Consider the following 72,089-nt stretch of genomic DNA (forward strand, 5'->3'; position numbering starts at 1 on the left):
CTCTACTTCTCCCTGCATCATTTCTAGGTTTTTTATCTTTGAGTTCACTAATTCTCTATTCCACGTGGTCTACTCTATTTCCAATGCTTTATTATGCATTCACCGTCTCATTTACTGAGTTGTTCAGCTCCAGAATTTGTTTGGGTTTTTTTTAGAGTTTGCATCTTTTTGGTAAAGTATTTCTTCTGTTCAATGATTTTATTCCTGAGCTCATTGAACTGCCTGTCTGAATTTTCTTGTAGCTCATTTACTTTCTTCATGATGGCTATTTTGAATTCTTTATCAGGTTGATCACAGTCTTCCATGAATTTATGTTTGGGTTCTGAAAATTATTTTATTTTGGGGATGACATGTTACCATGGCTTTTTGCAGTGCTCACTGAGTTATTTCTCTGCCCATGCACTTATTTAGATATGGCTTTGTTTGAGACAGTGTACAAAGGTAGGATTTTTATGTCTTTCTGTTGAATCAATGCTTTAATCATTAAAAAGTATACCTCTTTATCTATAGCAATGCTTTTGCTTTAAAGTCTACCTTTTTCTTATAGTAATACAGTTACATCAGCTTTCCTTTGGTTAGTGTTTGTGTAGTACATCGTTTGCCATCTCTGTCAACTTTTGGTAACCTTGTATTTAAAATATATCTATTGGAAGCAGATTATAGTAGGGTTTGTTTTTTGTTTTAATCCAGTCTGCAGACCTCTTTTATTTAATTGGCATGTTTAATGAATTTACATGTAATATGTGTGTCCTTTGTTTATTATAGTCTATCACAAATTAGTACTTCTAGTAATTCATGAACAATGTAAGAAACTTAAAGAACTTTAATTACCCTCTTCTGTCCTTTATGTAATTATTGTCCTGTATTTTACCTGCACATATGTTATAGTTTGTGCATGACATTATTAATATTTTTCTTTTAGTCAATTTAAAAAAATTGTTAGTCACATATTTATCTGTTCCAGTGCTCTTAACTTCTACCTGTCGTTTAATGCATCCACCTGGAATCATTCTTTAAGTCTGAATAATTTTCTGTAATATTTATGGTAATACAGGTTTAATAGCAATGATATTCTCAGCTTTTGTCTACAAATGTTCTTATTTTACTTTCATTTTTGAATAATTTTTTGTTGACTATAAAATTTTAGGTTGGCAGGGGTTTTTTTCTTTCAGCACTTTAAAATTGCCATTCCACTGTTTTCTGGCTTCCAAAGTTTATGTTTAAATGTTTGCAATCAATAATGTTTCCTACCACCACCACCACTGCAACTCCTGCCCCACTTTAAATTTTTTTCTTTGTCTTTGGTTTTTAGCAGGTTGACTATGATGTGCCAAGGTGTACTTTTCTTTGTTTTTATCTTTCTTGGGGTTCACTGAGATTCTTGAATATGTGGGTGGGTATCTTTAATCAGCTTTGGCAAATTATTGGTCATATCTCTTTGAATATTGTTTCTGATCCATTCTCTTTCTCCTCCCCTTCTGGTATTCCTATTACCTATATGTTAGACTTTTTTTTTTTTTTTAAGATTTTATTTTTTTCCTTTTTCTCCCCAAAGCCCCCCGGTACATAGTTGTATATTCTTCGTTGTGGGTCCTTCTAGCTGTGGCATGCGGGACACTGCCTCAGCGTGGCCCGATGAGCAGCGCCATGTCCGCACCCAGGATTCGAACCAACAAAACACCGGGCCACCTGCAGCGGAGCGCGCGAACTCAACCACTCGGCCATGGGGCCAGCCCCTATGTTAGACTTTTTAATAAAAAGTTTTTTCACATGTCTTATATATGCTGCCTTGTTTTCCCTCCATTCTTTTTTCTCTATACTTCAGTTTGAGTATTTTTCTATGGATCTGTCCTCAAGTTCACTTATATTGTATTTTGAAGTTCTATAATTCCGTTTATTTTGTTGATTTAGTTGATGTTGGTTTTGACCCTTTTCACATGTCTAGCAATATTTTTGTTGCATGCCAGACATTATATATAAAGGAACTGTAGAAGCTCTATATGATGCTTTCTTTTTCCAGAAATGGATTTTCTGTTTGTTGATCATATAGATAAGATGAGGAGCTAATTACTTCAGTCCTAAAAGCTGAGTCACTTTTGATTGCACTTTTAGCAAAATCCAGTCTACATTTGGTTCTTCCTCGTTCCTCAGGTATCTTTTCTGGACTTTTGATTGAGAACCTGCTGGGTGGGTCTTCATCTCATTAGGCTTGAAAGACTAGGAGATTCAGTCTGCTCTTTGGAACTTTGCACTTTTGGCCTCCCATCCTATACTGTTTACAGATTTGGCAGGCATCATTCCTCTAGTAGAATTTAATGTTCTAGCTACCATGAAACTGCAAGAAATTTCATTCCACCTTTTCGATGTTCCCTACCCTTCTAGATAGCAACAGAATGTAGCAACCATATTGTGATAAATTAGCCACACATTAAGGACTTCTGAAATTTTCAAATTGTGACACTAGCTCTATATGATTGGAAAAAACATTGCTGGTTTATTTTTCCCCTAGAAAACTCCTTTTCTAAGGGCCAAGCTCAGTCCTCTTCCCTCAACCATCCATAATTGAAAAACATCCCCCAGAGAAGAAAACAGCCATTGATGACTGGCTTACCTCAGAAAGGTCCTCTACTTCCTGGATTTCAATTCAATTGATTCTTTTTACTTCCTTAGTTCTCTGAGGCCTTATATAATTTTTTTCTTCATTGTCATGGGAATGTGATCTGCTACTACTTACCATGTTCTACCTGAGAACAGTAGTCCTATTTAGTCCCCAAATGGATTTTTTAAGCTCAAGTTTAGCTAGACTTCCTTATATTTTCTATAGCACAGTGACTGGTATCACTAAATATTTGGTGACTGGGATTTTGATTTGGGAATCATATAAGAATGTAGACTGTAGTGGAGAACATGTGAGTGGATTAATTTTGTAACAGAGGAATTAAATTCAGGATATATTTATTGGATATAGACTGAGTGCTAGGCATTCTATAAAGCACTGGGAATTTAAAGATGACTAAGACAAAATTATTTGTTCTTAAAAGCTTAATAGTCTTAGAGGATGGGGGAAAGACACGTACATAGATTAAATACCATAATACAGTTATCATGAGGATGTCAGGAGGTTTCATGGAGCTAGCAGCCCTTAAACTGAGTCTTAGGGAACAAGTAAGAGTTTCCTAAATTGGGTTGGGAAAGGGTACTCTAGTTTTGAAGGAACAACACATACAAAATGGAGTTTTGGGAGAGTTTCTTCAAGGTCTCTGTGACTAGAGTGCATTTTGAAGGAGAAGATAAGCTAGAAAGAGATGTGGGAACTGGGTATATCTTACCTTTTAAAATTCTGTGTGTCCGTGAATGAGCATGTGTGTTCTTCAAGTGTCTGGGGTTGTATGCAAAATTGTATTTATGTATATGTAATTTTCTGAGAGAGAATCAGAAGCATTTATTAGCTTCTTGAAGAGATCTTTGATTGTCAAAAAAGTTAAAAGGTAGTTTTATATGTAGTTAGATAGCTGTTGAAAAATTTTACGTTCTAAAGACGTAGTAAAGATGTACCTAAAGATGTATTTTTAGAAAAGATACTCAAGCAGCAACAAGGTGCGTTGGCTGGGAAGAGGGAAACTGGAAGTAGGTAGATCAGTTATGAGGTTATTTTAGGAGGCCATACCGATGATGGGGGCCTGAATCAGATTAGAGAGAATGGAGAGAATTTGATGGTTTTGAGAAAGATTTTAACCCATAAAATAGACTTGAGTGGTGAAAATTGGATGTGGGTGATGAGGGAGAAGTTAGTGACATTTTCCAGAGCAGTTTAATTGCAATGGTAGGGGTAGATTCCACATTGCACTGGATATATTTGAAGGTAATGAGAAAGAGCAGTGGCTGGGGTGTGGGGTAGGAGTAGGTGGGTAATTAATTTGAATGTTAGAATGCCTTTAATATATTTGTATGTCAAGGTCAAGGAGACAGTAGAAAGAGGAATGAGGGAGAGAGCATGTTAACTGATGGAGCAAGATCTCAGATATGACAGAGGGAATGGGAAGAAAATCACGGTTGAAGGAATTAACTGTAGATGGATGATTGGTAGGTAGTCAGAGAAGAAATATAGAGATAAAAATATAAAGCAGGGAGTGGATATCAAACTGGGGAATTCTGCTTAATTTCCTTTTTCTTTTTTTTTTAACCACAAGGAAGGTCACCTGAGAATGAAAAAATAGAGATCATGGGGTTTGGAGAAAATAGCAGATTTATTCATTCATAAAACATTTATCAGTTGCCAGATACCTTACTAAAAGCTGAGCTAGAAAAATGAGTAAGAAAGTCATTTCAAGGCATCCCCTGTAGGAGATGGGGGAAAGGGTATTTAGTCCAAGCAGATAATTATAATAAATATGGAAAGTGCTGGAGTAGAGATCTGCCTTTGATATTATGTGAGTGTGGGGAAGGAACATCAAATCTATCCTAAGTGATCGTGGAGTTACTGCTTCGGAAGAAGTGGAGCTTTGGCTAAATCTTAATAGAAGAGTAAGAGGGAAGAAGTAGAAAGGCATTCTCAGTAGATGGCCCTTGTAAGAGAAAAGACTTGAAAGCATGAAACAACATAATATCGAGAGGATTACTAAGATGTGAAATGAAAGGAGAGGTAGAGAAATAAGGACTAGGGAGATATTGTCAATTGAACTAACCAGAGATTTTAGTTGATGTAGCTATTTTACAATCTGGTGGAAGTTTCTTATCTCCTCAAAGACCAGTAGCAAACAGTTCATGGATCAGCTTTGGTCCATGGACCATTCTTTAAACAGCACTGATCTGGGGTGTGTATTGTGTTAAGGAAGGCTAGGAAGAGAGATACTGGAGTGTGTCTATAGGGTTTGAAGAGGAATTGGCGCACACACACATACATGGAGAGACTCAAAAATTCCAGGGAGAGAGCAATTAAATGATGGATCAGAGTCTAGAGGAGGCTGGTGAGGAATAGGCTTGGAGAGCAGATTGTGGGATTCAAGAACATTTGAAATTGCTGCTGTGGAGAGTTAGAGGGTAGGGGACAGGAGCAGAGGTATCATATGTTTAAATTGGCTCAAGAATGGTGGTTTGAGGCTGAACGTGGTAGATAGGCACAAGTAGGCCAAGAGTGTGAGAAATTTCAGGGTATTGACAAGAAGGTAGTGGAAGAGATGGGTTCTGCTGTCTGGGATGGAAATGAGCCAAGGAAGAAACTGCTAAATTATGAGAAATGTGAGAAACCAGGGACTAGAAGTATTAATGATGTTTAAAAGCTTACATAGAAGCAGCAGGGGAATGATAAAGCTGAAACAAACGGAGATTTGGGTCACAGAGTGAGAAATTAGAATTAAAGATGAATTTAGGAAGTGGAGTTATTCTAGGTGATGGCAAATGTGGTCACAACAGCGAGTTTTTGAGGGACTGGAGATGGTCATTGAAGTTGAAGAGCCAACTAAAGCTTCTACATGGATGTTAAAGTCACCAAGATGATGGCAGAATATGGAGTGAAAGGAAAGATGTAAGCCAGGTGAATGTCGGGGAGTAAATGGTGGTTTTCATTGGGGAAAATGGCAAATCAGAATCACTGGGATGGATTTTTTTAAACTATACAGGTTGATCCCCAAAGCTAAGGCTGTTATTGAATATGACAGAACCCACCAGCGTGGAGAGTGGTGGATTCAGATACTCTGAAGCTTAAAAAGGAGGAGAACTTTTTCTCCAGTCTGAAATTAGCATTCAGGAGTGCCTGTCTCTCTTCTCCCTACTCCCCTCACTCCCTATCCTGTTCATTATGGGGAAACAGAGAATGAGTAGTGACCACCAGAGAGGGCTAGCATAGTAAATGCTTTCCTCAGGAGAAGTTCAGATTGCAATGAAAAGCAAGGAGAGGCAATAGTGTGAAGGAAGTATTCAGTAATGAGGTTGAGGGGATCTGTTTACCATTGGAACATTAGATTATAAGGCTGCAGGAGAGGCATTATTTTGCATCAAACTTGATGGAATAAATTTAATTTAAAGGACCCAGGAAGACAAAAGGCAAGTCTCCTTTCCTCTTGCTCCCAGGGGACATAATTTGTATTTAAGTATTTGTATTTTTCAGCATAACTTGAGTTTTCCTATATGCTATAAAGGATTTTAAAGGATTTCAAATTATAATTTGAGGACATCTTCTGTGGTAAATATTTCATATTTAAATGAAAAATATAATTGATTTAAGAAATTTGTTTCTGAGCTTATCCTTTCAGAGTGCAAATATGCTAAAAGGTAAGGTATGTTGGTTTTAGGAAATGATCTTGTTTAAAACATTTTTGTATGTTCTACTTTCATTTTTATTCTAATTTTAACAAAAAATCTTCATGTTGCTGTTTAAAATAATTTTAATTGTTTTTGATAAGGGCTTAAAATTACAGCACATAAAATTATTTTTTTTTAGATTTGCAACAGCTGTGAAAAAGTTTAGTTTACTGAATCCGCTTTTGATTTTTAGTGGTGACTGCTTAAATCCTTCAGTTTTAGTTTAAAAACAAAAGGAAAGCATATGATTCCTTTTTAAAAAGAATTGGGAGTAGATTTGCAGTCTTTGATAAGTATTTGCAAGATATCCTTTTTATTCTTATCTGAAATTTATGAATTTCAATATATACTACCTTTAGATTATTTGATGTAAGAAGAGTTGAATAATCTTATTTATCAGTTTGTAGGCACTGAGGTGGAGCATTTGGGAGCTGATTAACAGGATGTTCAATGAATCTGAAAATTTGTAATCAAATCTACGTTTGATTTTTATATGGCAAGATTTTTATTTGTGCCATTCAGTGGATGACGTGTTATTATTTAACTAATCTATTATTAGATATTTAAGTTGATTCTGACTTTTTTGTTATTACTATAAAACCGGACATTAAATGGGGCTTGGAGAGGCTGATCTGGGAAACAAAAGAATATTGAAATATTGTAGACAGATATTAGGGACTATCTATTGTAAGAGTAGGTAGGATGGAAAGGCCAAATAGTTAGAGAAGGAAGTGATTACATATAATCCTATCATTTGTTCCATCCTTCCCTTTGTTTCTTTGGCTGACAGAGAAGAAAACGAATGAAGGAAAAGAGGCACAAATCAGTCATAGGATTTAAGTGCACCTTTTTCACTTTTACCTACTTATTATGTTCTTTTTTTTGTCTGCTACAGACTAAGGGATATTTCTGAACTCATTAACATGTGGATTTAGAAGTTAGAACCTAGAAACATTCCACATTTAAATCCATTCTAAATTTGGTTACTTATTTTAGTCCAAACATGGAAGGGAGCTGTGAATACTGAAAACTCGGTGTACTAGTGGCAGAGTCTGAGCATTTCTGTTTGACTCCTCTTTCTGAGGAATGTATAGATTTCCTATAAGAGTTATTTGACATTCTGTTTATACCATAAACATATATTTGATTGATTTCAATTTCCTTTTTATAGGCCTTTTTGGGGTGGGTTTTATTGTAAGAAGGTGAGAACTAATAGTCAATCCCTGTTGGTTATAGTCAGCTTATCAATGTTGCTAAATATTATATTGGGTTTTTGTTTTGACATTTTAAATTTTTTTTGTGAATTTAATGCAATTTGAAGAGTATAGAAAAGTACCAAGAAACAGAAAATAATTGCTCATAATTCTATCACTTTAGGTTGACATGTTACGAGATTTCCTTGCAGTTTCTTTTAGGTGGATTTTTCATGTAATTGAGATTGTACTATAATTGTATAATTTCACATTCTACTTTATTTTGAACACTATATCAAGCATTTCCCCCATGTATATCAATTTCATCCTGGCAGAAATAGATGACAAATCCACGTGGGTAATTCGAGGAGAGTTTGATAAAAACACTATTTACAAAGGTGTGGGGAGGGGGAGGGAAACCATAAAGAAGGGATAGTACAGTATTGAGCACTTAGAATGTGGCTAGTCTGAACTCAGGTGTGCTGTAAGTTTAATATATACAATGGATTTCTAAGACAGTATGAGAACTGAAGAATGTAAAATATCTCATTAGTCATTTTCTAGATTGATTACATGTCGAAACAATAATATTTTGGATGTAGTGTGTTAAATAGATGACATATATTAAAACCAATTATCTCTTTTTCTTTTTAAAATGTGGCTGCTAGAAAAATTAAAATTACATGCATTGGTTGCATTGTATTTCTATTAGACAATACTAGTATGAAGGATAGTATAAGGAGGCAGCTCTAAGCTTGGAAAGGAGAGGGAGGATTCTGGGGAAAGATCAGCTGATTGAAGCCATGACCTTCAGTAGAGGGTTGTGACCAGTCTACACTGACTCAGAAAGGAGGAGAGAGTCTGGTGAATAAACACTTTGACCTGCTGTCTTCCCCAACCTCTTCTGCTTAAGTTTCTTCCTTTTTCTATCGTTAGTTTAATACAATAAGAAGCCAGTAGGTAAGAGAGCCAGTTGATGCAGTCCATAGAGATTGGCCTACCTGAGCCCAAAGCAGGGTAGCAAAAGGGAGTGAATCTGGAGGAGCCTATTGAAGATATCCGGTACACCACCTCATTAAAATGTTTTGCAAATTTAGTTTTCAAGGACTGCACGTTCCACTTCATGTATTATATTATACTCTGAAAGTGTTGAGAATAGTTATAATGTAACCTGATTATGGGAATTATTTAGGCTATATAGTTTCACTTAGTATAAATAAATCAAACTGAGTTTTGGGTTGGAACATCAATCAAACAGTTCACTGATAAGAGTTTTTTAAAGTGTACCCCAGAACTTGAAAATTGATAGCATTTTGGTATTGCCTATTTTATCCCCATAGAAAGTAACATTTTCTTTAAGATTAAATTTTTTTTATCTGTAAACTGTTAGTGGGGCACACCGCTTTGATTTGTTGGGTTGAATTATTTAATTTGTTTCCATTTATTGCTTTAATTCTTAGATATTAATTGATAGCACTGCATTTTAATGGAACTTCATGTTACCAAGGTGATGAAATTCAGTAGTACATTTCATTTTGAAATTGTAGAGCATTTAAAAATGTAATTTTTTTTTAAAGATTTTATTTTATTTCCTTTTTTCTCCCCAAAGCCCCCAGTACATAGTTGTATATTCTTTGTTGTGGGTCCTTCTAGTTGTGGTATGTGGGACGCTGCCTCAGCGTGGTTTGATGAGCAGTGCCATGTCCGCGCCCAGGATTTGAACCAACGAAACACTGGGCCGCCTGCAGCGGAGCGCGCGAACTTAACCACTCGGCCACGGGGCCAGCCCCTAAAAAGGTAATTTTATTTATTAAAAGCACACATAATATAAAGCATTCCTTGATAGAGTTTTGATAAATAGAAGACTTACAAGGCTGTCTTGAGACCTTTTCTTTCTTAGCTAAACAAGAATTGAATGTCTGTTAAATACAGTATGAACACGTGGTTTCTGACTTCAAGCAGAATACAGTAGCATGAACAAAATCAATAAATTTTGTTCTTAGTAGTTTGAGCTATGCCCTCATAATATATTGTTTGCTCTGTACTTTTATCGTAGATGTTAAAATATAAACATCAGTTCTAAAATCTAATACACATTCAAAATTAGTGGAATCAATATTACCTTTATAGTAATGTATTTCTGAATTAAACTTGTAGCATATGAAAGTCTCAGTAGATGATTATTATGATCATTGCTATGTGTGGAGAGACAAAACTCAACTGTAGTTCCTTTTAGGTTTACTAATGACTGAAACGAACTGTTCCCTTGGAAATCTTAATTAGCATTTTCATAAAGTGTTACTAATTTTATTAACATATTTATTTAACTTTTTCATATAGGTAATATTTCACATGGTTCAATGGCCGAAAAATTTAATTATAGAGTAAAAATCTCTCTCCTGTTGGCCCCTTCTGCCAGATTCCTGTTCCCCTCAGGTAACCTTTCTTCTGAGTTTCCTAGATTTCTTTACGTATATATCTAAACAAATATGAATATAAATGCTTATTTCCCTCCTTTTCACAAAAGGAACAGATTATACATACTGTTACCATTTCCTCTTGTTTTATTACCATCTCTCTCCTACATTTTAAAAATTCCTGCTTTGTAAACTTCCTTTTATTTATTTTTTAATTCTTGGAGAAATATTTTGTCAAAATTTTAATCTCTGCTGTGAGAAGATTCTTCTGATTATTGTTCCCTGCTCTGGTAAGTTTTGCTGCTTTTCTTTCTTCTTTTACCATTGTTGTGCTAAGTTAGAATTTAGTGCAAGCTGATGAAGGGGAATTGGAGTTGGAGTTGTTCCTATGGCCTGTGGGTTCCCAGGGAACAGTCTGTCACCCTCTGTTTGGGGGCAGTAAAAGCATTTCCCTCAGGAAGGGTCAATGGTGATGATAGTGACATTATATGTTCCATCTACTCTTGAACAACCAGGTTGTTCCAAAGAGTTGGTCATTGGTCTCTCCTTTTTTTAGTTCAGTTCATTTCATTTTGGCTTTTAATGAAAGTGACTAGGTATTAAGGGATGAGCTACCAAGGTACATTGAAAGTGGTCAGGCATTTGGGAGCCTGGCTAACCAGGCAACAGTAACCTACCCATCTTTTAAAAATATATAGCTAAAAGTCACTTTTAAATTTCAAACATAGCGTTAATATCTAAATTCAAGTTTGTGGTAGCTAAACTTTATATCTGAAGTGAACTACAGTCTTTGGCTACTTTTAAAAAAAGTCTAATGTCCAAATAAAACATAAATCTTGTTACGAAGTGGAATTTTCTTAGGAACATGAGGGTTCTGAAAGGGGATTGTATTTAAGGGGCTTGGCACATTGTTGAGGTAGGGTAGATTTTAGTATTGAAAGAAATTATATAGAGTAGTTTATTTATACAGAGTAATTCATATACAGTGGCTTAAACAGTAATAGAATTTTGATTTTCTTTTTCACTTTTGTGCAAGGAATAGAATTAACATTTCTCCAAAATATTTTTTATAAAACATTATTACCACAAGGTATTTTGCATAAAAAAGTTCCATTTTCAAATGATTTTACAAAACACTGTTTTTTAGTATACCCCTCATTTGGAGATATGAACTGTATATTATAGTATATTAAAGATGCAGAGAAGTTCATGAATAAAGAAAGCACTTTAACTTTCGCTTACCCCTTGGTTCCAAAACTTGATGGAAGAATTATGTAGGATCTGTTAATATCCTGAAGAACAAGGATTTCACAGAGTACAGTTTAGTAAATACTGGCCCAGAAGAAAGTCAGATGTCTTTTCATTCCGCGTCTACCTTCCTGCAATTTCCTTAATTCAGGCATGGATACTTTCCTTGGTATATGAGTCCTGAGTTAAAAAATCAAGGAAAAACTAACATATTTAAACTGAGGTGAAGTTTTGGTATGTGCTTTTCAAGGTCCTCTGTGACCGTGATGATGCTATAGTCAATATAGCCAATAGTCAGTTCTCAGTCTTCACCTATTTTGACTTATCAGCAGCGTTTGACAGAGACAATCACTGCATTCTCCCTGAAACTCTTTCTTCATTTGGTTTTTAGAATACCATATTCTCCTCATTTTCTTCCACTCAAACTGGTTGCTGCTCCTTTATCTCTTTTGTGTTGCTCATCTCTCCAACCTCTTATTATTGGACCATTCCAAGAATCAGTTCCTCTTTCTCCTCTCTATCTATATTTACTCCCTTTGTCATCTCATCCAAATTTCTGGCTTCAAATCCTATTTGTTTGTTACCTCAAAAATCATACATTCAACCTAGACTCTCCCCTCAACTCTAGACCTGATTAACTGCTTAATTGACACCTGGACTTCCATATTTAACAGATCCAAAGTTAATTCCTGATTCCTCAACACAGCATTCTTCTACATAGTTGTGCCCTTTCTTAGTTAATACAACTTCATCTTTCCAGTTGCTCACGCCAAAAATCTTAGGATTCATTCTTGTAAGTCATTTCTCTTACACCCTGAAACCAGTCTGCCAACAGATCTGTATTGACTGTTCCCTCCAAAAATACCCAGAGTCTATCTACTTTGTTACCTCTGCTTTATGACCCTGCTCCAAGCACCTCTTTTCTGGATTATTACAATATCCTCTTAGTGGTTTCCTTGCTTTTGCTCTTGCCCTCCTACAGTCCATTCTCATCAGGGAGAGCTTTCAAAATGTCCGGTACTGTCATTTTCTAGACAAAAACCACAAGTATCTCCTGAACCTATTCAGAGGAAACATCAGTCTTCTTGGCCAACCAGATCCTATCTGATCTAGCTGCCCATTACCTTTTTGATTTCATCTACTACTGCTGTGTCACTCTGCTGCAGCTGTTCGTCAGGCATTTTTTCTATTCCTCAATCACACCAGCTATATTTTTACTTGAAGTCTATGCTTTTGCTATTCCCTCTGCCTGGGAAGCTCTTCTCCAAGATATTCACATGGATGGCTCTCCTTGCTTTAATGTCATCTCAGAGAGGCCTCCTCTGAGGAAGCTATTTCAGATTATCCCCTCTACCTTGGCACTCTATTTGCCTTTCTTATCTTACTTTTTTCCATAACACTTATTAGCTTCTTTCTAATAGAGGATTTATTTTACCTAGTTACTTTGTTTATTGCCTGTCTCCCCTCATTCCATGAAGGGAGAGATTTTTGTCTGTGTTATACCTGCTGCATGTCTAACACCAAGAATAATACCTTGCATGTAGGAGTTTCTCAATAGTATTTATTGAGTGTATGAATGAAGGTATTCATTTGCATGATATTTATTGTTTTTAAGGTCATCAGCACCCTAAGTTGTTTCATAAGTCATGCAGTGTTAGTATTCAGGTTCAATAATTATGCCATAGTAATAAAAGGGGAAATTGCATGTCACTATCTTCTAAGTGAGATTACTCGTATTTATAATCAATGAAACTGTAATGTTTATGGCAAACTACCAGACTCTTATGCATCTATATTGTCATATCTTTTTGCTCTTTTTTTTTTTTTTGCTGAGGAAGACTCACCCTGAGCTAACATCTATTGCCAATCTTCCTCTTTTTGCTGAGGAAGATTCATCCTGAGCTAATATCTGTTGCCAGTCTTCCTCTTTTTGTATGTGAGCTGCTGCAACAGCATGGACACTGACAGACGAGTGGTGTAGGTCCGTGCCCAGGAACTGAACCCAGGCCGCCAAAGTGGAGTATGCCAAACTTAACCACTAGGCTACCGGCGCTGGCCCAATAGACTGTATTTTTTTAGAGCAGTTTTAGGTTCAAAGTAAAATTGAGGTGAAGCTACAGAGTTTTCCCATATATCCCCTGACCCCACACGTGCAAATCCCCACCAAAGTGGTGCATTTGCTACAATTGATGATTCTACATTGACACATCGTTATCACCCAAAGTCCATAGTTCACATTAGGATTCACTCTTGGTGTTGTACATTTTATGATTTGGATAAATGTATAATAACATATATCCGCCATTATAGTATCATAAAGGGTACTTTTACTATCCTAAAAATCCTCTGTGCTTCACATGTTCATCCCTCCCTCTCACTTAACCCCTGCAACCACTGATCTTTTTACTCTCTCCATAGTTTTGCCTTTTCCAGAATGTCGTATAGTTGGAATCATACAATATGTAGCCTTCATGATTGGCTTCTTTCACTTAGTTATGCATTTAAGTTTCCTCTGTATCTTTCCTTGGCTTGATAGCTCATTTGTTTTTAGCACCACACTATAGTCCATTGTCTAGATGTACCACGGTTTATTTATCTACTCACATACTGAAGGACATCTTGGTTGCTGTAAAGTTTTAGCAGTTGTGAATAAAGCTGCTATAACTATCCATGTGCACGTTTTTGTGTGGACATGAGTTTTCACCTCATTTGGGAAGATACCAAGGAGTACAATTGCTGGATCCTATGGTAAAAGTATGTTTAGTTTTGTAAGAAGCTGCCAAACTGTCTTTCAAAGTGGCTGTAAAATTTTGCATTCCCACCAAGTAATGAATGAGAGTTCCTGTTGTTCTACATCCTTGTCAGCATTTGATGTTGTCAGTGTTCTAGATTTTGGCCATTCTTATAGATGTGTAGTGGTATCTCGTTGTTTAATTTGCATATTCTGGATGATATATGATGTGGAGATCTTTTCTGCTTGTTTGTTATCTGCATATCTTCTTTGGTGAGGTGTGTCTATTGAAGTCTTTGGCTCATTTTTCAATCAACTTGTTTTCCTATTAGCTTTAAGAGTTGTTTGTATATTTTGGATAACAATCCTTTATCAGATGTATCTTTTGCAAATATTTTCTCCCAGTCTGTGGTTGGTCATCTCATTTTCTTAACAGTGTGTTTCATAGAGCAGAAATTACTAATTTTGATGCAGTCCAGCTTGTTAATTCTTTCTTTCATGGATCATGACTTTGGTGTCATATCTAAAAAAGTCATCACCAAACCCGAGGTAATTTAGATCTTCTCCTATGTTATCTTCCAGGAGTTCTGTAGTTTTGCATTTCACATTTAGATCTGTGATCCATTTTGAGTTAATGTTTTTGAAGGGTGTAAGGTCTATGTCTAGATTCATGTTTTTCCAGCACCATTTGTTGAAAAGGCTATCTCTTCTCTCTTGTGTTGCCTTTGTTCCTTTGTCAAAGATCAGTTGACTATATTTATTGGGTCTATTTCTGGGCTCTCTATTCTGTTCCATTGATCAATTTGTCTACTATTTCATCAATACTACACTGTCTTGATTGTTGTAGCTTTATAGTAAGTCTTGAAGTTTGGGAGTTTCATCCTGCCAACATTATTCTTCTCCTTGAATATTGTGGTGGGTATTCTGGGTCTTTTACCTCTCCATATAAACTTTAGAATAAGCTTGTTGATATCCGTAAAATAGTTTTCTGGGATTTTGATTGGTTTTGCATTGAATCTATAGATCAAGATGGGAAGAATTGACATCTTGACAATATTGAGTCTTTCCACCTCTGAACATGGAATATTCATCCATTTATTTAGTTCTTCTTTGATTTTGTTTATTAGAGTTTTGTAGTTTTCCTCATGTAGATCTTATACATATTTTGTTAGATTCGTACCTAAGTATTTTGTTTTTGGGGGTGCTAACGTAAATGGTATTGTGTTTTTAATTTCAAATTCCACTTGTTCATTGACAGTATATAGGAAAGCAATTGACCTTTTTTTTTTTTTAAAGATTTTATTTTTTCCTTTTTCTCCCCAAAGCCCCCCCGGTACATAGTTGTATATTCTTCGTTGTGGGTCCTTCTAGTTGTGGTATGTGGGACGCCGCCTCAGCATGGTTTGATGAGCAGTGTCATGTCCGCGCCCAGGATTCGAACCAACGAAACACTGGGCCGCCTGCAGCGGAGCGCGCAAACTTAACCACTCGGCCACGGGGCCAACCCCTAGGAAAGCAATTGACTTTTGTATATTAACCTTATATTGTGCAACCTTGCTATTACTGCTTATTAGTTCCACTGTTATAGCTTCATAAGATTTGCAAACATCAAAACTGTTGTTGTAAGGAATTGTAGATAGTTCTTCAACTATTACTTCATTGCCACTAAAGGTCCCACCAAATAATTTTCCCAATGAATGCTGTAAGGAAGAGGGAGATGTGCCAGAGTTGTCAGTGATAAAAGTTTTCAACTAATTTCACAATTATAGAATTCCCTAAGAGTATATAGAGTTTAAGAGTCAAATATAATTCATAAAGATCTTTGAGTTAAAAAAAAAGTATGGATGAGCTGACATCATTTGCCAACACATTTTCAGAAGGAGTGAAACTAGTTTTCACCTGATTTTTCCCTGAATGGTTGGTATCATATATCATGCTGATTAATTTAAAAATGCATATAAATTTTATTATTATATTGTCCAAACATCCTGCTTTATGTAAACTGATACTTTAAATATTAAATGATGAAAAGTTAAATCAGTGAAAAATTATTTATGTTGCTGGAGTATTTTTTTCACTTACAAAGGAATATGCCACAGGATTACTTTTAATAGCAATTTATATTAGTGATTTCAAAAAATCACTGATTTTGAGTTTCAAAATCACTACTTATATAACTTCATAAGCCAGACAACTATTTCAAAACATGTTGTGCAACTACATCAGGATTTCTCTTAATCCTTCACAGAATGAATGATTTGTTTCAAAAATTGATTTTAGTTTGGGGGCTGGCCCCATGACCGAGTGTTAAGTTCTCGCACTCCGCTGCAGGTGGCCCAGTGTTTCGTTGGTTCGGATCCTGGGTGCGGACATGGCACTGCTCATCAAACCACGCTGAGGCAGCGTCCCACATGCCACAACTAGAAGGACCCACAACGAAGAATATACAACTATGTACTGGGGGGCTTTGGGGAGAAAAAGGAAAAAAATAAAATCTTTAAAAAAAATTGATTTTAGGAATAAAGACATCAGTTTTTTTATGAAGTAGGCTAGTGTCCCTACACTGACCAAAAATAATCTTTAAATTAGCATGTTATTAATCTAGGATTAGTCACATTGTTACATTTTTCCCAAGTTTTCCACACTACCTGGGAATTTCTTTGAGAATGCAGTACTACCTGACTTACAAAGAGAATTTCTGTAGAATAAAGGCTTCTACAAGTTTTATCATTTGTGAGTCAAAGTTGGGGTAATTAAATACAGTGTGTGATAAGATGCATGCTCTTAACATACAGTCTTGTAAGTATAGGAAATTCTACTATCTGGAGAACCACACTATTTGAATGTGAAAATGGAATAACGTTCTTGTGAATTAATTTTCAATCTTTATTTTTAGGAAACTATGAGTTTGATTTTGGTGTGGATGTTTTGGAAGAATACATGAAACATGTACTGTACTTGGCTTCTCAGTAATGTCTATCACAGATTTACTTCTGAACCTCTTGGGCATGATGCAGTAAAAAAATAGTTAAGTGGAACAATATAAAAATTGGATTAATAGGATTATTGGAAGAAGAGTAGCTAGATACTTTGGCTACAGTTAATAAGTTAAATGTAAACTATAAAGATTATGTTGAAGTTGCTAACCAAATAGCAGTAGAACTTAAGGAGCAGATCTTGTCTTTGCGATAACTCATATGAAACGGGGAAATGATACGTGGCTTGCCTGAAAAAGCACAAGGAGTCAGTTTGATTCTATGGGGCCATGACCATGATTATGGAATTAGGAAGGTGAATAAAACTCAGATTGTCAAAAGTGGGTTTGATTTTAAAAGCTTGACAAAAATAAATGTAAGACTCTTTGGAGCATCTTTCCAATATGTATTTGAGAAAGTGGACATTTTGTTATTTGGAAGAAGATTCATATATTAAAGCAATAGTAAGAGATTTTAGTTAAAACATACAGGTAGGTAAATATTGCTTATATTTTCAGCAAAGTACAGATTGATCACATGACCATTTATGGGACAATACTGCCAGATAATAGCATGTAATAAATAACCAACATAGCAAATGTCATCTTCCATCACAATAAATTAATGCCAGTTTTTACTTTATTGGATTTTGGATATTGGATTTTACTTTATTGGATTTTACATATTTAATTTGTAAATTTATTTTGGTTTTACAAGTAGCAGGATTTTATACTTAATTCAATATTTGGATTTCTTTTAACTTTGATTATGAAAATATTTTTCAACACTGCAGATTTGGAAAGAATTTATTTCTTTAATAAAAGGATGGCTACACAAATTTAAGAAGCACTGGATTAAGAAAAGAACAGGGTAATTTATCAGCTCGTAATGAAAGGGAGCTCTCTCCACCTTTTTCTCCTGCTGAAGTAGCAGGAGGTTTGTAGTCAGGCTATTGAACTTTTATATGAGTTTGAGGCATTGAAGCTTGTCTTTTCTTCCATGTCCCTGTACACATTACAAAACTGTAGTGCCTTAAGGATATGTGTGTGTGTTACATTGCAAGAGCTGATGGGAAATATGACCCAGGTTCTATTTACATCTCTGCATGCATGATCTCATATAACCTCTGGTACCTGAATTGATTCTATGGGAACGGAGCTGTTCTGGTTTTGGTCTAAATATTAATGGATGCTTTTATGTTTGGATTAGCTTGGTATCAGCAATGTCAAATATTTTTATAACAATTTTCTGGCTCTAGAAAGTATAGAAGGAGCTCCTCAAACAGCTCTGAAAACTAAATGATTGTTGAAATATGCGGTATTTTGATATCTGTTTAGTACTTTGATATTCAGAGAGGAAGGGTTTCAATAAATTATCTGATTTTGAGCTGGATATAAAGAAGAAATAGTCAAGAGGAGAAAAATTCATTAAAAAAGGAGAAATGTTGATTTCAGATAGCTTATTTTTTTCTTCTTTTAGTGTATGTTAGAAGAAGTTCTCAGCCCAATTAATGTGGAATTAGATGGCTGTGAAATTACTGTAAGAACGTCTGAGAGCAATCTTGGAAATTTGGTAACTAATGCATTGTTGGAAGTTACCCGTGCTGATGTAGCACTAATTAATTCAGGTCATGCCATTATTTAGTTTGTTAAAAAATAAATAATTATGCTTTAAAAATGATTAAAATTAGTTTTTCAAAAGTTAGAGTAGCCGTAGACTATTTTTATTACATGCAAAGTCCTGTTTAGAAATCCACCCCATGAACTTCATGGGATCAGATCTTCATTTTCTGTTATGCGCAGATATGGCACCCAGAATTAGATAGTTGTTTACATAAAAATTAAAACATCAAGTTTTTAAAAATTTGACCTTATATTCGATGAGATTTTGAGTGAAGACGTGGCCTTGTTATTTATCTATTTTAAACTAGGTATGCATTCAAGCCTTGATTATATCAGAAGCAGTGGACTGAAATCTTTCACTTAAGTTCCTCTCTTTTACCAATTTTCTCTTGTTACCTGTGCAATTAGAGGAAGTGGTAAAAGAAATCTTGCAGGGTGAATGGGGAACCTGCTCCCTAATCTAGCCATATTTTTATGGGTTATAAGATATTAAGAATCTCTATAGTGAATAGAAGATTAACATTTCTTTGAAACCGACCTGGATTCATATGCCATAATCCAGAACTGTAGACACTGACTGTGTCTAGTCACAGTGATTACGTGCCTGTTAATTATTATAAAAGTTTAGGATGTGACATCATTTAACATCCCAACCACAAACTTCTTACAATGACATTTTCACTGAAAATACAAGCGATCTTAATCTTCCACATGAATAATTTCGGTTAGTTTGTGAAAACATTTCATAAAAGTGAGATTTGTTAAACCTTAGAATCATCTCTTTGGGAGGTCTTTGGAGTTGATCTCTGTGGAGATCTTTAAAAATGGATGATCTTTGCTTTGCAATGCCTTAGGCACGCTCCTCTCTGAAAGCAGGGCGAGAGCTAGTGGCTTTGCAGTGCTCATATTCTGTAATTAACGAGAAAATCGTGGCTGACATGAAAATAAACCTCCCCAAAATGAATATGCTAGATATAGCTTCATAATTAGGGTGGAGTAAACATGGGAAAGGGAATAGAAATGTGAGTTAGGGAATGGAAAAACATGCGGAAGGAAACTTTTGGCAATGTAGTGCCTAATTTGGAAGTTTTGAACATAATATTGAGTCATAAAGGTGACACTTTATGAAAAAACTGAATCCATATTTGTATTTTTTTCCCCTTAAATTGCTACAGGCGCTCTCCAGTCTGATTGAATACATCCAATGGGAAGTTTGACTTTGCATAGTCTTTTGGCTATCCTTCCCAGAGTGGACCTGGTTTTAATTGTCAGAGTAACAGGTGCACAGCTAGCTGCTTGAAGCACTTGAAAATGGAGTTTACAAATAGGAAGCTCTAGATGGGAGGTATGTATATATGTTTCTACTAATGGTTGTTTTCACTATTTTTTTTTGCATAATAGAACTGAAAGAAAACTGAATTTAAATATGCTTTAACATTCAAAAAATTTAAATTTATAAATCTTTGTAATGTGCATAAGGATGGTATTTAGAAATATCTCAAATTACTTTTTGAATAGTCTGAGATTGGCAAAATATTGGTCTGTAAAAACTATACTTCCTATTAAAATTAGGATTATTTTTAGCTGTGGGTATATTTGAGTGAGTCCTTAATTTCAATATCTAAGTACCTCAAATTCTGTTTTTCTTCCTTTTCTTATTTAAGAAATATTACTTTGTTGGCTGGATTTATACTGAATCCCAGCATAGAATCTTAGGTAAATAAGGATGAAATGATCGGCTGAAGGGATTGGGGTGGTTCTCTCCCTTCCTCTAATCCTTAAACCAAAATATATGACGAGGCAGTGGTTCAATATTGTAATATAGTATCATTATACTGTCCATGTATACTGTACATAGTGGCAGGAGTTAATAAGAGGCTGAGAAAAGAGTGAGACCAACCATCTGGAGAGAAAGCTTTAGAAATCTTGTGCTTTTATAAAATGTTACATCAGTTAAATTTTTTGTTTCCAGTAATTTTATTGAGATCATAATTGTTTATAACATTGTGTAGTTTGGGGTGTACATTATTATTTACCAATTCCTGGATAGACTTCATTGCTCTCACCGCCAGTAGTCTAATTTTTGTCCATCACTGTATGCATGTGTCCCTTTACCCCTTTTGCCCACCCCCTTCCCCTCTGGTAACCACTAATCTGTTCTCTTTATCCATTTGTTTATCTTCCACATATGAGTGAAATTATGCAGTATTTGTCGTCTCTTTCTGGCTTAGTTTTCTTAACATCATACCCTCAAGGTTGCAAATGGGTCAATTTTGTCTTTTTTACGGTTGAGTAGTATTCCATTGTATATATATATACCCCACATATTCTTTATCCGTTCATCCATAGAAGGGCACTTGTGTTGCTCCCACCTCTTGCCTGTTGTGAGTAATGCTGCAATGAACATAGAGGTTCATAAGTCTCTTTGCATTGTTGATTTCAAGTTCTCTGGATAAATACCCAGTAGTGGGATAGCTGGATCATATGGTATTTCTATTTTTAATTTTTTGAGAAATCTCCATACTGTTTTCCCTTGTGGCTGCACCAGTTTGCATTCCCACCAGCAGTGTATGAGGGTACATCAGTTAAATTTTGTTTAAAAAGCTTTATTGAGATATCATTCATGTACATACAATTCATCCGTTTAAAATGTACCATTCAGATATTTTTAGTATGTTCACAGAGTTGTACAACTGTCACTACAATCAATTTTAGAACTTTTTAATCACCCTCAGAACAAACCCTGTAACCATTGGCACTCTCCATCTCCTCTTCAATCCGCCAGCCCTAAGCAACTACTAATGTACTTTTTATCTCTATGGATTTTACTATTCTGTATAGTACAATTTTGTATAAGTGGAATTATACAATATGTGGCCTTTTTACTTCATATTTTCAATTTTGATCTGTGTTGTAGCATATCAGTACTTCATTTTTTATTGATGAATAGTTTTTCATCGTGTGGATAATAACAAATTTTATTTAATGATTCATTAGTTGACAGACATTTGGGTTGTTGCCACTTTTTGGCTATTATGAATAATGCTGCCATGAAAATTCATGTACAAGTGTTCGTGTGAACATATGTTTTCATTTCTCTTCGGTATATACTTAGGAATAGAATTTCTGGGTCATGTGGTAATTTTACTTTAACCTTTTGAGAAGCTGTCAGACTGTTTTCCAAAATTGGCTGTACCATTTTACATTCCCACCTGCAATGTATGAGGGTTTCAATTTCTCCACTTCCTTGCAACTTTTGTCTTTTTGATAATAGCCATCTTAGTGGATGTGAGGTGGATCTCATTGTGGTTTTTATTTGCATTTCCTTAATGGTTATTCATGTTGAGCATCTTTTCATGTACTTATTGGCCATTTGTATATCTCCTCTGGAGGAATGTCTACTCATATCCCTTGACCTTTTAAAAATTGGGTTATTTGTCTTTGAGTTATAGGAGTTTTTCGTATCTTTTAGATACAAGTCTCTTATCAGATATATGATTTGTGAACACTTTCTCGCATTTTGTGGTTTGTCTTTTTACTCTCTTGATGGTGTTCTTTGAAGCATAAAAGTTTTTCATTTTTAAGAAGTCCAATTTTTCTATGTTTTCTTTTGTTGTGTGTGATTTTATCATAAGAAACCATTGCTTAATGCAAGAGCACCAAGTGTTATGCCTATGTTCTTTCAAGAGCTTTTATTATTTTTTATTTTTGTAGTTTTAGCTCTCACCTTTGGGCCTTTGATCCATTTTGAGTTAATTTTTGTGTATGGTGTAATAAAGGGGTCTCACTCTATTCTTTTATGTGTGGATATGCAGTCATTCAGAACCACTTGTTGAAAGACTGTTTTCCCCTGTTAAATTGTCTTGGCACCCTTGTCTAAAATCAATTTACCATAAATGTAAGGGTTTATTTCTGGACTCTCAATGGTGTTCTGTTGATCTATATGTCTATCCTTATTGGCAGTACCACACTGTCTTGATTGCTGTAGCTTTCTAGTAAGTTTTGAAATTGGGAAATGTGAGTCTCCAACTTTGTTCTTTTCTTTCAAGTTTCTTTTGTCGATTCTGGTCCCTTGTATTTCCACATGAATTTTAGAATCAGCTTGTAGTTTCTGCAAAATGGCGGCTGAGATTTTGATATGGATTGTGTTGAATCTGTAGGCCAGTCTGGGGAGTGTTGCCATCTTCATATGAAGTCTCTCAATCTGTCAACACAAGATGTTTTACCATTTATTTAGCTCTTCAAATAATGTTTTGTAGTTTCAGATTACAAATCTTGCTCTTCTTTTGTTACATTTATTTCTAAGTATTTTATTTTTTTGGATGCTATTGTAAATGGAATTGTTTTCTTAATTTCATTTTTGTACTGTTCATTTATAGTGTAGAGAAATACAATTGCTTTTTTTCTATATTGAGTAAATTGTGTTTTAAAATCAAACCAACCTGATGCTAATGTGGAAAATAAACTCAGGGAGAAATTTATAGTAGGATAACTGGGTTCCTATGTGTACAGTTTAGGGTGAAGTGCTTAAAAAGTTCTATAAGTACCTTCTTTTTCAAAGGTAGAGATGCTCGTTTCCTGCAATAATTGCAGTTAAGAAGACTAAGCTATAGCCAGTAGTTTTTCATAAATAGCTTATCTCTTGATATTAAGTATAAGTATGTATTCAGAAAGGGATTTCAAACATGTTTTTAATTGAGCCTAGATTTTATACAAACTTTCTTTATATTTTTGGTTTCTTCTTCAACCTGTGGTTGTATTACTTGACCTTAGGGCTTCTTATAGTACATCCTCCTTCCCAGTGTTGGGCATTTGCTCTAGAAAAATTATGGAAATGGGTAGAAATAGATTTTATGAGGCTCCCATGTATTCTGATCCTTGAGGCAAGTTTTCTTTCTTTTGAAGTTCCCCTGGTGTAAAGTCATTCTGTATCATTTCCCTTTTGGAATATCTATACACCAAAAATAACAGCAAGGCATTTCGGAAATTCTTAACTGATTTTATAGGTTAGTATGGAATTAGGAGTAGGCAGGAATATTATTAATATTTTGACTTATTTTTCTGGAATAAAAGCTGAGGAGGAGGCATAGCAAGAGCAGGATGAATTTTTGGAGTCAAAACTGAAAATATTTTGAAAATTATTTTATAGTATTTCAGACTTTACCTTGGCTGGCTGGGTTTTAGCCAAATTCTAATAGATGTTATTCTGGCAGGGTTAAGGTGATATTTGGAAGGATATAGCAGTAAAAAAGAGATAGCGACAGGTATATAGACATGCTTTCCATTTCATTCTAAGTAGTATGGCCAGTGGATGTTCTAGGAGTAAAACTAATCTGAAATAGTTGCCAGCTGCTGCTGTTTTCCTGGAGGTGGGCTCCCTTAAACAGACGTTCTGTCTGTCGGCATTAATTGGGCTAGGAAGGAGAGATCGAGTCAAATGCCAAAATCAACCCAGCGTCAGGCATATGGCAGTACTATGTCAGCTTTTCTCAGTGAACTGGACAAATATTTGCATGTGCCCTGTCGGGTAATCAAGAAACTGCTATTTACATAAATTCTTGTATTATTTCATGTAAATTGCTAATATATTTTCAGGTAAATCCTCAGTTATTCAGACCCTGAGTCCATCATTAGGAAAAGCCATATTTTCCCAGCTAAGGGTTAACTCTTTAATATCAGAATTTAAATTTTATCATTTTGGATGAAAACTTACTAAGATTTTTTTTCTGCCTTCAAATGTATCACTAAAGTTGACCCTATTTAATCACTCAAGGTCATCATCATTAACCTTGAGTAATGTGCTGAAGATATAATTATGTGCAAATGCAAGTATCAGTGACGTAAACCCTCACAGAAAGAAGTGACTTGAGTCGAAAAAGAGTATCCAATTGGATTTTGATCTCTTGAAAAAGCTCCAAATATCAGTTTTTTAAACAAATTAATAGCTTTATTGAGATATAATTCATATATCATACAATTCACCCATGTAAAATATACAATTGAGTGGTTTTTAGTATTTCAGAGCTGTGTGACTATCACCATAGTCCATTTTAGAGCGTTTTCGTTATCCAAAAAGAAACTGTGTACCCATTAGCAGTCACTCTGTTTCCTTCCCAAAACCCACTCCTAGGCAGCCATCAGTCTAATTTTCTTTCTTTATAGATTTGTGTATTCTGGATATTTCATATAAATGAAATCATATAATATGTGGCCTTTATGATTGAATTCTTTCACTCAGCAAATATTTTCAAGATTCATCCATGTTGTGGCATATGCATCAGTACTTCATTCCTTTTCATTGGTAAATAATAGTCCATTGTGTGTGTGTGTGCGTGCGCTACACTTTATTTATTCATCAGTTGATGGATATTTGATTGTTTTTGTGTGGATCTATGTTTTAATTTCTCTTGGATATACATCTCTTGGGTATGTATTTCTCTTGGGAGTGGATAAGGTTTCTTGTTATTTGATTTTTTCTCACAAAGGTGGAGTGAGGTACATACAAAGGTAAGACGTCTTAGGCAGTATAGCGTGACTGCTTTTCTGTAAAATTAATTAGCAGATCAAAGGCTGAAGTTTTTCATAAGTGGTTTTCCCTCCAGAAATTTACCATCTTTTTTACTGTTGTATTTCTTTCGTTTGTCAGTACCGTTTCAGAACATCGTCTAAATGTTATAATAAGATTGAAAGTCCTGGGTAGTAGCTGCATGATAGATCAGTTCTATCATCAGATATCTTCATATTTTGAATAACACCCTTTTTCATAGATGGAATTAGTGTGGTAACACTAAGAGCAGGAAAATGGTGAAAATATTCCTAGGCACTAACAGTACTTTGAGGTAAATCCTAGAAATGTGCTCTGAAAGATAGCTTTGATATCTTTAGTAAGCCTATGATTCTGAAAAGAGCATTTAGTGACTATTAAAAAAGATGATAAAATCAATGATAAAAATATCACTTATTAGGTTATCACTTGTTCTTTTAGTTATTTACCAAATATTTATTGACTGCCTGCTGTGTACTAGGCACTATAATTGGACTAAAAAATGAATAGGGCGTGATCGATACCCATGAGGAGCTTACAGTTTTGTAGATTTATATATATATATATATATATATGTTATGGTAGGAGTTGTGATGAAGTGGTTCTTAATAAATGGAATACCAGGAGGATACAGTGCATGTGGGAAAATGGAATGAATTTGAAAAGGCAAGACAGGGCCAACTTGGGAATATGTCTCCTAAATATTTGGGACCTTTTACTGTGGGTTAAGGGGAACTGTCACTTAATTTGAAGCAGGGGAGTGACATGATCTTATTTATAGTTTAGAAAAATAACTCGTGGCAGTAACAATGTAGAGAATAACCTGTAGCGGGACTGTGGGGGATGTATGGAAGAGGTGTGTCTAAGGTAGGATTAACACCAGTGCAGATTTGATTCGACTTGGACGTAGAGGTGTTGTCAGAAATTTGATTATATTTCGATGCAGAGATATTGTCAGTTATCTTTAAATTGCTTTGAGACAAGAAATACAAATATTTGGGGGCCAATTAAATAGAGTCTCCAAGTTATGAATTCAGTTGTTCAGCAGAATTTGTTATCAGTCTGGAACTTATTTTATACTCCTATCTCAACATTCTTTACATTTCCTGGATCTGATATTCTGCTCTTTCTTTGCCCATCTGCTTATTTCCTTGAAAAATCATTTTTACATCTCCAATTGTATTTATAAGTAGACTAAAAATTATTATCTGGTGACTGAATTTGCACCCACCCAGGCAAGTCTATGTCATGACAACTGTAAGAAGGATGGTTGAGTTGAAGACAAATGTCTTTATGTCTTCATAAATCATATTGTCTCGAATTGAGACAGGAAATACTGAAAGAGGTACAGGCTTAGGAGAAAAAAAATAATAAACAACAGACAATTGTGCGCAATTCTTGAATTCCACATGGTGAAATATTCTAAACTTGAAGGATTTTATTTTACGGGACTATAGTACTAGCCAAAGGAGGAATAGTCAACCTGTTTTAAACTTGTAGGGACTTGACTTAATAGCACTTGCCAGACCAGAAGCTGTGAAACATCAAGAAAATAGATGTATTTCATCAGAATTGTAGACCTATCGGGGGCATAGCCTGTGTCAAGTCTTCTTACAACATAAGTTAGAGCGTATCATTTCTCTGCCCCAAACACTCCAGTGTTTTCCTGCCTCAGTCGGAGTAAGAGCTAAAATCTTTACATACGAGGCCCTACGTTTTCTGTTCCCTGTCACCTTTCTGACTTCGTCTTTTGCTACTCTCCTCTTGATTCTTCTACTCCAGTCACACTGGCCTCTTTGTCGGTGTCATTCCTTAAACAAGGATTTCCTTTTGCCTTACGGCATTTTCACTTGCTGTATTTCTGCTTAGATTGCTCTCCTCCAGATAACCACATGGCTTGTTCTCTCATTTTGTTCACGTGTTTACTCAAAAGTTACCTTTTTAGTGAGGCCTTCCCTGGACACCCTTCACAGAATGCAACTCTAACCTTTCATACTCCCTTCGTCCTCCTTAGCATTTATCACTGTCTAGCATATGTTTTATGTATTTATTTCATTGTCTCTTTCACTATTATGGAAACTTTGTGAGGGCAAAGATTTGTATCTCTTTATATTCTCAGTTTCTGGAATAATACCTGGTACACATTGGGTACTCTAAAATATTTGTGGAAGGAAGGAGAAAAAAGGGCATAAATTCTTCTGTAATGCCATTAAATTTGCTGATATAATTTTCACAGCTATAAATGTCTCTTCTTTTAATGGTCTGTCTCAGTTTAAAATGTCAAAGCCAAAAACCTAGAAAGTAACACATGGCCCAAATAAATTCCATTTGCTTACACTTCTTTTTTTCTGAATTTTCAATTATCTTTGGACCAGAGGTAAGGCACTATTACTGAATTGTGTCCCTTGCCAAAATTCATATGTTGAAGTCTTAACACCCAGTACGTCAGAGTGTGACTTTATTTAGAAATAGGGTTGTTGCTGAGGTTATACTGGAGTAGGGTGGGCCTGTCATTCAATATGACTAGTGTCCTTATAAAAAAGGAATGTTTGGCAGAAAACCTTCCCAGAAGCCAAGAGGATGGCCTAGAGAAGATTCTCCATCACTGCCTTCAGAAGGAACAAACGCTGCTCACCCCTTAACCCTGGACTTCTAGCCTCCAGAGCTGTGAGGCAAGAAAGCACTGCTGCTTAAGCCACTCAATTCATGGTGTTTTGTTATGGCAGCCCTAGCAAACTAGGACGGTCTCGCTTATGTTCCCTGATTGGGAACATTTATAAAGAACAATAATCGACGAATTAGAATTTAAATGTGCATTTCCTATGGTAGTTTTTTAAGTTATGTCTTTGAAAATGTTTTTAGAAATACAGAAGAGTATTAAAGGATAAAATTATTAAATCTCTCTGTATGCAATGTCTCAAATGAAAAATGGTCCTTTTGTTCAGGTTTTCTTTTTTAAAACATTTTATTTACAAATAATTATAGATTCACAGGAAATTGCAGGAACAGTATAGAGGGGTCCCTTATACCTTTACCTCAGTTTTCCCCAAGGTTGCATCTTCCATAATTATAGCACATGATCAAAACCAGAAAGTTGGTGTTGGTATAATGTGCGTGTATATTTCTGTGCCATTTTATCACATGTGTAAATTCACGTAACCACGGCCACATTCATGATACAGAACTAGTCCATCACCACAAAGATCTCCCTCATGTTACCCACCCTTTATAGTCACACCCATCACTTTCCTCTTCAGCATCTGTAATCCCTGGCAACCATTATTCTGTTCTCTATAATTTTTTTCATTTTGAGGATATTATAAAAGTGGAATCATAAGTAATCTGACTTTTTGAGATGGGATTTTTTTCACTCAGCATAATGCCCTTGAGGTCTATCCAATTATGACATGTATTAGTAGTTCATTTCTTTTCATTACTGAGTAGTATTCCATGGTGTGTATGTGCCACAGTTTGTTTAACCATTCACCAATGAAGGACATTTTGGTTATTTCCAGTTTTTGGCTATTACAAATAAACCAGTACTTGTATACTGAATATTTGTACATCACCCTCTATTCAGTAATGAATATTTGTGTCAGGAGTTTGTGTGAATGTAAATTTTCAGTTCTCTGCCATAAATGCTGAGGAACGCAGTTGCTGGAACATATGGCAAATGTCTACTTTCTTAAGAAACTACCAAACTATTTTCTAAGGGGCTGAAAATTCCTGCCAGAAGTGGTGAGAGATCTCAGTTTCTCTGTATGCTCACCAGCATTTGGTATTATCACTATTTTTTATTTTATCTGTTCTAATAGGTATGTAGTGATATTGTGGTTTTAATTTAATTTCTCTAATGGATAATGATGTTGAAAATCTTTTAAAGTGCTTATTTACCACCTGTATATCTTCTTTGGTGAAATGTTTGTTTTGTTGCTTTTTGTTTTGTTTTAGCCAATTTCTAATTTTATTTCCTTTTACTGTTGAGTTTTGAGCATTTCTCATACATTCAGGATATGAGTCTTATGTCAGATATGTGCCTTGCAAGTATTTCTCCCTTTGACCAACAGCTCCCCGTGTTCCCCCACCCCTCAGCCCCTGGCAACCACTATTCCACTCTCTGTTTCCGTGAGTTCAATGACTTCCTATTTTTTATGTTTTAGATTACATGTATAAGTGATACCATACAATATTTGTCTTTCCACATTGTGTGTTACTGGAACCCTTGTCAAAGATCAGTTGACCCTATATGCACAGGTTTATTTCTTGGCTGTCAATTCTATTCCATTAATTTGTGTGTCTGATTTTTATGCCACTACCTTACTATTTTGATTATGATAGCTTTATAATATAGATTGAAATCAGGAATTGTGATGCTATCATTTTCTTTCTTCTTTCTCAAGATAGCTTTGGGTACTTGAGGTCTTTTGTGGTTCCATACAAATTTTAGGGTTGTTTTCTATTCTATGAAAAATGTCATTGGTATTTTCATTGGGACTGCATTGAATCTGTAGATCTCTTTGGGTAATATGGACACTGTAACAATATTAATTCCTTCAGTCCAAAAATACAGGTTACCTTTCCATTTATTTGTGTTGGTCTTCAGTTTCTTTCATCAATATCTTATGGTTTTCAGTGTAGAGATCTTAACCTCCTTGGTTAAATTTATTCCTCAGTATTTTATTGTTTTTGATGGAATTAAAAATGGGCTTTCTTTTTAAGATAATTTCTTTTAGTGTATAGAAACACTACTGACTTTTGTTATGTTGATTTTGTATCCTGCAGCTTTATTGAATTCGTTGATTAGATCTAACAGGTTTTTTTTTGGTGAAGTCTTTAGGATTTTCTATATGTAAGATCATGTCATCTGGAAATAGAGACAGTTTTACTTCTTCCTTTCCAATGCTGATGTCTTTTATTTCTTTTTCTTGCCTGATTGCTATTTCTGGGACTTCCAGTACTATGTTAAATAATGGGCACCTTTGACTTGTTCAAAGTGGGTGAGAGTGGGCACCTTTGACTTGTTCCTGATCTTGGAAGAAAAGCTTTCTTCCTTTCATCATTGTGTATGATGTTATTTGTGGGTTTATCATATGTGACCTTTAGTATGTTGGGATACATTCCCTCTATACCTAATTTGTTGAGAGTTTTTGTCATGAATGATGTTGAATTTTGTCATATTGTTTTTCTCCATCTATTGAGATGATTATTATCTTTCATTCTACTTATACGGCATATCACATGTATTGATTTGCATATGTTGAACCATCCTTGCATGTGGGGAATAATTCCCACTCGATCATGGTATATGATCCTTTTAATGTGCTATTGAGGTTGGTTTACTAGTGTTTTGCTGATTATTTTTGCATCTATGTTCTTCAGGAATATTGGTCTGTAGTTTTCTTTTCTTGTCATATCATATCCTTATCTGGCTTTGATATCTGGGTAATGGTGGCCTCATAGAATGAGTTTGACAGTGTTCTCTCCTCTTTGACTTTTTGGAAGTTTGAGAAGGATTGACTTTAATGCTTCTTTAAACATTTGGTAAAATTCACCAGTGAAGCCATCTGGTCCTGGGCGTTTCTTTCTTGGGAAGTTTTTGACCACTCATTCAATATCCTTACTTATTATTGGTCTATTCAATTTTTTTCTTCCTGATTCAGTCTTGGTAAGTTGTATGTTTCTAGGAATTTATCCATTTCTTCTAGGTTGTCCGGTTTATTGGTATATAGTTGTTCATCTGATCCTTTGTAATCCCATATTTCTGTGGTATTAGTTAAATGTCTCCTCTTTCATATCTAATCTTATTGATTAGGGTCCTCTCTTTTTCTTAGCGAATCTACCTAAAAGTTTGTTGCTTTTGCTTATTTTTCAAAGGCCAATTCTTAGTTTTGTTAACCTTTTCTGTTATTTAAAAAAATTTTTTTAAACGTTGGCACCTGAGCTAACATCTGTTGCCAATCTTCTTATTTTCTTCTTCTTCTTCTTCTTCTCCCCAAAGCCCCCCAGTACATAGTTGTATATCCTAGTTGTGAGCACTGTTATTTTTCTGTTCTCTGTTTCATTTACTTTCTTCCTTAATGTTTATTATTTCCTTTCTTCTCCTAAATTCGGACCTAGTTTGTTCCTCTTTTTCTAGTTCCTTGAGGTTTAAAGAGATCTTTCTTTTTTTTTTTTTTTTTGCAGGGGAAGATTTTCCCTAAGCTAACATCTGTTGCCAATCTTCCTCCTTTTTAATCCTGAGCCTCACCCCCCTGCCAAAGCCCCAGTACATAGTTGTGTATAGTTGTAAATTCTTTTAGTTCTTCTATGTGAGCGGCCACTGCAGCATGGCTACTGATGGACGAGTGTAGTTCCACACTTGGGAACTGAACCCAGGCGTGCTGAACTGTAACTGCTAGGCCATCAGTGCTGGCTTGAGATCTTTCTTTTTTCTTGATGTATGTGTTTAGCTCTGTGAACATTCTGTTATAACTGCTTTTACTGCATCCCATAAGTTTTGGTATGTCGTGTTTCCATTTTCATTTGTCTCAAGATACCTTATTTCTCTTTTAATTTCTTTTTTGAACCTTTGATTTTTCAGAAGTGTATTGTTTAATTTCTGTGTATTTGTATATTTTTCAGTTTTCCTCCTCTTACTGATTTCTAGTTTCAATACTATTGTGGTCAGAAAAGATACTTGGGGACCGGCCCAGTGGTGCAGCAGTTAAGTTCACACGTTCCACTTCTCGGTGGGCTGGGGTTCGCCGGTTCAGATCCTAGAAGTGGAATGGCACTGCTTGGCAAAAGCCATGCTGTGGTAGGCGTCCCACATATAAAGTAGAGGAAGATGGGCATGGATGTTAGCTCAGGGCCAGTCTTCCTCAGCAAAAAGAGGATCGGCAGTAGTTAGCTCAGGGCTAATCTTCCTCAAAAAAAAAAAAAAAGAAAAGTTACTTGGTATGATTTAATCGTCTTAAGTTTGGTAAGATTTGCCTTGTAGCCTAACATAGGATTTCTATCCTAGAAAGTGTTCTGTGTGTTCTTGAGGAAGAATGTGTAGTTTGCCATTGTTGAATGGAATGTTCTGTATGTCTGTTAAGTCCATGTGGTCTATAGTTTTGTTGAAATCCACTGTTTCCTTATTGGTTCTCTGTCTGGATGATCTATCCATTGTTGAGTGGTGTATTAAGTCCCTAACTATTATTGTATTGCTGTTTATTTTCCCTAGTTGTGTCTCTTTGATGACTTCCAAGTCCTGGATGCTGTGCTCCAACCCTCTTTCAACCCCTCAGCCTTGCAGATTACCTCAGTAATCTGATTGAGGCGAGAAAGAAGTGGGCATCTTAGGCAGGGTCCCACTTGTCTGAAGCTGGGCTCTCACTCACATTTTCACTTTCCCCAGTGGGGTAAACTGTGGGCAAAGTCAGTTTCTCCTGGCACTGAGTCTTGCTGCCTTGGGGTAGGGGGATCTCAAGCAAAGTGAAACTATTCCTTTTACCCTCTCAGTGTGTCACTTCATGGACATTTTTGCTCCAGCAGTGTACTAGAACTTCTCTCCTGGGCTCCTAGACTGCCACAGAGGTACTCTTGCCTGTGGGTGACTGCCAAAATCAGTGTTCTGTTGTGGGATGATGGTAGAGAACTCCTATTCTGCCATCTTGCTGATGTCACATCTTATGTAAGTATTAAAACCTCTTTATTCTTCTTTTTCAAAATTGTTTTAGCTCTTTTAGTTTGTTTGCCTTTCCATATAAATTTTAGAATAAGTTTATCTATAGCTATAGAAAACTTGCTGAGATTTTAATAGGAAGTTGCCCTGTGTATCAATTTTGCGAGAAATGACATCTTCACTGTGTTAAGTCTCCTAATCTATGAATATGGTATATGTCTCCATTTTATTCATATCTTCTTTGATTTCTTTGATCACCATTTTGTAATTTTCAGTATATAAGTCCTATACATGTTTTTTACTTCATTTTTATGAGCAATTGTAAATGGTCTTATGCAGCAGTCCCTTGGTATCTGTGCAGGGTTGGTTCCAGGAACCCCTATGGATACCACAATACATGGATGCTCAAATTCCTTATATAAAATGGCATAGTACAGTAAATACATTTGGCCCTCCATATGTGTTGGTTTCACATCCATGGATAGAGGGCTGACTATGTTTTCAATTTTGGTTTCCATGTGCTTATTGCTATATAGAATGCCATTGATGTTTTTAGGTTGATCTTGTATCCTGAAACCTTGATAGTTCCAGGAGTTTATTTGCATATTCCTTCAGATTTTCTACATAGACCATAATGCCATCTGCAAATATGAAAAATTCTTTCCTTTACAGTTCATTTGCCTTTTATTTCCTCTTCTTGCCTTGTTGCACTGGCTAGAACTTCTAGCACTATGTTGAATAAGAGTGGTGAGAGCAGACATCCTTGCCTTGGCTTGATTTTAGGGGGTAAAACACTCATTTTTACCATCAAGCGTGATATTATCTTTAGTTTTTTTGGTAGCTGCTATTTATCAATTTGAGGAAGTTCTGCATAATTCCCAATTCTCTGACAGTTTTTATCATGAATGAGTGTTGAATTTTTTCCAGTGCTTTTTTATTTGCATCAATCCATTGGGTCATGTGATTTTTCTTCTTTATGTTGTTAATACATGGATTACATTGATTAATTTTCAAATACTGAACCATCCCTGTATCCCTTGATGGTGATGATGATGATGACTTGGTGATCGTGTAAATTTCTTCTCATCTATTACTGAATTCTGTTTGCTATATTTTGTTAAGGATTTTTACATCAATATTCAATGTTTAGGAGGCATAACTGTCTTTACTTTTCTTTTTTATATTGTCTTTGTATGGTTTTGCTATTAGGAAAATATTAGTTCCATAACATGAGTTCGGGAGTGTTCCTCCTCATCTATGTTTTGAATAAGATTATGTAGAATTTTTATTAATTCTTCTTTAAGTATTTAGTAAAATTCCCCAGTAAAACTACCTCAGCTGGGAGACATTTTTTGGAAGCTTACTCCATTCTAGGTACATACTACATTTCATTTATCCATCCATTTACCTAACTGTGGACATATGAGTTGTCTCCAGTTTTCCGCTTTTATACATAGTGCTGCTGTGTATATACTCAAGCACACAATATCATTTTGTGTAGGTGTGTCAACTTTCTCTAGGATCACATCCTAGAAATGGAATTGCTGGACATACACACATTCAGCTTTACAAAATTTTCCTCCATAGTGGTCATAGCAATTGACACTATCAACTGCAGTGTATAAGGTTTACATTTTCTCACGTGGTAAAGAAAAAAATGCTTTAATTTTTGCAATTCCATCATTAAGCATTATTTCATCATAGGCATAGATAAGATGGACTGAAAATCTGTTTTTTTTTTCCAGAGCACTTACTTGAACCCTTTTTTGTATTTCACTGACCTACACCATTGTATACCAACAGTGTAGCTGAGAAATCGACACTCTACCATACATGAACGAGCTTTGTCAGTGTATGCATTGACTGCCTTCTACCTCTCCTCTTTTGTTTTATTTATGGATTTTTAAGTTATCATATGATAAAATTAACTCTTTTATTGTACAATTCAGTGAAGTTTAGTAACACAGGTATAGATTTATGTGACCACCACTACAATCAGAATATAGAAAAGTTCTATCCTCCTCCAAAAACTGACTTACTATTCTCTATGGTTGCATCTTCCTCCCTACTTCAGCCCTGCAGCCACCAATTTGTTCTTGATTGTGTTTTTTTCTTTTTAATAATGTCAACATAAATGTAATCATACAGCATATAACCTTTTGAAATTAGGCTTCTGTCACTAGCATAATGACTTTAGGATTAATTCAAGTTGTTGAATGTCAAAGGTTTGTTACCTTTTATTGCTGAGTAGTATTCCATTGTATGGATGTAACCCAGTTAGTTTATCCGTTCATCTATTGAAAGACCTCTGGGTTGTTGCTAGTTTTTGACAATTATGAATAGAACTACTGTAAACATTTTGTACAGGTTCCTGTGTGAAACTGATTTTCCATTTTTCTGGAGTATGTAGCCAGAAGTGATATTGCTTTCTTACATGGTAAGTGTATGTTTATATTTACAATAAATCGCTAACCTTTTTCCAGAGGAACTGTAATATTTTACATTCTTATCAGCATTATATGAGAGTTTCAGTTGCTCAGTATTCTTGACAGAATTTTTATTTTCTCTCTTCTAATATGTCTCTAATTGTATCCTATTGTACTTTTAATTTGCATTTCCCTCATTACTAATGATGTTGAACATCTTTTTATGTACTTATTTTCTGTCCATATATACTCTTTGATGAAGTATCTTAGACTTTTACCTATTCTTAAATTGGGTTATTTTTTACTGTTGAGTTTTGAGAGTTTTCTATAAGTTCTGGACACAGGAACTTTATTGTATATGTTATTTGCAAATATTTCTCTCAGTCTATATCTTTTCCTTTCATTCCTTTAACTGTCTTTTGCAAAACAAAGTATTTTAATTTTGATAAAGTTTAATTAATTTTTTCCTTATAGATATTGCTTTCTGTATTATGTCCAAGAATTCTTTTCCCAACCTCAGTTCACAAAGAATTTCTACTTTTCTAAATACTTTCTAATTTTACAGTTAGATTAATGATCCATTTTAGGTACATTTTTTATAAGTTGTGAGGTTTATGTTGAAGTTTATTTCATTTTACATATTGATGCCCAATTGTTCCAGTACCATTTGTTGTAAAGACTATCCTTTCTCCATTGAATTTTATTTTGCACCTCTGTAAAAATCAAATGGTCAAGACAGACAAAGAAAAAGAGAGAGAAGACACAAACCACCAGTATCAGGAATGACACAAAGGAATCACTACCAATTCTGCAGCTATTAAAGGAATAATAAGAGAACACTACAAACACCGCTACGTAAATAAATTTGATTTTAAAACTTAGAAGAAATGAATGAATTCGTATTAAACTACAAAATACCAAACTCATTGAAGATGAAAAAACAGCATTAATAGTCCTGTAACCATTAAAGAAGTTGAATCCATAATTTAAGAGCTGCCAAAAGTGGTATCACCAGGCCAAAATGATTTCTCTGAGGAATTCTACCTAGCATTGAAATTAGAATTAATGTCTGCTTTGTACAATCTCTTCTAGAAAATAGAGGAGGAGGGGATGTTTTCCAACTAATTTTTGTGTGTGTGTGAGAGGAAGATTGGCCCTGAGCTAACATGTCTGCCAATGTTCCTCTATTTTGTATGTAGGATGCTGAGACAGCATGGCTTGATAAGCAGTGTATAGGTCCGTGACCAGGATCTGAACCTGCGAACCCTGGGCCACCAAAGCTGAGCATGCATACTTAACCACTATGCCACTGGGCCAGCCCCCCAACTGATTTTTATGAGGCTAGTTTTGCATCAATACCAAAACTAACAAAACCAATACAAAAAGAGACAACTGTAGACCAATATCCCATGAGCTTATGCACAGATATCCCCTACAAAATATTAGCAAATTGAACCTAGTAATGTATAAAAAAACTTATATACCATGATCAATTGTGGTTTATTTCAGGTATGCAAGACTGGTTCAATATTTGAAAATCACTCAATGAAATCCACAATGTCAACAGACTAAATAAGAAAAATTATATCAATTGATGTAGAAAAGGCATTTTACAAAACACGTTCATGGTAAAAAATACTTGCAGCAGACTAGGAAGAGTGGGAAACTTCTTCAACTTGATAGAAAGCATCTACAAAAACCTACAGCTCATATCATACTTGATGGTGAAGGACTGAATACCTTCTTCCTAATATCAGGAATAAGGCAAGGATGTTTGTTTGCTTTCACCTTTCTTATTCAACATAGTACAAGAGGTCCTAGTCAGTGCAGTATGGCAAGAAAAAAAAGTCAAACAGATTAAATAGGAAGAAATAAAACTATCCCTGTTTGTGGATGATGTGATAGTCTACATAGAAAATCCTAAAGAATATACAAACAGAAAAAAGAAAATCTCCAGAATAAGTGAGTTTAGCAAGGTCACAGGATACAAAAATCAACCACAGTTCTATATATTTACAATGAACATAGGGAAACCAAAATTAAAAACACAATATTATTTACAAATTTTCCAAAGAAGGTGAAATACTTATATACAAATCTAACAAAATGTATACACTATATGTAGTCTGAAAATAAAGTGCTGATGAAAGAAATCAAAGGAAACTTAAGTAAGTGGAGAGACATACCATGTTCATGGATTGGAAGATTCAATCTAATAAAGATGTAAATTTTTTCCAAATTTATCTGTAGGTTTAATTCAATTCCTATAAAACTTCTGGGAAGTTTTGTGTAGGCCTTAATAAGTTTATCTTAAAATTTATATGGCAATTCATAGAACCTACCAACATTAACACAATTTCAGTAAAGAAGTGTTAAGAGGGTTGAAAAACTACCTGATGTTCAGGCTTAACATAGCTACAATAGTCAATACTGTTGTATCAATGGCAGGATAGACACATAGGTAAGTGGAACAGAATAGAGAACCCAGAAATAGACCCAAACAAATATGCTTAATTATTTTATATAAACCTTATACCTTACGCAAAAATTAACTCACAATGGATCATAAACTTAAATGCAAAATATAAAACTATAAAACTTTTATATAGAAAAAAATAGGAAAATATTTTTAGGACCAAGGGCTAAGCAAAGAGTTCTTAGACTTGATACCAAAAACGTGACTCATAAAAGGAACAAGTGATAAATTGGACTTCATCAAAATTAGTAACTTTCATGTTCTGAAAGACATTGTGAAAAGGATGAAACAAGCTAAAAACTGGGGGAAAATATTTGCAAAACATGTATCTAATATCTAGAGTATTGAATCTAGATTATTTAACTTGTATCTAGCATATTTAAATACCTCTAGAAATTCTACAAGAATGAAAAAAAATTGCCCAATAAGAATGTAGGCAAAAGACATATGTAAATGTTTCATCAAAGAGACTGGTCAAATGTTAGATAAGCATATGAAAAGATGCTCAAAGTCGTTAGTCATTAGGTAATTGCAAATTAAAACTGCAATGTGATATCACTATTTACCTTTCAGAATGGCTAAAATTAAAAAAAAATATAGTAGTGACAACACCACATGCTAGTGATGATACAGAGAAACCGCATTGCTAATAGGAACATAAAATGGTAGAGCCAGTCTGGAAAAGAATATGGAAGTTTATTACCCAAAAGGTATCATACTGTCTTGATTATTGCAACTGTATGTTATGTCTAAAAATCAGGTAATATATTTTCTCCAACTTTGCTTTTATTTTTCAAAATAGATTTAGCTCTTTAGTTCTTTTACTTTTCATATAAATTTTAGAGTCAGCTTGCCTATATCTACAAAAAATCCTACTGTGATTTTGATTGGCCTTGCTTTAAATCTATGGATCAATTTGGAGTGAATCAATATATTTATTATGTTGAATCTTCCAGCCCATAGACATGATATGTCTCTCCATTTAGTTAGATATTTTTCTTTGATTTTTTTCATTAGACTTCGTAGTTTTTAGCATATAGTTCTTGTACATGTTTTGTTTCCTAAATGTTTCATTTTCTTTTGGAGCTTTGGTAAATACTAATTTTTTTTTTAAATTTTGCCCTTCAATTATACATTCATAGTGTATTGAACTATGGTTGATTTTTGGGGGGTTGATTTTTATATCTTATCACCTTGCTCAATTCGTATATTTTAGCAGGTTGGTATAGAGCCCTTGGAATTTTCTTCATAGAAAATCAGTGAACAGGGACAATTTAATTTCTCCTTTTCCAGTCTTTGTTCCTTTTATTTTTTTCTTGCCTTATTGATCTGAATAGTACTTCTACTATAATGAGGAATAATTGATGAGTGTGTACATGCTCAGCTTTTTCCTCATTAGATGAGGAAAACATTCAGTCTTTCACCTTTTACCTATAAGTTATTTTGGTAGATGACTTTTATCTGGTTGAGGAAGTCCCCTTCTATTTCTAGTTGCTGAGAGTGGTTTTTACTTTTTCTATCATGAATGGATGTTGAATATTGTCAAAAGCTTTTTCTGTATCAATTGAAGGATCATATGGGTTTTTTCTTTTTTAGCCTGTTGATATGGCTAAACTGGTTGATTTGTAAGTATTGAACCAGGCTTACACTTTTTAGGACAAATCCTACATGATCATGCCGTATTATTCTTTTAGTATATAGCTGAATTTGATTTGCTAATATATTGTTGAAAAAAATATTTTTTTACCTCTATGTGAGGAATAGTGTTGTGTAGTTTACTTTTTCTGTTCCTGTCTTTGTCTGACTTGATATGGAAGTAATTCTGGTCTCATAAAATGAGTTAGATAATGTTTCCTTCTTTTCTAATTTCTGGAATATATTGTACCGAAGTGATATTTTTTTAATCTTTGGTAGAATTCACTGTGAAACCATCTGGACCTGGAGATTTCATTTTTGAAAGGATTTTAACCACAGATTCAATTACTTCATATTATACTATTCAGGTTGCCTTTTTCATTTTAAATGAGTTTGGGCAGGTTGCAATTTTTGAGGAACTGGTTCATTTTATCTAAGTTGTTGAATGTATTTGGATAGACATTTTCATAGCGTCCCTTTTTTTGTCCATTATAATGTCTGTTGGATCTGTGGTGATAGACTCTTTTTCACATCTGATATTGGTAATTGGCATCTTCTTTCTTTTATTCTTCGTCAATCTTGCCTGGATAATTATCAATTTTATTGATATTTTTAAGGAACCAGTTTTTTATTTAATTGATTTTTTTTCTGTTTTCAATTCATTGACTTCTGCCCTTGTTTTATCATTACCTTCTTTCTTTGAGTTTATTTTTGTCTTTCTTAGTTTCTTAAGATGGGAGCTTAAATTGATGATTTGAGATTGTCTTTCATTTTTAATGTGAGTATTGAAGGCTATAAGTTTTCTCTAAGAACCTCTTTGGCTGCATTACACAGATTTTGATATACTGTGCTCTCATTTTATTTAGCTCAGACTGTTTTAAAATTTTCCTTGATACTCTCTTTTTGACCCATGGGTTATTTAAAAGTGTGTAGTTTAATTTCCAAGGTTTTCCTGTTATCTTTGTTATTGATCTCTCATTCAATCTTTTTATAGTAAAAACAAATACTTTATGGGATTTCAGTTCTTTAATACTGTTAAGATTTGTTTTATGGTCTACCCTGACTGATGTTCTGTGTGTACTTGAATATATATTCTGCCATTGTTGGGTAAAATGTAAATGTTCTGTAAATGTCAATTAAATCAATTTGGTCCAGTTCTTCTCTATCCTTGGAGATTTTCTGCATTCTATTACTGAAGTGAGGAGTGTTGAGCTCTCCAAGTATAATTTTGGATTTGGCTTTTTTTCCAGTTCTGTCAGGTTTTGCTTTGTGTGTTTGAAACTCTGTTGTTAAGTGCATACATATGTAAGAATATTATATCTTCTTGACCTGACGACCATTTTATCTTTACTTAAAGTGTAGTGATCAGCAAACTGTGGCTCTTGGGCCAGGTCTAGCCTACCATCTGTTACTGTAAGTAAAATTTTATTGGACCACATCAAAGCCTGTTCACTTATGAATTGTCTATGGCTTGCCTTATACTATAATGACAGTTATATTTTTTGCAACAGAGACCATATGGCTTGCCAAGCCTAAAATATTTATCTTTCCTTTTATAGAAAAAGTTTTCTACCCCTTATGTAATGTCTCTCTTTATCATTGGTAATTCTCTTTGCTTTGTAGTATACTTTTTCTGATGTTATTATAGCCAGTCCAGCTTTTTTTTTTTTTTATTAGTGTTTGCGTATAGCTTTTTCATCCTTATACTTTTAACCTACCTGTGTCATTATATTTGAAGTCAGTTACTTATAGACAGCATATGTTTAGTTTATGGGGTTTTTTGAAAAAAATCCATTTTCACAGCCTCTGTCTTTTTATTTGTATGTTGAAATCATTTTCATCTAATGGAATTATTTGTTTACTTGGTGTATGTCTAAAATTTTAGTATTTATTTTATGTTTGTTCCTTTTTTCTTGAAGAATATTTTTATTGTCAGTAGAAATAGGGAAACATGGTTTTATATTTTTCTTGTGTTTCAGCCTAGCTCCTACACTTAAGATTTCTTTTTTATTGTAGTGAAACTCACATAACCATTTATAAGTGTACTGTTCAGTGACATTAAATACATTCGTAATGTTGTGCAACCATCACCACCGTCCTTCTCCATAGCTCTTTTTATCTTGTAAAACTGAAACTTTATACCCGTTAAACAATAACTCCCCATTCCACCTAGTTCCTGGCAACCACAATTGTACTTTCTGTCTCTATGACTTTGACTATTCTAAGTACCTCATATAAGTGGAATGTACAGTATTTGTCTTTTTATGATTGGCTTATGTTCCCTAGCATAATGTCCTCAAGATTCACTCATGTTGTAGCATATGTCAGAATTTCCCTGCTTTTTAAAGCTGAATAATAGTTCGTTGTATATACATACCACATTTTGCTTATCTATCTTCCATTGATGGACACTTGAGCTTCTTCCATGTTTTAGGTATTGTGCATAAAGCTGCTATGAACATGGATGTACAAATATCTCTTTGAGACCCTGCTTTCATTTTTTTATTGGTATATACCCAGGAGTAGAGTTGCTGGATCATATGATAATTCTATTTTTAATTTTTTGAGGAGCTGCCATAGTATTTTCCACAACAGCTCTACCATTTAACATTCCCACCAACAGGGCACAAGGGTTCCAGTTTCTCCACATACTCACCAACATTTGTTTTTCGTTTTTTTGGTAATACCCATCCTAGTGGGTGTGAGGTGGTATCTCATTTTTATTTGCATTTCCCTGATGATTAGTGATGTTGAGCATCTTTTCATGTTCTTATTGGCCATTTTTATATCTTCTTTGGGGAAATATCTATTCATGTCCTTTGTCCTTTTATTTCTTTTTGGTGAAGAAGATTGGCCCTGAGTTAACATCTGTTGGCAATCTTCCTCTTTTTTTTTTCTTTTCTCCCCAAAGCCCCAGTATGTAGCTGTATATCTCAGTTCTAGGTCATTCTAGTTCTTCTGTGTGGGATTCCACCAAAGCATGACTTGATGAGTTGTGTGTAGATCTGTGCCCCGGATCCAAACTGAGGAACCCCAGGCCACTGAAGTGGAGTGTGTGAACTTAACCACTTGGCCACAAGGCCGGCCCCCTGTCCACTTTTTAAGTGGGTGGTTTGTTGTTGTTGCTGAGTTTTAGGTGTTCTCTATGTATTCTGGATGTTAACTCCTTATTGGATGTACGATTTGTAAATATTTCCTCCCATTCTGTGAGTTACCTTTATATTTTGTTGATAGTTTTCTTTTAAAAATTTTATTTCTCCTTTTTATCCCAAAGCCCCCCAGTACATAGTTGTGTATTTTTAGTTGTGGGTCCTTCTAGTTGTGGCATGTGGGATGCCACCTCAGCATGGCTTGATGAGCAGTGCCATGTCTGCGCCCAGGATTGGATCCTGGGCCTTCGAAGCAGAGTGTGTGAACTTAACCATTGGGCCACAGGGCCGGCCCCTGTTGATAGCATGTTTTTATGCACAAATTTTAAAAATTTTCATGAAGTCCAATTTATCTTTTTATTCTTTTGTTGCCTGTGCTTTTGGTGACATATCTAAGAAGTTATTGCCAAATCCAATGTCATGAAGCTTTGTCCTTGTGTCTTTTTCTAAGAGCTTTATGTCCTTCATTTAAATCTTTTATTGATTTTGAGTTAGATTTGTGTACTGTGTTAGATAAGGGTGTGATTTCATTCTATTATATGTGGATATCCAGTTTTCTCAGAACTATTTGTTGAAAAGACTCTCCTTTCCTGACCGAATGGTCTTGGCACCCTTGTCAAAAATCATTTGGCCACATATGTGAGAGTTTATTTCTGGGATCTATACTCTATTACATTGGTATGTCTGTCTGTCTATATACTAATACTACTCTTTTTTTTAAAAGGATTTTATTTTTTTCCTTTTTCTCCCCAAAGCCCCCTGGTACATAGTTGTATATTCTTAGTTGTGAGTCCTTCCAGTTGTGGCATGTGGGATGCCACCTCAGCATGGCTTGATGAGCAGCGCCATGTCTGTGCCCAGGATTTGAACTGATGAAACACTGGGCTGCCACAGCGGAGCACACAAACTTAACCAGTCGGCCACGGGGCCAGCCCCTACTACTCTGTTTTGATGAATGTAATTTTGTAGTAAGTATTGACATTAGGAAGCATGAGTCTTTAAGCTTTATTCTTTTTCAAGGTTGCTTTGGTTACTTGGAATCCCTTGAGATTCCATATGTATTTTAGGATGGGTTTTTCTATTTCTGAAAAAAATGTCCTTGGGATTTTGGTAAGGATTGCATTAATCTATAAATAGCTTTGGTTAGTACTGAGATCTGAATAATATTAAGTCTTCTGATCCATGAACATAGGATGTATATCTGTTTATGTCTTCTTTAATTCTTTCGGCAGTTTTGTAGTTTTTTAAAAATTTTATTTATTTATGTTTTGAGGAAGATTAGCCCTGAACTGACATCTGCCACTAATCCTCACCTTTTTTTGCTGAGGAAGATTGTCCCTGAGCTAACACTCATGTCCATCTTCCTCTACTTTATATGTGGGGTGCCTGCCACAGTATGGCTTGATAAGCAGTGCATAGATCCGCACCTGGTATCTGAACTAGCGAACTCCAGGCCACCAAAGCGGAGCACGCAAACTTAACCACTACTCCACCAGGCTGGCCCTGTAGTTTTTATTGTACAAGTCTTTCACCTCCTTGACTAAGTTCATTCCTAAGTACTTTATTCTTTTTGATGCTATTGTAAATGGAATTCTTTTGTAATTTCTTGTTCAGATTGTTAATTGTTAGTGTATAGAGATGCTACTGATTTTTATGTGTTGACTTTTATCCTCCTACTTTGCAGAATTCATTTATTAATTCTAACAGGTTTTTTTGTGGAATCTTTAAGATTTCCTATATCTAAGATCACATCAACTGCAAATAGAGATAATTACTCTTTCCGTATAACTTAGATGCTGTCTTTTATTTTTCTTTTTTGCCTAATTGCTCTGCTAGAATTTTCAGTACTATGTTGAATAGAAGTGGTGAAAATGAACATCCTTGCCTCATTCCTGATCTTAGAGGAAAAGCCTTCAGTCTTTCACCATGGAGTAAGATGTTTGCTGTGGATTTTTCATACATGGCTTTTATTGTGTTGAGGTAGTTACCTTCTATCCCTAGTCTATTGAGTGTTTTTATCATGAAAAGGTGTTGAATTTTGTCAAATGCCTTTTCTGCCTCTATAGAGGTGATCACGTATTTTTTTCCTTCATTTTGTTAATGTGATGTCTTGATCTATTTTTGTATGATGAACCATCCTTGCATTCCAGAAATAAATCCCACCTGGTTATGGTGTATAATCTTTTTAATATGCTGCTGAATTTTGTTTGCTAGTATTTTGAGGATTTTTGCATCAATATTTATAAGGGATACTTGCCTGTAGTTTCCTTGTACATAGGAAGTTTTCTTTCTCATAGGAACTGTTCCCTCCTCTGCAATATTTTGCTAAAGTTTGAGAAGGATTGGTATTAGTTCTTATTTAAATGTTTGGTAGAATTCACCAGTGAAGCTATTAGGTTCAGGGCTTTTATTTGTCAGTAGATTTTTTTATTACTGATTCAATCTCCTTAATAGTTATAGATCTATTTAGATTTTCTGTTTCTTCATGATTTAGTCTTGGTAGGTTTTGTGTTTCTAGGAATTTGTCCATTTCATCTAGGTTATACAATTTGTTGGTGTACAATTGTTCATAGTACTCTTTTATAGTCCTTTTTATTTTTGTAGAATTGGTGGTAATATCCTCACTTTCATTTCTGATTTTAGTAGTTTGAGTCTTCTCTCTTTTTTCTTAGTCCATCAAGCTAAAAGTTTGTCAGTCTTTTCAAAGAACCGGTTTTTGGTTTCAGTGGTTTTCTCTATTCTCCAGTTTGTTTATCTCTGCCCTAATTTTTATTATTTCTTTCCTCTGTTAACTTTAAGTTTAGTTTGTTCTTTTTATTCTTCTAGTTCCTTAAGTTTTAAGGTTAGGTTGATGTTTTGAGATCTTTCTTGTTTTTTAATGTAAGCATCTGTAGCTATAAATTTCCCCCTTAACACTGCTTTCAGCATGTCCCATAAGTTTGGGTATGCTGTGTTTTAATTTTCATTTGTGTCTAAGTATTTTCTAATTTCCATTGTGATTTCTTCTTTTATCCATTGATCATTTAAAAGTGTGCTATTTAATTTCCACAGACTTTTGGATTTTCAAGTTTTCTTTCTGTTGTTGATTTCTAACCTCATCCCATTGTGGCCCATGAAGATATTTTGCATGATATCTTTTTAAATCTATTGAGACTTAATTTGTGGCTTAACTTAGATAGTCTATCCTGGAAAATGTCACATGTGCACTTGAGAAGAATAAGTATGCTGCTGTTATTGGGGATAATGTGCTGTTTATGTCTATTAGCTCTAGTTGTCTTATTGTGTTGTTTATTTCCTCTATTTCCTTACTTAACTTCTGACTGATTGTTCCATCCATAATTGAGAATAGGATACTGAAGTCTCAAACTACTATTGCAGAACTATTTCTCCCTTCAATTCTGTCATCTTTTGCTTCATATATTTTGCTGGTCTATTATTAGGTGTATAAATATTTATAATTGTTGTATCTTCTTGGTGTATTGGATCTTTGATTAATATATACTGTTCTTTGGCCAATGATATAATACCAACAATATAATGTTTATCTACCAATCTCTGTCTTTTGATTGGAAAGTTTAATCCATTGCATTTGAAGTATTTACTGATTGAGAGGGACTGGTTACTGTCATTATTTTGCTATTTGTTTTCTATATACCAAATAACTCTTTTCTCTCGCATTTCCTGCATTACTGTTTTCTTTACTGTTTAGTTGATTTTTTATGGGAAATGTTTAAATTAGTTTCTCATTTTCTTTTGTTTACATTCTACAGCAATTTTTTTGTGGTTGCCATGGGGATTACATTTAACATTCTAAATTTATAACACTCTAATTTGAATTTACACAAGCTCAACTTCAATAACATACAAAAACTCTGCTCCTTTATAGCTCCGTTATCACCCTTTTCGGTTTTGATGATACAAGATCATATCATACATTGTGTGCCCCAAAATATAAACAAATAATTATTTTAAATGCATTATTCTCTTAAATTATGTAGACAGTAACATGTGGATACAAATCAAAGTTACAGTATTACTACCTTTTAGACTCATAATTTGAAAAACATATATTAGTTTCTTAAAGCGTGTATAAAACAAAAAGTGGAGTTACAGACCATTGTTACAATAATACTAGCTTTTCTAATTGCCCGTATATTTACCTTTCTTTGCTGAGATCTTTATTTCTTCATATGGCTTTGAGTTACTGTTCAGTGGCGTTCCATTTCACCTTGCAGTACTACCTGAGCATTTCTTGAAGGGCAGGTCTAGTGGTAATAAACTCCCTCCATTTTTGTTTATATGGGAATGTCTCAATTTGTCCCTCACTCTTGAAGGACAAGAGTCCTTTTTTAAAAAAAATCCATTTTCACAATCTTTATTCATTTGTATGTTGAGAGTATTTTTATCTAATGTAGCTATTTCTGTTTAAGAGTATGTCTAAAAATTTAGTATTTATTTTATGTTTATTCAATTTATTTTTTATTCTTTTGTTTTTCTTTTCCTGCCTTATTTTGGGTTGCTTTTTTAGTGTTCCATTTTAATGTATAGTGTTTTTATTGTATCTCTATTGTTTTTAGTAGTTGCTGTAGGGATTGCTATTTGCATGTTTAACTTTTCACAGCCTCCTTAGAATCAATGTCTCACCACTTAAAATGGAATGTAGAAACCTTACCACTATGTATTAATAAGTATTCTCTCCTCTTCATGATATAGTTAACTTATACATTACATATAGTTACATTGTACATCTCATCACACATTGTTATAATTTTTGCTTTCAATTGCTAAACATATCTTTAAAAACTCAAGAGGGAAAGAATGGTATCCCTATTTACCCAGATGTTTTCCACTTTTCTTACATTTCCTTCATTTCTGATATTTCAAATTTATTCTCTGGTTATAATTTTCCTTTTATCTGAAGAAGCTCCTTCAGCATTTCTTTGAAAGCGTATCTGCTGACAATGAATTCTCCTAGTTTTCCTTTATCTGAGAATGCCTTTATTTTACCTTCATTCTTGAAAGATAGTTTTGTTGCATAGAGAATTCTTAGCTGACAGTTCTTTTCTTTCAATTCTTTAAGTATGTTGTTCCACTCTCTTTTGGAGTCCAGGGTTTCTGATGATAAATTTCAGTCTTTCAAATTATTTTTCCTTTGTATGTAAATCGTTGTTATTCCCTGATTGTTTTTCTTTGTATTTCATTTTTAGCAGTTTGATTATGATGTGCCTGGGCATAGTTTCTTTGAATTTCTCCCATTTGGGTTTTGCTGAGATTTTTGAATCTGTATGTTTATGTCTTTCAGGAAATTTGGGAAGTTTTTAGTTATTATTTCTTTAAGTACTTTTTTTAGCACCATACTCTTTCTCTTCTCTTTCTAGGACTTATATGACACAATTGTTAGATCTTTTGTTATCGTCTCATAGGTACCCGAGGGCTTTATTCATTTGTAGAAAAAATTTTTTTCTCTTTGTTATTCAGATTGAATAAGTTTTATTGATATATTTTCTAGTTCAATGACTTTTTTCTGTCATCTACAGTCTGCTATTGAGGCTATCCAGTGATTTTTGAACTTTGATTATTTTGTTTTCACTTCAAAAATTTTAATTTGGCTCTTTTTTATTTATCTATTTATATTAAATATTGAGACTTTCTATTTTTCCTTTGGTTTCAAGAGTGTTTTTGATTGTTTCCTGGAATATTTTTATAGTAGCTACTTAAAAATCTTTTATAATTCTAATGTCTCTGTCTTCTCAGTGTTAGAATCTTTTGATTATCTTTTCCCATGCACTTTGAGATTTTGCTAGTTATTTGTATGCTGGGTAATTTTGGGTTGTATTCTGGTCATTTTGAATATTGTCTTATAAGACTATGATATCATTTTAATTCTATAGAGAATGTTAATTGTTTTTTTTCAGCAGGCAGTCAGCCTGGTTAGGTTTGGGCCACTGGTTCCAATTCTCCTCCATAGACTGTAGTTTCAGTGTCAGTCCCATTTTCACAGTCTTTGTAGCAATGTGTAACTTTCCTGCCTGTGAACCATCCAGAGGTCAGTCTTGGACCTGTGCTGTGGTCTAGAGGTTCAGTATTCAAAGTAATTTTTATGATGAATAGGATCAGTTCCACACCTGTGCAGGTTAGGGGTGAGCTTAGGAGTTGCTAAATGACTCTTTGGGTTTGCTTTCCTGAGCTTTCACTCTCTACAATCTCCCTCAAACTTTCCAGTTTCCTGGAGCTCCTCTTTTTTTAGTTATCCATCCAGAAAACTAGGATTTTAGTTCCATACATTTCTGTGCACTTCCGCAAGTGCCTCTGCATCCAGGGTCAAGAGGCAGTGGGAAAGGGGAAGGAGGGAGGAAGAAAAGCAATGGCATTTGCCCCTCATCTTTGCACCACAGCTCCTCTAAACAGAGAAGAAGGCTCCTATTTCTGAGTTTTGGATTTTGCAGGCCTCTGCCTTTTGCTACCACACCGGATTACTAGGGGGCTGGGTGTGGGTCAACAGAACACTCTTTCTGAATATTAGTTGTTCCTTTTCCACTCCTCGAGAAGAACTAGAGGGCTTCTCCTGGAACTCTCTCTGTGTGCACCCTGGTGTCTACTTCCAGTATGTTGAGTTTAGACTGGGAGTTACTTGTAGAAAAAATAGTAAACTCACTGCCAGTGTGACAGTATTTCAAATTTTGTTCTTTTTCCAGAATCCATCAGCTATAGTTTGCTTTTTAGTCTTCGAATATCTATTCCACTCAGTCTGTCCAGGTTTTATTGCTGTATTCAATGGGATAGACAGAGTGAAGTGTGCTTATATTTAGCCCCACACTAGAACCTCCTCCTTTAGATTGCAGAAATGTACTAGTTGGTATGCCATTAGTACATGGAAGATTAAGATTATGTGATCATCTTTGGTCAACTTAAGTTATTTTATGCTATCAAGGTCTTTGTTTTCCTTTTCTTCCTTCTTTCCTTCCCTTCCCTCCTTTCTATCTTCCCTCTCTCTTCATGACCTTCCTTCCTTCTTGAGGCTCTGGTTGCTCTTAGTCTCTCTTCTTACATAAACTGGAGGTTTGTGTGGCTTTGTTTCTTCCCTCTACCCTATTGCAGAAGCCCTGTTTTCTTTTTATTGCTGGCATCTTTCCATTGGCTGAGCCAGCTCCTTGCCATCTCTGTCACCATTACTGATCACCATGTCATCACTGCCAGCAAATTGGTTCATGTTAAGTCCTATGTGCTTCTCATTCCATTTTTCCTTTTCTTTTGTATCTTATAAGTAATATTCCTTTTCTAATACTTCTCTGCTTTTATGCAAAATACTATGTCAGGCCAGTTTTTCTCTTCTACCAATGTACCAATTATAGTGGAAAGCAAGTGTAATTTTTTTCTCATTGTCTGTTTTGATTTGTTTCTCTTTGATTAGGACCTGTTGTGGGGGGGAGTGTGTATGTGTGGTGGTGGTGGTGGTGGTTGGGGGAATCACCATGTTAGTGATCTGGAGATATTTTGGAAGCCTGGGGCTTTGTATAATTTGATTTTTCTTGTTTTTTAAGATTATAAAAAGGAGTGCTATTTTTCTTGCTTTATGTTAGCTAGCTATATGAATAACTTTATCTTAATCTTGATGCCAGATTTAGCACTTTTCCACTGCAGCAAAGCTTAGAAAAAGAATACATTATTAGTTAGGAGACTTGTATCTAATCATGGTTCTAGTACTAGTTAGATAATATTGAATATTGATTTTACTACTTATTCGTTATATTTTATTTATGAACAAAGTAATGATGATTGACTAATACCGACTGCAAATCTAGGTACCAGACAGGCCAGTTCGCTTTACTCTGAAACCTCGAGGGGAATGGGCAGGTGCAGCAGGAGATGAAAACAGAGCAAGCAGTGGAACCAAAATAATCCTCCAAGAAGGTCAGGCAAAACTGAGTTTATGAATTTAGAAGGCAGATTCTGCAAGGAAATAAAACTCATTCTGTTTTTTCCTTTCCCAATCTTTTCAGGTTTGCCTCAAAATTACCAAAAGACTAAAGGGAATACAGGAAATATCTACAATCAGAGGTGATTACCAGGGAGAGATGAAAGATTGTGTAGGTTTTAACTTTAGACATGAGAAGGGGACTTTGCTTCCTCCAGGCCTGGATTTGGTACCACTTTTTTGTGCTCTCTTAGCACCATGAGCTCACTTTTGTCTTAATTCTCATCACTGTGTGATCATTTCCTACTTACTTATTTCCCAACTTAGATGACAATATTCTTGATAGCAGGATTTTTATTTTTTTTCACTAGATATTTCTATTACAAACAGTTCCTGACATATACAAGGTGCTCAGTGATTATTTTCTTAATAATGTGTTATATGGATATTGAAAAATAATAACCAATAGAACACAATAAATAAATTCATCGTAAGCAAAAGAAAACTCATGAAAATATTTTTGTGTATTCTATGTGTGAGAGATTGAATAAGATAGAAAATGCTTGTTAAGAGAAAGTTGACAAGCTGTATTTTACTTATACTCTATGTTATTCAGGAGAATAATTAACCATAATAATAATAATCATAATAATAATAATTTAACAATTTCTGCTGCTATTCACTTAGAGCGCATTGTATAGATTTGCCCATATGAGAAACAGTTTGATTGTAATTTAGTTTTTAGTTTGACATTCAATTTAGTGGTCTTATTTGCAACCAGTTTTTTCCTCTGCCCAAGGTATCTTAATATATATGACATATCTTACAATTTCAGCTTCTTATACCTTGGTTTCAGTTACTTTGGAGGATTTCTGCCTGCTCTTTTAAGGTGCTCCCCTGGAAATCTCCAAAGTGAAATTCATATTTGCTACATAGCATGGATTTTAAGCTGGATCATCCCCATAATGGCCGATATATTTGGTAAAAATATTTCTAGCCATTTGTTCAAGTTGACATGACAGCTGACCAGATACTGGGTATTATTTCCATTGAGTAGGGACTGCATAGACAACCAAAATTTTTCACAGAAAGTTTTAACAAAATTTATATACACACACACACAGATAGTCTGCTCTACCACTGTATTCCTTTAGGAACTGAGGATGAAAACTGAGATAATAGAAGTCTCATAGTGGTTTGAAGTTGAAGGAGAATAGAAATTCTTGAAATTCTCTTTGAGTGGAGGAAAATAAGGATAAAATTTACTCTCATTCCTTTATTTCTTGAAAACATAGGTCATTTGGCAAGTTCTTCCCAGCTGTGTAAAACCCTCAAACTGTATGCAAAGCTGGCTTGGAAAAAGTCATGACTGAGGTTTCCTGTATTTTCAGTTCCCTTAAGGATCAAACATGCATGGTTACAGAAGATTTTAAGTAAACTAAAAACCGGGTGATCATTTTATAATCAACGGGGAATGAATAGTAAGTAGCTAAGGCAGTCAGCAGTTGATTAAGAGAGAGTGAAAAGATTTTTGAGGGAGTAGCTCATTTTTTAGAAGATGCTACAATCATTATATTTTAATGTGAAGTGGGCAGATAGAAACAAAGAGCATATTAAGAAAGTAAAGAGTGATTTATTTAATTCTTACGCTGTCTTCATCTCTCAAAAAGCCTCGTCTCCTGAAAAAAGAAAGCATAATGTAATTGTGTCTGTCTGTCTATCTATCTATCTATCTATCTATCTATCTATCTATCTGATCTATCTACCAAGGCAGGGTCTAGGAGGAAAGGAAACAAAAGATAAGGAATGAAATCTCTCTAGGTAGATATGTAAAAATATGTAGAATGTTTAACCGTGAGTTGAACATAAAGGACATTACTTAACATGAGAACCAAGAAGAATTTTGATTTTTGGAAGTAGGTATAATAAAATATAGATAAAAACAACAAGGTCAGGAAGTGAAGAGAGAAAGGGAGGGATTTATTTTTCCTTTTGTTTCTCTCTCACTTGCACGTGGGAGATGTACTGGCACTGGAGATATTGTGCTCTCGCACTCACTACTGACAACTGAGCGCTAGAGCACATTTATCAATTTTATATTATTAAGTATAATTGAAATACCAGTATAAGTGAGCTATTTAAAACTCAGGCCTTGGGAGTTGGGAAGAGCTAAAACTAGCAACGTTCTTTGAAACAATGGTAGATATGAGCACAGGTCTTTCATTTTGGGCTCCAGTTGAAAGTACAAGCAGGACATCGGTCTTGCTCATGTCAAGAGGAGGTGTCATTATAGCACTTTGACTTTATGACAGCGCTGGAGAAGGGAAGGGAAAAGTGAGAATCTGACCCTGTGAATGTGCACATACACAACCCTTTCCGAAGCCCTCTTTAGTGTGGGGCATTGGTAGAGTTGTTGAAGAAAAATGGAAAGGACTCATTTCATTTGTTTCTGTCCATTGCCTGTCCTCCGTATTCTTCCTATCTCCCATTGGAAATGTGGAACTAGAAGCTCTAAGTTGTCCAGCTGGCCGAAGCAGGACTTTCTCTCTGTCTTTGCTAATAGCAGGGTGACCAAAAGCTTCCTTGTGGCCCTCAAGTGAGAGGGGAAGAATCTCCATAGTTTGGGATTTTATTGATATTGACCAAGCAGCTCAGTCACACGCTGTATTAATCTGCTTTTTAAAAATACTGGTAGCTAATAATAATAGCTGCAATTTATTGAGTTCTTATGTCAAGATTGTGCAAAGTGCTTTTGCATGCATTACATACATTATTTCAGTTAGTCCTACAATAATTATTGTAAGGTAGGTGATATTATCTTCATTCTACAGATGGGAAAACTGAAAGTTGGGGAAATTATGTAACTTGTCTAAGACAACAATGTTAGTAAGTGGCAGTGGGGATTTCTGCTCAAGCCTGTCTCTAAAGCCAGTCTACGTATGCACTGCTCTATACTGTCCAACAGAAGAGGCAGGAGCCTCTGCAAACGTTTTCATATTTATTAATTTGGGGATTCATGAGCATTCAGGATCTCTTTTGAATGTTAAAGTTTTGTTGCATGAAGAATTGTTTACTTTATCCTTGAATTATTTCCAAACCCAAATTCTCATTTCCTTAACATTATGATATATATTCCAGCTCTCACCTTCAGTGTCCTTTTTCAGAAGCTCTTGGTATTCCTGCCTTTCTTATGAAATATTCTATGCCTAGAATCCTGTCATGGTGAGGTCTTCCCTTTCTTAAAGAGGTTTTGAAATCCAATTTCTTACTTCCTTCAAAAAATTTTTTCTGAAAAAGTAAAAGGTGATTTCTCCTGTCTCAAAATATTCTAAAAATAGAATTTAATTTTTCACCTATTTCTGTAATGATTTTATTAACATTTTCATGAAGACGCAAATGTTTTAATTTTTGCTTTTTCTTCAAAGTTTGTACTCTTTTCCCATCTTTTTATGTCCTTTTTGTCTTTATCTTTGTTTGGATATCTGTTTATCAGACTGACTTTATTAGCTTGTTTTCAATATAATTTTTAATTTTGTGATAGTTATTATATAACAAATGACTTAGGCAATTATGCATATCTATTAGCCTCAGTTTCCTCACTTGTAACGGAGGGAAATGGCAGAATTTCAGGGCTCTTACAAGATTCACATGGCTTTTTAAAGTGTCATTTGTAAACGCTTACTTGCTAAATATTTTTAAGGATCTTAGTGACGTTAATAATAAAGACCTACAGAATGTACTCAATATTTTAGACTAAATGTATTCTTCAGGAAGTTAAGCCAAATGATAAATTCCCAAATAAAGTATGTATATGTTTACTTGTGTACCATAGACTTTATTCTCACATATGGTTTATGGTTAGTAGTGATAATTGTTTATAAACCTTTTGAAGAAATCTGTGAGCCTCACAGGTACAGCAAGAGCACTGAATGGTGGGGGAGGCGGGGCACACCCTTGGCTGCCAGTGCCCCGATGGCCTGCCCTCAGTCCCTGCCTTCCTGGCTGCAGTGCTTTGCGCTCTGAGGCCAAGTCCTCCTTTCCAGAGCCACAGGCGGTGGACAAGTTTTAGACCCTAAATATGAGGTTTTAAAATACTTTTTGTTTTTCCTTTTCACCCCACATGGAGTTTGCCTGGTGATTCGATGAAGGGAAGCACTTCTACTTTTTCAGTTTAGCATGATAAAATATGCTCATTTAGCTTGTACTGCTTTATCTTATTGTTAATATACATTTTGTAGAATTATCCAAGAATATATTTTTAAATTCCAGATTTCCTCAAGTTGCTGAAATAGAATGTGGATTTGATCCAGATGCAGAACTAGGACACTGAATCGTAAGAGATACTGTAAAAGTTTAAGGACAATACTTACGGAGAAAAAAAGTTTATCTTCTTGCTATTAAGTAGTACACTGCAAATGTGAGATTAATTTCTTTTGAAAATGTTTTAAATAAAGTCCTTGTCTTATGTTAATACATAGATTCATGTACATGCCCACACCCACACATATAATTTTCTTTTGATGATTTCAGACCCCTAATATAAAAACATTAAATAAATGTTTTCCGTTGTATTTTTATAATTCATGAATTAGATTTATTTTATCTTATTATATAAAGATATGATTTCATTGTTAATAATTTTCATAGTATCAGATTTTAAAGTGAAGAACATTCAGAATTCATGCTTACTAATACTATTCTCTAAATGATTGACAAACATAGCCAGAGGTGGGTAAAGAGCTACAAAAAAATGCCATAACAGACTGCTGAACATTAAATTTAGTGATAAACACTTTTAACACACTTGATGGTCATATTTTCAATATATTTTAATTGTTAATGTTTGGTTATGGGTAATAAAACTTGGACCACTAAATGTATGAGGACTATTAAGTTTAGTTCAGTGGGTTGTTGAACATGCAAAGTCTAGAGCAGTGGCAGGGAGTTTGCTAACAGTACAGACTCCACAGTTCCAGTGCTGAGAGCCATTCAGTAAGTTTCAGATGAGGCTCAGTAACATCATTCTAAACAGACCTCCCAGCGATTCTGCTTTACAGCCATGTCCAAGGACTGTTGGCAGCCCATCATGAAGCTGCGAGGCAATAGGGCCAAGAAGGAGAGGGTCAAGGAGATCACGTGTAGATCCAGGGGGTGGGACAGAAATGTAAAGTGTATTACTTTGCATATATGGAAATATATGTCTTTTTGTATGAAATTGCATTTCAGTGCCTACTATAAATTTAAAATATGTATTTTTTTATTTACTCATATTTTTGGATCAGAAAATTGAAATATGTGTTGATATTTCAGGGGCAGGATGGTTCTATTATGCTTAAAAGTTGTCCTGGACTGTTTGACACAGGAAATGCACAAGTACTTTCTGCAGTAGTCATGAATCATTGTGACTCCATAACAACTTTGCAGGCAAGGAAACTGCCTTCAGGCCGTCAAATGAGTTGAATCACTACCACACTCAAGTCACCATCACTAACAGGTGATAATATAGTTTTATCTATTGGAAATTGTTTTGTTTTTGAATAATTTTTTGGGTAAATTCTGGACATTGCATAAGTGATATTTGGCACTCTAATTTCTTATGTTTGGGGAAATATAATAAAAGATGAACAGGATAATAAAGATTGAGCTCCACATAAGGATAGGCCTGAGGGAAATACAAATAGTTATAAGAAAGGCATAAGCAGAGGCTGGCCCCGTGGCCGAGTGGCTAAGTTCTCCGCTGCAGGCGACCCAGTGTTTTGTCGGTTCGAATCCTGGGCGCAGACATGGCACCGCTCATCGAGCCACTCTGGGGCAGCGTCCCACATGCTACAACTGGAAGGACCCACAAGTAAGAATATACAAATGCACCGTCTTTTAAATCAAGAAGAATTAATGACCTTTTGATTATGTTTAAACTTTGTAAATGTCTCTGTTGAAATTTTATTCGTGGTTGTACAGTGGATCATAGAGAATGGATATTCAGGGAAATTCTGGTTAAATTGTATTATCGATTTGAATTTTAATTCATGCATTCTAATAAACTTTTAGGTTTAATTTTAGAATATTTATTTTGGAGTCATCATGTATTTTAACCAGTTTTACTGTATGTATAGCCTTTGAGGAAGAATCAGATAACCCATCAGCAGTAATTGCAGTACCTGGCATAGAAGGATGAATTGGCCATATTTCTCAGGACATGAAAGAACATTTGCACCAACTTAGAACTGCAAGGAAAACAAGGCTTAAGCACTTTTCCCACCATTAGTGATAATTCATGTGAAAATTCTGATTCTGATTGAAATATAGATGATGTTTTATTAGTCAATGCCAAAATGAATCTGACAAATTAACATACCATTTTAGCATTCCAGACATAGTAATGTAATTTTGATTATTTTTATTGTTCTAGAGTTGATTTGAATTCTAGGGATAGTCCTCTAAAAGTTCTTCTTTTAATTTGATTCTTATCAAGTTATGTAACTTTTGACTCTTCAGTGTGTTATGCAGAAAACACTATAAGTACAGTTGTGAACATGTTTGTGATTTAAGTGTATACGTTGCAGAATGTTTCCAGATTAAATGACTTCATGCTCACCTTTTCACAACATTATCTTTTTTTTATTTAATTTTGCTTTGCATATTTTTTCTATCTCAATGAAATACGTTTGTCCTTTTCCTTCCATTGTTGGTTTAAAGCCACTTTGTTTTCACTCTCTGTTATGACTCTGACTTGATTCAGAATAGGGAAAAATAGATAAATGTGTATAACACTGATTGTTGCTATTCATTGTTCTAGTAAATTTGATGATGAAGTTATAAGGTATAGTAATGAGATGTTAAGTATTATCTTTTTAGAAGTCCTGAGTTTTTCATCTTAATGAAAGAGACAATGTAGACTTTGTATGCAGTTTGCTTACCTAATTTTATCACTTTAGTTAAAACAGTTTTTCTTCTTACCAGAAGAAATGAGAGGGCATACTGCAGAATTCATCAAAAAACTATGACAAAAAATTCATTTCAAAATTGTTTAAAACTAGATTGGGCCAAATTGGTTTATAATAGGTTAATAGATAAAATAATCGTCTTCCTCATCTCTGATAGTTTTAAGGTTATAATTTTTTTTTTAAGATTTTATTTTTTTCCCTTTTTCTCCCCAAAGCCCCCCAGTACATAGTTGTATATTCTTTGTTGTGGGTCCTTCTAGTTGTGGCGTGTGGGATGCTGCCTCAGCGTGGTTTGATGAGCAGTGCCATGTCCGCGCCCAGGATTCGAACCAACGAAACACTGGGCCGCCTGCAGCGGAGCGCACGAACTTAATCACTCGGCCACGGGGCCAGCCCCAAGGTTATAATTTTTGAAAGTAAAACTCACCTCCTGCCTTTTCTCAGCTACAAACTGTATATATCATAATTAGGGCAAAAAGTCATCTTTTCTGGGGAAGTCAAGTGTGCTTTTTCCTAATTTGGGGAAGGAAAAAGACACACCCAATTAAAATCTAGATTAGAAGTATTGAAGAGCGGTAACTGAGAGTTTTGTACAACAGCATAGTTAATATAAGTGAAGTTTTATCTGGTAGAAATAAGAACTGAGGTGGTGCAGTTTTCACTTAATTTCCCTCTACTTTAACACTCTATTAGTCATAAGCAGAAGTGGATGTGCTGATATACACATGTCCTGATTATCCCTAATGAATCCATGATGATAGAAAGCAGACAGGAGTAGAAAACTTTGCTTGCAGCAGTAGTTTTAGCTTTCATTGAATAATCAGATACCAGGTAGATTTCTGAACTGTATTTTTAAATTAGGAGGAGTATACAGACTGGGTAACAATAACTTTATTCTGAAATCCTCAGGATATATGATTGGAAATTAAGTGGAGTTTAGAGCATGGTCATAACGTGAATTGAGCATTACTTGTAGAGTAAGTGGGCATTCATTCACTCAATGAATATTTATTGAGTATATACTCTTTGTGTTTGTTGAATGCCTAGGGGACCTTATAAACTAGGAGTTGTTGAGTTTTACTGTGTGCAGATGTACTACTTTATATGAAAGTTTTAGGAGTAGAAGGAAATGTAATCCAGGAGGTTAAAACCAAAGGGAGCTAATTCACAGAGGAAAACTGAAACAAGAGCAACAGAAAGGATAAAGAGAAAAGATAGTATGTAAAGAAAAATGGAATATTACCTGGTTACACTGTAACTTGCTATTTATTTTAATAATTTGTTGATATTAACTCTGAACAAATACTTTATATTTTATAGGTAAAATAATTTTACTTGAGAAAGATGGCAAATGTAAAATGGCTTTTCATATTGTGTTAATAAGATAGGAATTTCACAAAGTTATTTACTTAGAAACATAGCAAGTATGATGCTTTAAAAAGTATCTATTAATTTAAATGCATATTAATTAAGACAGAGTTGAATAAGAATTTATAACTTTCTTTGGAACCCTTTATAGTGCAAATATATAGCATAAAAATATGAGAGTTTAAAATACTTAGGAGAACTTTTTTTCTTTTTTGAGGAAGATTAGCCCTGAGCTAACATCCACCACCAGTTGTCCTCTTTTTGCTGAGGAAGATTAGCCCTGAGCTAATGTCTGTGCCCATCTTCCTCTACTTTGTATGTGGGATGCCTGCCACAGCATGGCTTGACAAGTCATGTGTAGGTCCACACCCGGGATCCAAACTGGCGAACCCTGGGCCATGGAAGCAGAGCATGTGAACTTAACCACTACACTGCTGGGCCAGCCCCTTACGAGAACATTTTAAGTAGGCTTCTCAAGCCATTTATATATTGACATGCTTATTATAAATCTTTAGTCTTTAAAGCAGAACTCTCCTAGCTGAGTCCTCTTAAAGTTTTCTCCTAATTGTCTTGAGTTGATGAGGTTTATGGTAGTTTCTACTTTTCACAGTCAATTTATCACTCTGCTTACTTCTGTTTCTGTTTCACTTCCCCCCACCCCCCAGAGACCTACTTATTCATCACTTTCTATCAGCCCTCAATTTGGCATCCAACTTCATTTATTTTACTGACATACAATGTCCATAGGGGACAAGCTTCCTATTGGGAGCTGGGGTGTGTTGATGAAAGCACTCGTTTTTGGTTGTTGTTCTTTAATTAGACTGTTAGTTTTTATGTTGAAGTGAAAAAGAGAGATCTTTATTAATTCAGTCATGGAGATGTATTAAAAAAAGATTTAATGACCTAAAAGGTGTAAGTGGCTAGAAATAGGAGGTGATATAGGTCATTAGTTTTCAAACTTTACCACACATTAGATTTAACCTAGGAAATTTTTAAGACTCCCTACCCCTATACCAATTAAATCAGAATTTTTTGGGGGTAGGACCTGGGCATCAGTATTTCTGAGAACTCCCCAAGAGATTCTACTGTGCAGCTAAATTTGAAAATCAGTGATATATATGTGGGGTTGGAAAGGTTTTTGTTTTTTCTTTTAATATGTGACAGGATACTATATGTGGCCCACCAAGCCTAAAATATTTACTGTATAGCCCTTTACAGAAGTTTGTTGACCCATGATGTGGAATTATTGTTTCCTCAGACCAGTAGCATTGGTATCACATGAGAGCTTGTTAGAAATGCAGAATTTGAGGCTCTGTCCCAGACCTGCATCTTAACAAGACTCTTAGGTGAGTCACATGGACACTAAAGCATGAGAGCAGTGACACACATCACAGTGGTGATAATATTTACTACTAAGGTCCCTGATACTTTTCTTTACTGATGTAGATAATCGAGATTGACTACAGAGTTGACACATTTTGAAATTTTATAATCCTTAACCAAGGATTATTTTCATATTTCTTAACTCACACACAGTACTTTCCTAGAGTAATTGATTATTACTTGTTCCATGGAGAATCTAATTCCCCTTTTCTGGAATCTGGACTGGCCTTAGTGACTTTCTTGATCAATAGAAAGCAGCAGAAATATCATTCCAGGATCTCTGAGGCTGGTGATAAGCAACTTTGCAGCTTCTGTCTGGGCTCCATGAATACTCCTTCTGGGAGTCCTGAGCACCACAGAAGATGTATGGCTACCCTGACAGTGCCAACCTAGAGAGGCCACATGTAGGTGTTCCATATGACCATTTCAGTTGAGCCCAGCTTTTCAACCATCCCTCCTAAGACACCAGCCACATGAGTGGAGACGTCTTGGAACTTCCAGACCAGTCTACTGCCAGCTGAATATCACCAGGTGACTTCTGTCGATGCCATGTGGAAGAGAAGAATCATCCAGCTGAGTCCCCGATCCACAAAATTGTGAGATATAAAATGATTGTTTTTTCTTAAATCATGAAGTTTGGGGTAGTTTGTTACTTAGCAATAGATACCCAGACCACATACATAGAACATTTTTAAACTTTTATGGTACTGGAGAAGAATTATTACAAATTATGATATAAACTTTTAACTTAAGTTTATCCTGATTTTAAGATTGGTCATTTTATATAAGTATCCCAGAGATGTAGTAGTTGTGATTCATAAAATTTAGCGAAAGGGCAGCTGAGCATACTCTGTGTGATGGCTTTGTGGTATGTCTACTTGGCTAAACTAAACTACATGCCCCATAATTTCCTTTTCAATATGTTTCTGGATAAATGGGCTACAGGAATTATTCTTTCACAAGAGTTGGAGGATGGAAGGGAAGCCTCAGCTAGCTTGTAGCATATGCACACCTTCTTTTAATCATTCAACAAAGTACTAACTAGCTGCTGCTGTGAAGAGTTTTTTTTTGAAATCCAACATTCACTTTTTAAAAATTGAGTTCATAATAGTTTACAATATTGTGAGTTTCAGTTGTACATTATTATTTGTCCATCACCATATGAATGCTCCTCTTCACCCTTTGTGCCCACTCCCCCAGCCCCCTTCCCCCTGGTAACCACTGAACTGTTCTCTTTGTTCGTGTGTTTGCTTATCTTCCACATATGAGGGAAATCATATGGTGTTCATCTTTCTCTGTCTGGCTTATTTCACGTGACATAATACCCTCCAGGTCCATCCATGTTATTGCGAATGGGACAATTTTGTCCTTTTTATTACTGAGTAGCATTCCACTGTATGTGTGTATGTATATATCCAATCATCAGTCAATGGGCACTTGGGTTGCTTCCACGTCTTGGCTATTGTGAATAATGCTGCAATGAATACAGGGGTGCATAAGTCTCTTTGAAATGTTAATTTCAAGTTCTTTTGATAGATACCCGGTAGTGGGATAGCTGGATCATGTGGTATTTCTATCTTTAGTTTTTTGAGAAATCTCCATCCTGTTTTCCATAGTGGCTGCACCAGTTTGTATTCCTACCAGCAGTGTATGAGGGTTCCCTTTTCTCCACATCCTCTGCAACATTTGTTATTCTTTGTCTTGGAGATTATAGCCATTTTAACAGGTAGAAGGCAATATCTTAGTGGGGTTTTGATTTGCATTTCCCTGATGATTAGTGATATTGAACATCTTTGCATGTGCCTAGTGGCCATCTGTATATCTTCTTTGGAAAAATGTCTATTCATATCCTCTGCACATTTTTATTGGGTTGTTTGGTTTTTTGTTCAGTTGTGTGAGTTCTTTATATATTACGGAGATTAACCCCTTGTAGGATATACGATTTGCAAATATTTTCTCCAAGTTGGTGGGGTTTTTTTTAAATCCTGGTTTCCTTTGCCTTGCAGAAGCTCTTTAGTTTGATGAAGTTCCACTTGTTTATTTTTTCTTTTGTTTCACTTGTCAGAGATGATATGGTATCCTAAAGGATTCTTTTAAGATTGGCGTCAAAGAGTGTACTACGTATATTTTCTTCCAGAAATTTTATGGTTTCAGGTATTACCCTCAAGTCTTTGATCCATTTTGAGTTTATTTTTGTGTATGGCATAATGATCTAACTTTCATTCTTTTTCATGTGGCTGTCCAGTTTTCCCAACACCATTTACTGAAGAGACTGTCTTTCTCCATTATATGTTCTTCGCACCTTTATCAAAGATTAGCTGTCTGTAGATGTGTGGTTTTATTTCTGGGCTTTCAATTCTGTTCCATTGATCTGTGTGCCTGTTTTTGTACCAGTACCATGCTGTTTTGATTACCATAGCTTTGTAGCACATTTTGAAGTCAGGATTGTGATGCTACCAGCTTAGTTCTTTTTTTCTCAGGATAACTTTAGTAATTTGAGGTCTTTTGTTGCCCCATATGAATTTTAGGATTCTTTGTTATATTTCTTTGAAGAATGTCATTGGGATTCTGATTGGGATTGCATTGAATCTGTAGATTGCTTTGGGGAGTATGGACATTTTAACTATGTTTATTCTTCTGACCATGTACATGGAGTATCTTTCCATTTCTTAATGTCATCATCAATTTCCTTCAGTAATGTCTTATAGTTTTCCATGTCTCAAACTTTCACCTCCTTGGTTAAATTCATTCCTAGATATTTTATTCTTGTTGCAATTGTAAATGGGGTTATATTCTTGAGTTCTGTCTCTGTTATTTCATTATTAGAGTTAGAGATGAAACTGATTTTTGTAATTTTATTTTGTGTCCTGCAATTTTACTGTAGTTGTTGATTATTTCTAGTAGGTTTCTGATGGATTCTTTAGGGTTTTCTATACATAAAATCATGTCATCTGCAAACAGAGTTTCACTTCTTCATGTCCTATTTGGATTTCTTTTATTCCTTTCCAATTTTGATATCTTTTATTTCTTTTTCTTGCCTAATTCCTCTGGCCAAAACCTCCGGTACAATGTTGAATAAGAGTGGTGAGATTGGGCACCCTTGTCTTGATCCTGTTCTCAGATGGATGGGGTTCAGTTTTTCCCCATTGAGTATGATGTTGGCTGTGGGTTTTTCATATATGGCCTTTATTATGTTGAAGTACTTTCCTTCTATCCCCTTTTGTTAAGAGTCTTTTTTTTTTTTTATCATAAATGGATGTTGGATCTTGTCAAATGCTTTCTCTGAGTCTATTGAGATGATCATGTGGTTTTTATTCCTCATTTTGCTAATGTGATGTATCACATTGATTGATTTGTGGATGTTGAACCATCCCTGCATCCCTGGTATAAATCCCACTTGATCATGGTATATGATCTTTTTGATGTATTGCTGTATTCAGGTTGCCAATATTTTGTTGAGGAATTTTGCATCCATGTTCATCAGCAATATTGGCCTGTAGTTTTCCTTTTTTGTGTTGTCTTTGTCAGGCTTTGGTATCAGGGTGATGTTGGCCTTATCGAATGTGTTAGGAAGTGTTCCGTCTTCCCTAATTTTTTGGAATACTTTGAGAAGGATAGGTGTTAAATCCTCTTTGAATGTTTGGTAGAATTCTCCAGGGAAGCCATCTGGTCCCGGACTTTTATTTTGGGGAAGTTTTTAATTACTGTTTCAATCTCTTTACTTGTGATTGGACTATTCAGATTATCTATTTCTTCTTGATTCAGCTTTCAGAGGGTGTAAGAGTCTATGAATTTATCCATTTCTCCTAGATTGTCCAATTTGTTGGCATATAGCTTTTCATAGTATTCTCTTTTAATCTTTTATGTTTCTGTGGTGTCTGTTGTACTTTCTCCATTTCATTTCTAATTTTATTGGAAGTTTCTCTCTTTTGTTCATTGTAAGTCTGGCTCTGGGTTTCTCAATTTTGTTTATCTTCTCAAAGAACCAGCTCTTTGTTTCATTGGTCCTTTCTACTGTCTTTTTTGTTTCAATTTCATTTATGTCTGCTTTAATATTTATTATTTTCCTCCTTATATTGACTTTGGGCTTTGTTTCTTCTTTTTCTAACTCTGTTAGGTGTAGTTTGATATTGCTTATTTGGGATTTTTCTTGTTTGTTAAGGTGAGTCTGTATTGCAATGAATTTCCCTCTTAATACCGCTTTTGCTGCAATCCATATGAGTTGGTATGGTATGTTTGATTTTCATTTGTCTCCAGATATTTTGTGATTTCTACTTTAATTTCTTCAATGATCCATTGGCTGTTCAGTAGCATGTCTAGCCTCCATATTTTTGTCCCTTTCTTGGCATTTTTCTTGTAGTTAATTTCTAGTTTCATAGCATTCTGGTCAGAAAAGATGCTTGTTATTATTTCAGCCTTCTTAAATTTATTGAGACTTGCCTTGTTTCCCAACATATGGTCTGTCCTTGAGAATGATCCATGTGCACTTGAGAAGAATGTGTATTCTGCTGTTTTTGGATGGAGTGTTGTATACACATCTATTAAGTCCATATGGCTTAGTTTTTCATTTAATTCCACTGGTTCCTTATTGCTGTTCTGTCTGGATGATCTATCCATTGATGTGAGTGTTGAGGTCCCCTACTATTATTGTGTTGTTCATGTCTCCTTTTATGTTTGTTAATGCTTTCTTTATGTATTTTGGTGCTCCTATGTCTGGTGCATAGATATTTATAAGTGTTATGTCTTCTTGTTGGAGTGTCTCCTTGATCATTATATACTGCCCTTCTTTGTCTCTTTTTACCTGTCTTATCCTGAAGTCTACTTTGATATAAGTATTGCAACACCGGCTGTCTTTTGTTTGCCATTAGCTTGGAGTATCACCTTCTGTCCCTTCATTCTGAGCCTGTGTTTGTCATTGGAGCTGAAATGTGTTTCCTGGAGGCAGCATATTGTTGGGTCTTGTTCTTTAATCTGTCTTGTCATTCTGTGTCTTTTTATTGGGGGTCAATCCATTTACATGTACAGTGATATATGAGGGTTTAATGCTGCCATTTTATCACTTGTGTTCCAGCTCTCCTGCATTTCCTTTGTTTCTCCTCCTGTGTGTTTCAGACTACCAATGTGGTTAGATAGTTTTTTATGCTGGTTTTCTTAGTTTTCTCCTTATTTATTATTTATGTCTCTATTTTTTGTTTAGTGGTTACCATGAGGTTTGTATGCAAAATCTTGTAGATGAGATAGTCCATTTTCTGATGACCTTTTACTTCCTCCTCTTCCCCTCCTCATTTGTTTCTGTCACATCTTATTCTATTTTGTGTTGTGAGTTTGTGGTTAAAAAGACAAGATTATCTTTGTTTTTGGTATTTTCCTTCCTTTATCTTTAATGTTATATTTGAGTGCTTGTTAACCCATTCTGATGGATAGCTACAATTTTCTGACGTTTTCTACCTATTTGTCTCCTTACTCAGGGCTTTGTAACCACTTTCTTCTTTTTTTCAGGTATGAGGGTCTTCTTGAGGATTTCTTGTGTGTGTGTGTGTGTGTGTGTGTGTGTGTGTGTGTGTGTGTGTTGGGGGGAAGAGGAGGTTGTGGCAATGAATTCCCTTAGCTTTTGTTTTTCTGGGAAAGTTTTTATTTCTCTATCATATCTGAAGGATATTTTCACTGGATAGAGTATTCTTGGCTGAAAAGTTTTTGTCTTCCAAAGATGTGAATATATCTTTCTACTATCCTGTAGCCTGTAAAGTTTCTGCTGAGAAATCCACTGAAAGCCTTATAGGGGTTCCTTTGCAAGTTGTTTTCTTCTGCCTTGCTGCCCTTAGTGTTTTTTCTTTGTCGTTGACTTTTGCCAGCTTCACTACTGGCTTGCAGTAGTTCTTTTTACATTGATACAGTTAGGAGATCTGTTAGCTTCTTTCATGTGGATTTCCATCTACTTCTCCAAGTTTGGGAAGTTCTCTGCTATTATTTCTATGAACAAGCTTTCTGCTCAATTCTCATTCTTTTCTCCCTCTGGCATCCCTATAATCCTTATGTTGCATTTGCTAATTAAGTCAGATATTCCTCAGATAATTTCTTCATTTCTTTTTCATCTTAGTTCTCTCTCCTCCTCCATCTGAAGCATTTATATATTTCTGTTCTCAGTATTGCTGACAGTTCCTCTACTGTTCAGGGTATCCATATTCTTGTTTATGTCATCCATTGTATTTTTCATCTCCAATATTTATGATTGGTTCTTCTTTATAGTTTCAATCTCTTTTGTAACGTAGCTCCTAAATTCGTTGAACTATCTGCATTCTCTTTTAACTCACTGAGTTTTTTTATGATAGGTATTTTGAATTCTCTGTCACTTAGGTTATAGATTTCTGTCTTCAGGGTTGATTTCTGGGTACTTGTTATTTTCCTTCTGTTCTGGAGAATTAATATATTTTTTCATACTGCTAGATGGGGTGGATTTGTACTTCCACATTGTGGTAGTATTTGATTGGCACTTCCACCCGTCACCTCTGGGTGGGGGACAAGAGCTGCATATGCTAAGCCTGCTGCAATCTGTGCGACAGCTCATAGGTGCTGGACTGGAGTGCTGGGTGGGGGTGAGTGGTGCTTTCTTCCTCCTGTGTGATCTTGGGGGTTTCTCGCTCTGCTCTCACTATCTCTCATTATCTGCTCTCCTGGGTTGTTGGATTGATGAAGACAGCCCTGTGATAGCTAGTCACCCCTGTGTGGGACTTTCCCCCAGCATGTGAGGGACCTAAGAGATCTATGGTGTCCCCATGAAGGGCCACCACCCCCTCCCCCCTTTCCTCTTGGATGCCACGTGCAATCCCTGGGTCGCCACCTTTCAGGGAGGAAGAGAAGATTTCTCTTACCTCATTCCACTTCCTTGGGCCTGGGGCTCCAGCACCTCCACCTTCTTATGTATGGCTGTGTGGCTCTCTCAGATGTCTTTTGTGTTATGTGGGTGTCATCTGTTGGAATATGAATGTGCTTTTTGTTGAATCTTAGAGGGGAGAGTTTACAGGGAGAGCTCACTCCACCCATGATGCTGACGTCACTCCCAGAAGAGGTTTTTTAGATGTGACGTTCCTAATCAGTAATTATGGAGATTACCCTGGGTGGGCCTGACTTAATCAGTTGAAAGGTCTTAAACCAGGGCTTAGCCCTTCTCTGAAGAAAGAAATAAAAGTTACCTGTAGACAACAGCTTCAGCCATTGTCTTTGGGATTCTAGCCTTCTTGGGATCTTCCATTTCTGACTGGCTGCATTATGGATTCTGGATCTGCTTATTAACCAGCTACCAAAACTGTGTAAGCCATTTCAATTCCTGTCTATATCTATGTGTACACCCATCCACCCCCACACACACATGTGTTATATGAAAACATATATCTATATATGCACACACGTGGATGGATAGATAATAGGTATCTGCTACTGATTTTGCTTGTCTGGTTGGACCCTGACACAGATTTTGGTACCAGAAGTGGTTCCAGAGGAACAGATCTGTAGGATGAGCTCTCTGAATTGGTTCTGATTTTCTGAAATTGTTTCTCTAAATTGATCAGATTTAAAGGCACTAATGAGCCTCTTTCTAGTGGTAAAAAGGACATTGGTAGTCCATGGTATGATGTGGCAAAAGAGTTGCTCAAATTATCACCTTTAGAATACACGTTATTGAGCACCTATAGAAGGTGAGGCTCAGGGTACCTAAGTATGATCTACTTTAGAACATTTTTGTCAAAATAAGGGGTATAATGGAGTTGGTTTGTTACTCCTAACTGCCCAGGAGAAAGTAGGCAATGAAAAAGATGAGCTTGGGGCTTTAAATTCCTAGCTCAAGCTCTGTATGAAAGACCTGAAAGCTTCTATATCTGCCCTCAAAAACCCCCTATTCTGTAGCTGTACAGCTATAGCTGTAAGGTTTCTGAAAACTAAAGCAAAGTCTCCTCCTGAAAGTGGCTATAATACAAATTGAATTCCCACCTGAATTTGGCCCCTGATTGGGAAGGAACAGGTTCCTACAAACTGGAGTGGGGACATATGGATAGATTCTGATAAAGCTGGGGATCTGAACTTTCCAAATAAAACTGAGTCATCTTTGTCAGTAGACGCAGCCCTTCTACCTCTGCCTGAGGAAGTGGGATGGTTCATTTTGTGTTCTACTTGATCGGGCCATGGATTTCTGAGACGGTTGATCAAATATTACTCTGGTGTTTCTGTGAGGGTGTTTTGGGATGAGATTAACATTTAAATTTGTAGACTGAGTAAAGGAGATTGCCCTCTATAATGTGGGTGGGCCTCATCCAATCAGGTGAAGGCCTGAATAGAACAAAAGGCTGACTCTCTCCTAAGCAAGAGAATTCTCCTGCCTGACAGCCTTCAAACTGGGACATCAGCTCTTTGTGGTTCTATAGCAGCCTGCTGGCCTTCAGATGCAAAATGGGGCATTGGATCTTCCTGGTTCTATAGCAACTTCTGGACTTTGGACTCCAGCTGGGACAATGGCTCTGCAGATTTAGGACTTTTCAGCCTCCATAATCACATGAGCCAATTCCTTCTAATAACCCTCACTCTCTCTATATATATCCTATTGGTTCTGTGTTATTGGAGAACCCTAATATAGGAAGCTGGCTCCCTTTTATCTGAAGAACTGGGAATGGCTCCCCTGAGGTAGTTGGTTGGGTGGCCTACAGTAACTGAAGTTGAAATGCCCTGTTATATTGTGGAGGAAGGTACCCAAAGGCTTAAGGAGAATGAAATTTAGAGTATATTTATCCTGTAACAAGACCTGCTCTCCAACCCTGGAAGGACACACCTTTCCCAACAGCTGTGAAAAATAAATTTGTGGGGGAGCCTCAACATCCTTGAAAAGCTCTGTGGTGTCACTTCTCTGTGCATCAGAAATTACAAAGGAAACTTCTGCACTAGGATCACTAAATGCAATGGAGATAATGGGATCCTGGGGTGTCAGGGGGCAATGGCGGCACTTAATTGCTAAAGACAAGGTGGGCATGGTTACCATAAGGAATGGTGAAATCAAAGTGGTAGTAAGAATAGTCTGACTTTCTGAGATTTATGGAGTTGGCTAGGTATCATTATGTCCTAGAATAGAAATAGATGGCCAGCCTATTAAATTCTTACTTGATCTGTATAAGCACAGGAGTTCTAGGTCTATTGAACAGAAGTCTGACTTGAATTACCAAAACACAGAGTCAATTGTTTGTATAAATTCCAGATTTGAGCCAGTTAAAAGACACAGATCCCCAGACCCTGCCACACTGCCAAAAATATTACACTGTTAATATTTCCCTGAGTCTTTCCCCAAAGGGACCCATAGCCCTTTACCAGGGTGACTGTGCATTGGAGAAAGAGAATTCTGGGGAATGTAGTTTAGTCTGGCCAAACTGATGTACCACAAAGCCATCACAGTCCACCCCTTGTCAGCTTGGTAACCATACACATCTTAAACCATCTCCTTAAACCATACTACTTACATGATAAAGCTATCCCATATACAACTGCAAACATGCCAACTCTTTCCTCAGAAGAGGATACAAAGTCCTTAGGTGATATTCCTCTCTCCTCTGTAATTTAAATGCTATGATTAATTATCATCAAAACATCTTGTGATATAAAGTTAGTTATTATTAATAGATCTTATGTTAGATGATAAGAGGATAAGACAGGGAAGAAAACAAAAATATTTGGTTAATATTTATACAAACATACTCATATTACTGTCCTTTAATAGGTATAGATTTGTACCTCTTTATAGGAAAACTGAACAGCCTAGTACAATGCTTGAAGTTCTTCCCTCTGGGAGGATTTCCCTTCACCCTTGTCTTTCAGGGATGTTCAGAGTAAGGCTACAGAATTTCAATTGTCCACTTTTGGCTGGTCCCTGCAAATCACAGAGAACACTTTGTAAACCAGGCCTGAGTTTTTCCTGAGACATAGGTATGGGCTGAGAGAGTGAAAGTAATGTAGCAGAAATAGGGACCATGGCCATTTGGGCTACTACTTTATGCAACTTACTTCTGCCTTCAGGGCCTCCTCAAACCTGATCTCATATATACCACTTCCATTTGATAAGAGAGTGCTGCTGTGAACACCCAACATTATGGCGTGGTGTGTCAGACAACACCAAGTTTATGATGGATAGCTGAGGTATCATGGTAACTTAGTGGCTCATGGTCAAATTTTCAGTCTCTTCTAAGGCCCAGTAGCAGGTCAAAAGCTGTTTCTCAAAAGAAGAAAGTTATCCAAAGAGGACGGTGTGGTTTTGCTCCAAAATCCTAAGGGTCTGTGCTGTGATTTACCTCTTGAAGCTTGCCAAAGGCTTCTAACAGCAACCCCATCTACCATTGACCATTCAAGCATCATTGGATGTGCTGAATCACATGGCCCAAATGACACAGCAGTTTGCATGGCAGGGTGGACCTGTTGAAGAGCTTTTTCTTGTTCTGAGTTGATACTGGCAGCTTTTGGGGTCATTTCGTAAATGAGTCAGAGTAGCATACCCAATAAGGTATATGTTACCTCCAAAATTGAAAGGAGACCCGTGAGCATTACGCCTATTTTTAGTAGTAGGAGGATCAGAGGCAACACCTTATCCTTTACCTTGGAAGAGATCTCTTAACATGCTACATACCACTGCAACCCTGCAAATTTCGCTGAGGAGGAATGCTTCTGAATTTTTGTTTTATTCTGTTACTCTTAGAGAAGCCCCTAAATTAGGAATTGGACTTCTTAGAAGGTCTAGTGGAAAGACTAAAGCCTTAAGAACTAGGCATATCTGGGTTTGACTCTTGGCTGTACCACTTGGTAGCTGTGTGACTCTAGGAAAGTTACTTCACCTCTTTTAGCTCAAATTTTCTTGTCTATAAAATGGATATGGTAATAGCAGTCTTCTGGGGTTGTTGTGAGAAATAAGATACTGTAAGCACAGCACCTTGAGAACATCTGGCATATATTTAGCGTTAAACAGATGTTAGTTTCTCCTTCTATTGTGAAGAATCATCTAGGGTAACAGGTGATTTTCAGTCTACAGTTCCCTCTGTCATTGGGTAGACATAGTTGACTACGGTGCTTTCCTACTGTGTCAACTTGGCTAAGCTGGAACTGTGTTTGCCAGAATCCTTTTCCTGTATGGTTCCACTATAGAGGTTTTGTACTGTGCCTATTTAGCTAAGCTGGAAATACTTTTCTCAGAATTTCCTTTCCTGTATGGTGCCAGGTAGAGTTGGCCAAAAGGTAAATTTACACGAGATTTGAAAGGCAGAAGCAAAACAGCTGCCAATACACTCTGAAGGTCTTTGTGGTTAGAGGCAATGAGAGGCTGATGCAGAGGGGCCAGTAGGTTCCAGTTTGCCTTTGTTCTTCCCTGATCTGCATTCAGCTCTTCTTGACTGTCAGTCCTCTGACCAAGAACATCCCCAGGCCCGTCACCCATCCGTGGCTATGGGTTAACAGAAATAGTAGCTGCACAAAGGCAATAGCTTTCCAGAGACCAGCTCCTTTTTGTGGTCCCACTGTAACGGCTGGATTTGCTTAGCTTCCACACTTCCCTGAAACTTCCCTGTTCTAATGTTTTAGGAGGACTTTTCTCTGATTTTCAAATTCTCCTTTTTGGACCTTTACTTCCTCACTCTTCCCACAATCGTGTAAGGTCTAATTCCTACAATAAATTCCTTATTCCATAACACAATACACATTGTGGATTTCCTTCCTTGATGGAACCCTGATTGATACATTGATAAAAGCCTGTGCTGTCCAAAACAGATTATATAGATTTGTTTTTTCCATGCTAGTGGCTTCCTCCCTTTATCCACCACCTCATTACATCTAGGGTAGGTGTTGCTGCTGAATGAGATAAACGTATTGCAGGCGTCTGGAGCTATACCTAGGAAAATTCATGTTCTATGAGGTAGATAGGTGTAGCTGAAAAGTTCTATTAGTGCTATGCCTCTAATACATTATATAGGGTTATGTGGAATTTTGTGGATAATCTGAGGATCCAAATGTTGTTATTGTTTTTTTTCTATGAGAAAATATATCCAAATTTCTAAGAAAAGCAAACTTAGAAGGAAGATTTTGTGAAAACAACTTGTTACTA

At 35.5% G+C, this 72,089-nt stretch overlaps 1 long non-coding RNA gene across 1 annotated transcript; it reads left to right on the forward strand.

The window, feature by feature from the left end:
* Window positions 1-9,102: 9,102 nt before the first annotated feature.
* LOC139077903 (uncharacterized) lies at window positions 9,103-54,859 on the forward strand. Its single transcript, XR_011530551.1, has 4 exons — window positions 9,103-9,290; window positions 9,834-9,929; window positions 19,662-19,831; window positions 54,549-54,859. It is a non-coding gene; the product is annotated as an uncharacterized lncRNA (long non-coding RNA).
* The last annotated feature ends 17,230 nt before the right edge of the window (window positions 54,860-72,089 follow it).

The sequence above is a fragment of the Equus przewalskii genome, chromosome 20 (assembly GCF_037783145.1).
Source record: "Equus przewalskii isolate Varuska chromosome 20, EquPr2, whole genome shotgun sequence".
Lineage (NCBI taxonomy): Eukaryota > Metazoa > Chordata > Mammalia > Perissodactyla > Equidae > Equus > Equus przewalskii.